Genomic DNA, 72089 nt, shown 5'->3' with positions numbered 1-72089 from the left:
AGTTAGCAAACACTGTTATTTATGTCAAAAGGTTGACTAAATTGTTGGAAAAGTTATTTTGGAACTTGGATCTCATTCGTGCAAAAATTTTGATGCACTATGATCACTTTTATTTTAGTTTTTTATAAAGGAAAAAAGTAATGCTTTTAAAACAAGACCACTCATGAAACTCATGAAACTGGTTAAATCACAAATTCAAAATTTAATGATTCAACTGAAGTTGCACTAAAGTCCAACCTTAGTTAATAGTCAAGAACATAGATATTTTTTCAAAATAAATGGTACTGTCTGTTGTCACCTCGGTCCCATTAGCCAGAAATTTCGGTTCAGTGTACTTTTCTTCTCAAATACCAGCATTCAATTCGCAAAATAACTTCTCTTTTGGTGCTTCTAAGCAAATAATTGAATCACTTTTATGTATACTTCTAACATATAGCCTTCATTCACCATCTATAGTATAATATTCAATCAATAACATATTTTGTTACCTTCATTCAACCAAGAGCTATAACACATGTTTCAAAGGCTGTGCTTCTAACCTACAACTGCAGAAAGTACATATAACGGTTCTATCCTAGAACTAAAGATAAACAGCAACACAGAACTAAGAACACTGAACTGCACAATATGCCCTTCACAAGTCTCACCGGTTATACATGTATGTGCACAAGATGTTACTTGTGATGAACAAATCATTTACTGCTACAGCTGTTGTGAGCTACTTCTGCTGATTGAAATCCATGAAGTTAGGGTGGTTCTGTCCAGAGGGAGGAGGAGGCATGCCAACCTGTGCCTGGTGTTGTGGTTGCTGTGGTGCAGAATTACTCAACTGTTGCATCGCTAACTGGGAAGCCAACTGGTTGAATATCCCACCAAAAGAAGGGTTACCTGCAATAGCACCCAGACGAGTACTCTGCGCCCTAAGGCGCTGCAGTTCTTCCTTCAATGCGTCATTCAGATCTGCAATTACACAGTGTAGCCATGTTGGTATTCATTTCTTAAATTTGAAAAAAACAAATATAAAATCTACAACTTGACATATTTCAAGGAATTTTGTTCCTGTACTTGAACAAAGGGTGTGAAATAAACCCATAAAAATTCATGAGACAATGTTAATACAACAATGTAGTCATGTATATTTATCCAATTTGGTATGAAATAACTGATGAACAGGGACAGCACATGTCCATTTTTGACGGCATGATAAACATAAGTGATGCATACCTTCTCTAAGCTGTGCTTCTTGCTCTAAAGCCTCTAGACGCAGTTTGAGTTCCTTATTCTCTGCAGTTAAATCTGTGGTGTCTCTCTGCATCATATGAGAAATTGATAAGTTTTCTGCTTGTTTCTACTTTCCCTTGTGTACGAAATAGAATTTAACTGAAATACTAAGAGAGTAATGGTATGTAGTAAAAAATAGTTTGATTGAATTCAGACAAACTTTGCTAAGCTTCAAAGGGGGTGTCAGATTCGTTCAAGTGGAGGGGACCATTCATCACCCAAAAGTCAAATGCAAAGGCACCAATTTAAGTTTTGAGACAAAAGAAAACAGGGAAACCTAGCGGTGTCAGATAACTGGAGAATTACCTATTTACCATATCTATAATCTAGAATAAGTAGCTTGGAAACATCTAAACCACCATTCCAACAAATACAACAATTAAGCCTTATCCAACTGACTCCTGAGGTAGGCTAAATGGATCAACTGATGCCTTGGGGCAGTATCAAATACCAATTTTTCATAACAACCTAGCACAATAGAAAACTTGAACCAAAGAGAAGGATGTTAACTAGGTTATGCTTATCCTGGTTAATGTTTGGTGAAGGAAGACTGCAATTGGCAGAGCTCATGAATTTAAGGTCACCCTAGCAGATTATTACACAGCTGTTAACTGGAAAAAAAATGTCCCCTCTTCTACAATCATAATCTGCTATAAGCCTAAAAAAGCTACAGCAACTTTAAGTAAATATATTCTTCAATATTTTGATGCTCGATATGTTCTCTATTTGATTCAAAACACTTGATTGATCTGCATGCCCTGTTATTCTATTATATTATGAGCATCCATTCTACCACAGATACATCTTCGCGAATAACATATATGCATCAAGATATATCAGATTTTAAACATTGTTGCGTGCATGCAAATTGCATAGCATTTCCACAGTAGCTGTGAGGATAACTCTACAACAAAAATTTCCCACAACTCTTTCAAAAAAATACCAGAACATCATAATCATCAGCCTTGCAGTTCTAATTTTATTTTTTACCCAAATTCTTTACCTAAATGAGATACAAAAGTTTTCATCACAATTCTTTATTCTTTTTCTAACAGCTATGCATATGTTTCATTACCAAATTCTTCTTTACTTTCAACTTACTTTGTTTATCACGGAATAATTTAAACAAGTATAGCCCCAGTATTGAATAATCAGTTATGACTTTCCATATGATTGGAACGTGTGCACCAAGAATCATTTCATGCTTATGTTATTGTAATCAAAATAAACCCTATATTTTGGTTGCCATATAAGCCGCAGCCACAGTTTAATGATTTACTAGTCCCTCTGATAAAACACTAATTTTTTGATGAAATATAAGATAAAAATGCAAATGATTTCAAAAGACATTTGAAGACCAACAAGCAATATATCCACTGAGGTCTGCTCTCTGGTAATTTGGTCCTTCTAATTTAAGATATTTATGTATTAGGAGCAAAGTGCAACGGTAAATTTCCACAAACTGCCACAGTCATCCCTTGAAGTAGAAAGTAAATGAAAATTGAAGCGTGCATTGTCTTTGATTTCTTTCCATATGACAAAAAAAGTATAAAATCTAGATGAGCATGGTATAATTGTCAAAAGGGATTTTACTGTGTCACACGTAAATTATAAAATCTATGAGGGATGTTCTGTAATAAGAACAACATGAAAGGGATGACATATATAGTAATTTTATCCAAACCAAGGAAAACTTTGAAGATATAACAGAAAAGTTTAGTAATAACTTTGCATTTAAAAAAAGGGCCCTTGATTATGTGTGGGATCCATAAACTGTTGAGTTTGTGACCACACAACTCAAGATCAGCATAAAGTAAACCTACATCGATGCTAGTGTGTTGGGGGGCTCCATCAAACACTGACAAGAACAAGTTACCAAATTCATGCTTATTCATCAACACGAAAAAAGAAAGGACATACCTGAAGCATGGTAAGCTGTGCAGATAGGTTGGTTGCTTCAGTCTGAAGTGTCTGCACCTTCCTCTCCAATTCACTGGTGTAACGAATCTTCCTCTCCTTTGATCTAGCAGCAGATTGCCTGTTAGCAAGAATCCTGCAAACAGAACAACATTCCAAATCCATACCATCAGTGCATCAAACTAATCATTTTCTCTCAGTTTTCCACAATCCATACACCCCTTAACACAACTTTTCTTACTGTAGTAAGAAAAAAAGAAGATAAAGAATGCTGTAATTCCTATTTCCTAACAACCTAATTATCCAGCAGAAAATTGTGCATTACAAAATAAAAGGCAGGCATAACAACTTAATAAAAAATATGACAACACCAGTGCATCATCAATCAGATAGCGTGTTAATAAAAATTCTGCAAACACATAAAACATCCCAAAACCATAATCAGTTCATCTAACCAAGATTTCTTAATCAGTTTCCTCACAATCCAAAACACCCCTTTATGATAATAATAACATGGTTTTCACAACCACCATAAGCCTCTGACTCTTTAGTAGGACCTCATATGTCCACAAGTTTCAATCCTTTAAATAAGACGAATCATCAGTGCAGGATATTGGTGACACTTCTTGCAACACCCCAAATATAATAAAACATCACATAATTTGGAACCATATTATTTTCAGCAAAAAACAACTTATGTGAAACTATCAAATAAAAGAAATACATAACATATAAATGAAATTGCGCTTAAATTTATTACCATAAAAACACCAAGAACACAAAAAAGAAAAAGAAAACGAACCTCTTAGCTCTTTTGGGATCAATAAGAGCGAGTTCAGCTAGTTTATCAGGAGCCATAGCTTTCTTCACGCCATCTATCATCATCGCCGAGTCCGCCTCAAACGACGTCGTCGAGGACCCGTCCATGGAGTTGCTGTGCCGGTGGTGCCCCACCCTCCGCTCGCCGCCGCCCCTCCCTCCGCCGCCCCTCTCCTCGCCGCCGCCGAATCCGATCCCGTCAAAGAAATCGGAGCCCACCGACAGACTCCTCAAGTGCCCGCCGGCGGGTGCCCCTGAAGGCCTCGGCCTTCCGCCGGACTCGTCGGAATCTACCGCTATCGGCACCGCGCCGGAGGCCCCCGGTGAAGGCAGAGGGAGCGGCGAGGGGAGCGTGGAGATGTCGAGGTCGGAGGCGTCGAAGAGGAGCAGGTCATCGAAGTTCGCGGCGAAGCGGAAGGACGTGTCGGAGTGGGAGCGGCGGTGGTGGGACCCACGCTCCGGCATGCGTTCAAGGTCCACCGTCAGCGGCGGCTTTCCGGTGAACTTCGGGTCCATCGAAGTAAGAATAAAAATCCAATCTTTCTTTCTCGTCTTCCTTTTCTTTCTTGGATTGTTATTTGTTTTTGTTCTTGTTGGTGTTGGTGATGGTGAAGAGAGAGAAAGAAGAAGAGGGTTGTTCAGGTGGTTGTTGGGTTGTGGTTGTGTGTGAATTTGCTGAGGAACAAGTGGAAGCAGACAAGAAATTGACTTTAGTGAGCAAAAGTTGAGGAAGTTGTGTGAAGGCAGTGGTCTCAAAGAGCATCATTAGTGTTGGGATTAGAGATATCTGACGGCAATGTTCATTGGTGGCGTAACTAGAGTTGACACCATTTTCAATTTGGAGTTTAATGGAAACAACAATTTAGTAGTGGAATATATTCATTAAATAGCCTTATTAATTATTATTTAATTATTAATTATTAGTGTTTAGTGTTCAATCAATTATTATTAAATTAATGATAAAAAAATTATTACTGCTTTATTTTCAATCAATCATATTAGTGTTTGGTATTCAAAGTTTTGATAATAAAATTAAGAAACACTATAATGAATTTGTGGAAATTAGCTTGCTAAAAGAGTTAAGAGGAAGAATTCCTTGTCTTTTCTGAACTAACTAATCAAGAGTGACCCTTTATATAATTTTGATATTAAATGTAAAAATTAGAAATAAAAATAAAATTTTATTTTAAAAAAAAAACATATTTTTTAAAGTAAACAAGCTTTAACAGAGACTTTTCCTTTTAATATACTTTTTTTTTAGCTATTTAAGTAATATCTTCTATTTTTACTTACTTAAGATAGAAATTATTTATTTACAATATGATTTCTTATCTTTGCCTTATCAAATTTTCAAAACTTTCCAAAATTACATATAATCTTCAATTGATTTTTTTTTCTTGAAATGATTTCAAAATCACACAGATTTATATCATTACATTTATCGATATAAAAATTATGCAAAATAGTTATACTCTGAAAATTACAAAAGAAAATTTCATACGCAGAAATCCAGATTATTCTGAGAAAAGATTAGTAAAATGATAATTAATGAACAAATTTATTCTAGTAAAATTTTAAACAAATTGATACACTTCTGAAATCGGTGTTGTACATAACCAATTTTTCACCTCTAAATAACACATGGTATATTTATTAAATAAATAAAAATTAAGAATAAATTATTTAGGTTTTGTTCTTTTGGGTGTATTTGGGGGAGATGATTTGAATGAATTTGAGTGAATTTTTTAGTTGTTTTTTTGAGTGGATTTATGGGTAATTGAGAGTGGATTTGGAACTAAAGTTTGTGAGAATTAATGTAAGATTTGATTGATGTGATAGATTTTAAAAATTTGTTTAATTGATAAAAATTAAAGATTATCAAAATGTCCCTAATTATTAAAGTAATATAAAATATTATTTATTAATGTTATATTTAATTGTAAAAAATTTTATAAAAAAAAAATAAAAATTAATTTTTAAAATATAAAAAAATGATAATTTAGTAAATTGAAATAATAATAATAATAATAACTATTATTATTAATAACATTATTATTTTTATTATTATTAATATTAATATTATTATTATTATCATCATCATCGTTATTATTATTATTATTATAAAGTGAGAGAAAAAATCATTATGAATATTATTATTAATATTATTAATTACTATCATTATTATTAATTATTATCATTACTATTATTAATTATTATTATTAATTATTATTATTATTAGTTATTATTATTATTATTAGTTATTATTTTTGTTTCTTGGTTGAAGATGTAATACATTTACAGAGTGGTAATAAAATACATTCACATGATGGTAAGTGTAAGGGACTAAAAAGATATTTGATTATAAATCATCTTAAATTTTTGCATAGCACCGATAATTGGAAAAATAGCTGATCCCATAAATTTTTTCTTTCAGTCGCTCGCAATTCTTTTAAAGCAAACATAAAATATTTTCTAAATCCGCGCTTTCCTTTACTCGTGATAGTGAATTCATCTCAAGCCAACATAGCGTTAACGAATAGAAATAGCCTAATAATGGTATACAATTTTGTTCTTTTAAAAAAAAATTCCTTAATTGTTCACTTTTTTTATTCGTTGTCTAAACATCTTGTCATGGCTTCACAATCAGGGAGAAATAATATAACATTCCAATTGATCGATTGTAAAAAAGGTAGAAAGATAAAGAAAAGAAGTAATACAAAAGTTAATAGGAACAATTATTTTGAGCCATATAAATTTGGTTTTTCTGGATTAAACGGATTGAATTCATGTAGAGTTGGACCTCTAAATCACTGGTGTTCCTACCACACGGGTTTACCATTCAACTAAAACATATCAACATTACTAAGAAAAATATATATTTTTATATTGTTTAAGAAAAAATAAATATTTTAAGAGACATGCAGCAGAAAGTTGGTATATACTTAAACAATTTTCTTTTCCTTAACTATATAAAAAAATATAATTTTCAACTATAAAGAATATTTTTTATGATTTTGGAGACTGTTGGTGAAACAAGTCCATTAAACTTTATCAACAAACTTCAAGGTGCCAATGGTGGATGAGGAAATCTACCATCAGCACTGCCAGTGAACCAAGTCTGATAAGAAAAAGTCTCATGAACTTTGGTGACTAAAAACAGAAAATTTTTCTTTGTTTTTTATCATCTATGATAGTTGGTGTTGAACGAAGGGATAGAAGAAATCTTATTCCTATGAAACGTTGATTGAAATGAATGTTTGAACGCTACAAAAATACATGAAATTATCGATGAAATTTCACTGACGAAATTATTTTCGTCGATAAATGATGTATTATCGACGGATTTTATCGACATATGTAAAAATATAATTATCGACGGATATTTGTTCTTCAGTAATTATCGATGGACAAAATATGTTGATAATACATATTTTAGTTATCGACGGTCAAAATTCGTCAGTAAATCTGTCGGTAAAAAGAGCAGCAAAATTTCCGCCCATTTTTTCTCTCTCTGCGCGAAGAAGATTATATTTTTCTATCTTACAAAACACTTTCGTCATTTTTTCTTTCCTCTCATCTCAAGACCATTTCTCACCTTCTCTGCAACAATTTTTCTCTCTAGTGCAACCATCTTCCCACACTACCACCGCTGTCGTTGGAGAGTGCCACCACTACCGTTGGAGAGCGCCACTGCTGCCGTTGGAGAGCGCCACCGCTGTCGTGGGAGAACGCCACCACTGTCGTGGGAGAACCACGCGGAGCGCCACCGCTGTCGTTGAAGACCGTCACCGCTGTCGTTGGAGAGCAACACCGCTGCCATTGGAGAGCGTCACTACTGTTGTTGGGGAGCGCCACCGTTGCCATGGGAGAACGCCACCATTGCCTTCGGAGAACCATGCGGAGTAATGCTGCCGCCGGGATGCTAAAAAACTAATTGGGGATTTTTCCCAATTTTAGGGTTTCTAAAACAATTGGAGAACCTAACTAGGGCCTTTGCTTTTGGTTTTGGAATGAATTGGATTGTTATTTTGATTTAGGAATGAAGAAAGTTTGATAAAAAAAATTAAAATCTGAGAAAACCGAAGAAGGGGAAAGAGGAAGAAGATGAACCAGATCGAGATATTTACCGACGGACTTACCGATGACTTTTTCCTTTCATAATTACCAACGAATTTTTGTGATAATTACTGACGAATTTGACCTTCGATAATTACCAACGGCCATAATAATCCATCGATAAATATTACCGACACGTTATTATCGACGGACCAAACTCCGTCCGTAAGCCGTCGAAAAAATGACATTACCGACATATTTTGGTTGTCGGTAATAATTGTTATTTTGTAGTGGAAGGGACAAATCTCATGATAGAAAATATGAAGATGTACAAAGAAAACATGGGAAAAAGAAGGTTAAAAATGCATAGTTCGTGAATTCAATGATGGCGGGTCTTGCAAAAAGGTGGAGGTGATATCTATTATAAACTTTGTTGTCTCAATATCCGTAAGGAATGGAGGGTAATGGATCTATATATTGGTCTTTGTCATAATAACAACATTATAAATTTTATTCAAACTAAATAGCAAGTTTTTCTCTAATTATACTAGTCATGTTTATTGTTACATAAAAATTTGTTAAAAATTTGTCGAGAATAATAGGAACAGAAATGATGAATGGTTATGAGAAGCATATGAATTTAAATTAAAAAAGTACATAGTAAAATGGTATAAACAGTATTATAAATTAAATATTCTATAAGGTATATTAATTACGTTCATTAATTATCATGTTTATTATCTTAACATTTTCAAAACTAGAGGAGCAACTAATGCCTTCTTCACAGCAGGAGGAGCTCGTCAAGGCACCCCTTCATTGACAACATTATAGATACTTCACTCTCTAAACACTGGAAGGTCATCACCCTAGATCGGGGTTGACGACAACATTGACCCTAATAAGAATATTGTCATATATATATTACTCAAGTCAGTTTCTACTCAATTGATGATGTTGTCATATGCAAGACCTTTCCTATGACCTTGAAAGGATCTGCTCTGGAGTGGTTCACCGATTTACCCTGTACTCTATCAACTACTTTGATACATTGATATCATATTTCAAGACACAATTTGCCACTAGCCTGTAGGTATTAGCGAGTCGCGCAGCAGAGTAAAAAGCGATTTAAAGAGCGGAAAGTGTGTAGCGGTCAATAAACAAGATATAATGGTCTATTTTAAAATTTTTATTTTCTTAGAGAACTTTTATCAAACGGATGGTGTGCTAAAAGTTTAAAGAGTGTAGGGAGGAGAAAATCAACATAGAATTTTTATCCTGGTTCGAATCAAAAGATTCTATGTCCAGTCGTTAATCACTATAAATAGTGATTAACTTTTTCACTAAAATATTGTTTCATAGATTACAATAATATAGAATAAAGAGTAAGAACAGAAAACACTTTCCTTCGACAAACGAATGGAAGAACCTTCCTTCGAAAAACTAACCAGAAGAAAACTACTCAGCTAACTTGAAGATAACCTCTCCGACCTTAAACACACTAAGTGCGAGCTTCTCCTATTCACAAGACTTGACAACAGCACACTATCACTTCAGAACTTCCTCAAAAAATCTCTGTATTCTCAAATGGCATAGATTCCTTTTCACTCTTAGAGAACTTCCCTTAGGCACCCAACTCTAATACTCTATGTTGATAGGGGGAGCATAGTGTTAGCTAAACTCAATCCCTGTGATGGTGGTTTTTGATGATGACAACACATTGTTAATAAAAACACACATGTGTGAGTACTGTGTGATATATATGTTGAATGTGTACATGCTTATTGTGTAATATGCACGTATTGTGTTTGTCACATTTATTGAACATATTCTATTAATTGATGCATACTATTGTGTTTATGAAGGGATTATATTTGTGTATGCATAATACATGTTTTGGTGATACGAAAACCACAAGCACAAAAACATATATGCATGACTAAATCAACTACAGTGGAATGATAATCAATTAAAGTCATCAGAAAGCTTGAGTTTTAAATTATGGTAAAACAACTAGTTTTGAATCAATTACATTAGTTGGTAAATCGATTAAAACTCGTGTGTTTGCATATATCTTTTGCAAAATGTGCTGTGATGTGTTTTGGAAAGAAAAGTTTTCAAAAATCTTCTAAGTGTTAAAGCTTAATCGATTATGTGAATTGTGTATTCAATTAAGTCTGTTAAGATTTGAAAACTGATTTCATATGGTCATAATTGTTATAATGGTCGTATTTTTAAATATGTTTGACCAACATTTAATGGAAATCGATTGTATTAATTGCGTATTCAATTAAGGAGCCAAATTGATTGTAATTCTATTATACCTATTTAATGTAATCGATTACGTAAGTTGACTAATCGATTTCATAGCGTCAGGATTGACAAAAACTATATATTGACGCATTGATTGATTTTCTGTAAGATAATTGAGAATTACACTTTCATATCTGATTGATATTTGTTTGAGAAGTTTTATAGAGTGATTAAAAAGCTCCAAGAATCAAGAAAGAAATTGGTTTACAAATCTTGAAGAATTCTTGAATAGCAAACTTAACTGGATTGAAGAGACTGATCATTCTGCACAACTGAGGTGCTTTCTGTGTGATCAGGAGAAGAAGATTCACAATCTTTGATTTGCGGTTCCCTGTGCGTGTGGCCAGGAAGAAAGAGCGGGAAGTTCTTTGTACTTTGAGAGGTGTCTCAAAGGGGTGACTACAGGAGAAGATTGTTCTTGCTGCATGGTCTTGTTATTGGCTATATTAGATTAGTGAGTTAGAGAGGTGGTTTAGATTTTGACAAATTGGTCGTTGTAAAGCCTTGTTGTAAAAACTCATATCTTTATAATGCAATTGGCTTTCAATCTCAGGTTGATTGAAAGGACACTGGATGTAGGCATTAAGGCCGAACCAGTATAAAAAATTGAGTTTGATTTTCTTCTCCCTATCTCTTTACATAATCGATTACATACTGTTATTAATGGCTTACGCATATTGTTACATTGCATGCACATTGCTTAAAATACAAGAAAGTTTTCAAGAACAATATCATTTACAAAAAAAAATTTCAAAAGTGCACATTTTTATAAAACACCAATTCAACCCCCCCCCCCCCTCCTCTTGGTGTTGAGAAACAAAGCTCATCAATTCTAACAATTGGCACCAGAGCTGGTTTTCAAAAATTATTTGAAAAAAAAATCGATTAACCTTTTTGTATAATCGATTTAAGATCCTGAAATGGCGTTTGTTTCTTCCACATAGAGGAAAAGTGAATCTGAACATGATCTTGTGCATGTTACTTGCAATGAAAAATATATGTCTGTTACTAATGGATTTCATGAGTCTTTCAAAATAGGATTATTTCAGAAGTATGCAGAGGAAAGAAAAATCGGTATAAACGTCCTGAAGACTAAAGAAAAGGAAGTTGATCTGATGACAGAAAAGTTCACCAGGTTCTTGAACACAAAGAAGACAAATACAAACTACAAAAGTAATCAAAAGATCAGTAAGGATCAAAGCCTGCAAGAAAATGATCTCAGCATGATGACAAAGTCAAATGGTACCAGAACAAGTTTAGAGCATGAAGAGAAATAGGTCATGTGGTATTTGGCCAGTGGATGCTCGAGGCACATGACAGGCTATCCGAACAAGTTTAAAAGCCTCTCGCACAAGACAAGTGGTCATGTCACGTATGGTGACAACAATAAGGGTAAAATCATTGGAGTTGGTAAAATTCAAACACCCTCTTCATACATTATTGAAAATGTAATGCTTGTTGAAGGGCTAAATCATAATCTTCTTAACATAAGTCAATTATGTGATAAAGGCTTAAAAATAACTTTTGAACTAAATCATTGTCTTATTAGTAATGGCACCACAGATGAACTTTTCTTAATAGGGAAGATGTACAATAACATTTATATGATTGATTTTAAGAAAACCTCTTTTAAATTTGTTGTCTGTTTGTTATCTAAAGAAGATGATGTTTGGCTTTGGCACAAAATACTTGCTCACATACACATGGCACAACTGAATAAACTTGTCTCAAATGATCTTGTTATTGGTCTTCCAAACATACGATATACTTTTGATAGACTTTGTGACGCTTGTCAGAAAGGCAAACAAATAAGAACGTCCTTTAAAAACAAAAGAAGGATGTCTACTACTAGACCTCTTGAACTATTGCATATGGATTTGTTTGACCCTTCAAGAGTCAAAAGTCTAGGAGGTAATCTGTATGGTCTGGTAATTGTGGATGACTATTCTCGTTTTACTTGGACTTTTTTCATTGCTACTAAAAATGAGACTTTCAGGGTTTTTAAGAAATTTGCAACCATAATACAGAATGAGAAGGAGCTAAAGATCAAGTCCATTCGAAGTGATCATGGCAGAGAATTTCAAAATGAGTTGTTTGATAACTATTGTGTAGAGATCGGAATTTCACACAATTTTTCTGCACCTAGAACGTCGTAGCAGAATGGTGTTGTTGAAAGAAAGAACAGGGCTCTAGAAGAACTTGCCAGGACTATGCTTAATGAAAGAGACCTGCTGTTAACACTTCGGCAAGTGTACCGAATTGTATCAAGTAATAATATATGGTAAGACCAAGTATCGTTTCCCAAGAGATGCAAGGCCTAAACAGTTATGTGATTTCTTGATTAAATAAGACTTGTAAACGAAATTGTTGTGTTTATATTACGGAAAAGTAAACATGAATGCAAGTGTTGATCAATTGGATTGAAAGATGCAAAAGTGATTGATGTAAAATATGGAATGATTATGTTGTTGAGGTTTCTGACTTATCCTATCCACTCTCATGTATTTATGAATTCATCTTTATTCATTAATGTTAATGCCACTTTCTAATTTACCTTAAACCCAATGTCTCGGTGAAGAAAGCATAATCCTAATTACTAGTTCACAATGTCTTGTCTTCCTAGCAATTAATCATGCATTACATTCGCACAGAAGCTTCAAGGCAATTGATCCTCCTATTCCTATGTCTAGGTAATATTGCTTCCGGGAGAATTTCCCTAGTTCTAGATTTTCTCATATGTGTCCATAGTGACAAAATCAATAATCATGCAATTGAATGAGTTAAACAAAGCATGCATAGGGTATAGAGGAAAACCTTAACAATTAATGAAGTAAAGCATATATAATCAAGAATCAATTCAATACATGAGAGTTTCAAAGGATTACATTGTTTCCCCAACAACAATGGAGGTTTAGTTCACCATAGACATGGTGAAACTAGATGAAAATAATGAAAAGAATGAAAGATAGAACCCTAAAAGTTGAAGATCGGAGCTTTCGCATCCAAAATCCGCCTCCAAAGGGTGAAAGGAGTGTAATTTCGTCTCTTTCTGTCCAAAGATATCAACCCTAGTCGACTAAACCCTTATATAGTTCATTAAAAATACAGAAAATTGGCCCAAGCCCAAGTTAACAGCGCTCAGCGTTGGAATTGCGCTCAGTGGTAGGTGCGGCACACAGAATGACGCTCAGCGACGACGCCCTGGTGTGAAACAGTGCACTTAACAGCAGGCTCTGGCGCTCAACAATAGAAATGCCGCTCAGTGGTGACTGTGATACTTGGATTAGCCCTCAGCGATGGCGCTTAAGCGTCAGACAGAGAACTTCAACAGCAAGCGTGGCCCTCAGCGGTGAAATGGCGCTGAGTAGTGGCTTCGATTCTTCTTTTGTACAATTTTCCTTCCTTTACTGAGTACAACTTCTTACTCCTTCAACTTCTTCATCCAATTCATCTTAATTCCTGTTAAAACAAGGAAAAACAAGCATAAAACCCATCCAACTCTCTTATTTCCACAACTTAAGCAAAAAAATGATTTCAAGATAGTTTCTAAGTCATAAAGGGTGTTTTTGATGTGAAAATTAAGTATAAAAATAATGGTTTTTCAACCGTTATCACAACCCCAAACTTAGAACTTTGTTTGTCCTCAAGCAAACAAGATGTAACTCAGTCTTCCACCAATCAATACAATGGTTACAGACATTCAAAAACTATTTCTTTTAAGACAAGTAATTACTCAAATCAGCTCATCAAATAGAATTAAGTCAAGATGCACACATGTCTTGATTCAAAACAACTCATTATAGTGTTCACATACTCACATAATATCCAACAGAGGTTATTCTCATGAATGACCAATTAACTAAGCATAGATGTAATCATGTGCTCATGGAATCATTCCTCACCAAACAAAGTGTTTCACTCAATCACACAAGTGTATATAGAGGTCACTTATTCACTCTACTATCACAATGTCACATGAACCATTTTTGGCTTTCATTTAACCACAATCAAACACACTCACAAGCAAGCATCATCACAAGGACTTTTCTATGGCTTATAATGTGGCTGGGCTAAGAAGAAAAATTGGTTTTTTTGGATCACAAAATCCTTGAGTTAAGAGATTCATTCACAACCATTCTTACTTCTTCCCAACTTTCCCTTGCATTGAGCTTTTCTTTTTCTTTGTTTTCTTTACTTTTTCTTTTGCTTTTCATTTGCTCAACACTTAGCTCAATGCTTATTTATTTTCCCTTTTCAAATGTCCCAACAACCCCAAACTTGAAGCTTTATCAATACACAAATATTCTCAACTTAACTTAAGGTAATGGTTTTCCAAAAAGGGTTTTCACATCCTGTTTAAAGCTAAAGGGTCAAAGGATAGAACACATTGTGCTATCTTTTATTGGGCTAAAATCATGCATTTGGCTAAAAAGGGATAACAACAAATGGCCTTGATCATATGACACATGTAAGAAATTGATTCAATCACAGAAACCTGGGCAAAGTCATTCATCTTTCAAAGTAATAGCCATCATTCACAAAAACTCTGGAGTTCAAAACCTCACTTATAGACTCATTTAACATTCCATATATTCTAGATACACATCCTATTTAACATCATAATCACAATCACAACATCATGCATATGTTCACATAGCTTGTGAACAACCACCTGTATATCAGCATATAGTGCACAATCTCAACATTAATCAATATCCAAGCATTAGCGAGCAATCCTCATCATGCGTAAGTTAATATCAAACCATCACATCAAATAAAGTTTCAAACTGAGTACATCCCAACCTATTCTAAAAACAGAAGCAGATAAGTTCAATAATACAAAGCAAAAGATAAGAAAAGTCCTGCTCTAGTGCTGATAGCATTCATCAACCCATGCTATCATCAGAATCTTCCTCCTCTCCTTCTTCAGCATCTTCAAAATCATCATCATCTTCCTCCATAGTTGGAGCTTCAGCTGCTCCAGCTCCACTGGCCTGTGCCTGCTCCTTTGGCCATGCCACCACAGTGTTGAATTCATCCATAGTCCACCATCGTCTAGGGGGTGTATCATACATCCCTATGATCATCTCTATAGTAGCCACTTGCCCTCTGTGAATAGACTGCAACCTATCCTCCATCAGAGACATATACATGTCCCTCATCTGAAAAGGCTCTGCATCATAAGGCGGTGCATGTGCTTGTGGTGGTCCTCACCTTCTAGAAGGACGTCGTGGTGGTACTGGCTAAGCTACCTCATCTCCCCACAATACTTTCTATAGTAGGCCTCATCAATTGCCTTCCTAGGCCGCTCCAACGGCGGTGTAGCAGTGTTAACCCCAGCTAACTCACAGAGGTGTGTGATCAGAGATGGATGTCCCAAGGGTGCCTTGTTTTTCATAGTACTGGCACAAGTCTGAATCTCATTTGCTATGACCTGTCCAATGTTAATGTTCATCCCTCTAAGCACGCAATACAAAAAAAGGGCCTTGTTGACAGTAATATCAGAGACATGAGAACAAGGATGGATATTGGCTTGAGAAAACGCCATCCAATATTTTGCCATGACAGTCATATCAGCTCTCCTAATATGTGCGGCTGCACCATTCCTATTCCTCTGAAAATGCCCTTCAGGCACACACAACACACTCTCCATATCATCAATCTCTCCTCCCTCTTCCATGTTCAGAGCAAACTGACACTATACACTAGTCCATTCAGTATGATGAAACCTGTTAATAGAGTTAGGATCATACCGAATGATTTTTCCTCTGACATAGCTCATGTAGACCTCTATGTAAGAGTCACTAAATGGTCTTGCATTGGATTAGAATTCCTTGACCACTGCTATGTTGGCTGGTGCAGGGTAAGTGGCTATTCTCTCCCAAATTCTGCTCTCCAATTCCTCTCCAAATTATGGAGCCAAGTCTGGTATCCAACCCGCCTTCCGCTCCATCAAGAGCCTTCTATCTTGGATAGTGAGGAAGTGTTGCTCATGTCTACGGGAAAGAAACTTGTTGGAATAGGGGCGCTCTGGTTCCTTCCTCTTATTTCCCACAGTCTTGATTCTTTTGCCCGTTGAGGAGGTCATCCCTACATCAAACATAATTCACAAAACCACAAGAATTATTGTTAAGCATTAGTAAACCACAAGCAACTTCCTAACACTCTTCCTATCATCGTTGAGGGCAAAACAGTACCCCTCAGCATCACCTGTGCAAGGAAACAACAAGCAAGCACAAAAATCAAAATTCTGCAGAAATCGCGCTTAGCGGTAAATGGCGCTGAGCGACAATCAAAATTTTTCTGCATAATGGCCCTACCTAGCCTCTAATCTCCACCCACATGCATTATTCCTAGTTCCAGAGCAAACAATTTAATCGGTCCAATTTCAATCAATCATGCAAAAACATCAAAATCCCTCAAGAATCATGCTTAGACAACCATATTCATTCAAAATCATGCTTTCAAAACCCTTGAATGTAAAATGCATGTACTTACTTGGGTGGAGATGTTTCATGAGTGAAAAATGCTCTATGAATGTGAGGAAATCAACCCCTAACAGCAATGCTCTCACAAAACCCCAAACTTGGATGGAAGCTTGAGTAAAAATGAGTGGAGAAAGGGTTTTTGTGAAGACGGATGAAGGGAAAAGTGGAGAGAATCCTTTGGAGAGTGCTTGGGAAGAATGGAGGCTGAAAGTGGCGACCTAGACGCGTCCTAGGGTTAGAAAAATACCTAATGGGCCAAACTCCACTGAGCCCAACATTTTTAAAAACCCAAACAGAAAATCTGCAGTGTTTGCGCTCAGCGGTAGCTGGCGCTGAGCGGCAGGCGCGATACCCAATCTCCTTCTTCCTAGCTTGCCCTAAGCGTCCATCACCAATGCCTCTCAACTTCAACTCTTAATTTTTTCAAATCTCATATATTTTCCACTCACTCCATACACTCTCACTTAATCAATACACTTAGTCTCTCACACCACTCAAACATTCAACAATCAATCCCTATAATGCAACTAGAACAAAACCAAAACAAACACACAAAGATTAATTCAATCAAGTGGGTTGCCTCCTAGGTAGCGCTTGTTTAACGTCACGAGCCTGACCCAAAATCTTCCAACACCCATCAGTAAGTGTCACTCTACCTAACATCCATCAATAGATGTAAATCCTTTTCATCAACACCCATCAGTAAGTGTCTGATAGCATAGTATCCTTCAGTAGATACTCAATCACCTAGCATCCATCAGTAGATGCTATACCATGAAGTCTCATGACAAAATAAATCAATGTTCCAAAGTTTTTAAATTACATCACCACAATAACAGAATTAAAGAAATTAATGTTCTCAAATCACTGGGTGCCTCCCAGTAAGCGCTCTTTTAACATCATTAGCTTGACCCAATAAAGCTCAAGTTCCATCTTTAATGTTGGTGTTCTTCTTGCTTTCATCACACCAACTCATCAATTGCTTCCGGTCCACCTTCTTCACTCTTCTTGAATATGAAGCTTCAATTTCTATCAATCCATTCTCTTTGAAATCTTTCACAACCCACAACTTGTTCTTGAATCTCACCGGTGTGCCAAGTTTGAATTGTGCATCCATCAAGTCATCATGAACCATCCTTCCTTTGTCATCTTTTTATTCTTCCCTAACCCGTGACAAGAAACAATTCTTACCTTTGATGACCGACTTTGCAGCTTTATGGATAGTCTCCTTCTCTTGAATCTGCTGCTCAGCTTTGAAGACATTAAAGATCACCTTTTCCTCTCGGTCTTGAAGCACTATCATCCCATCATCCACATTTATGATTACTTTTGCCGTTTTCATAAACGGCCTTCCAAGAATAATTGGGATCTTCTCATCTTCCTCCATCTCCATCACCACAAAGTCCACCAGGAATTTAAGTTTGTCTATACAAACCACAACATCTTCCGCTACACCATAGGGTTTCTTTGAAGACCCATTCGCCATAAGCAAAGTCACCTTTGTTGGCTTGACTTCAAGATCACCAATCCTTTTGAGCATAGATAAGGGCATCAAATTAATGCTTGACCCTAAATCAATTAAGGCCTTCCTTATATTCTCCTTCCCAATAACGCAAGGAATAGTAAAACTTTCTGGATCTTTTACTTTTGAAGGAAGTGGTTTCTTCACAATAACACTGCAACCTCCCTTTTCATCCATAGTCTCCTCATCTAAATATCTCTGTTTTGTGAGGAATTGCTTCATGTGCTTTGCATAAGCAAGAAAGTACTGTAGTGCTTCGGTCAAAGGTATAGTAATCTCCAATTTCTTGAAGATATCTTTAAAACGCTCATATTATCTCTCTTTCTCTATTTTATTACTCTCCTTCGGATAAGGAAGAACTTTTTCATTTTTCTCCAAATTTTTCTCTCCCTTCTTCTTTTCTTTCTTTTTTCTCTCAATCTCACCTTTTCTCTCTTCTTTTTCTTCTCTCTTATCTAACTCAACTCTCTCTTTTTTTTCGTCCACCCTTTCAATGTATACTCACAATAGCTTTACACTCTTCCTTTGGGTTAACCTCAGTATTAGCCCAAAAACTCCTGTTAGGCATATCCTCCAACTTCTTAGTCAATTGGCCAACCTGTATCTCCAAATTTCTAATTGCAGCTTTAGTGCTTTTGTGGTTGGAGATAGTCACCTGTATAAATTGTTGAAGAGTGTCTTCTAGCTTTGTTGATCTCTCATTTAATGCAGATACTTGTTGCCATAGTGATGGTTGATTTTGTGGTCTATTAATTTGTCCTGCTTGTCCATTTTGACCTTGACCCATGCTTGGGTGAGGTTTCCACCCTTGGTTGAAGTTCCCTTGGCGATATTGGAATTGATTTTGAAATTGATTGCCCATAAAATTGACGTCTTCTAGGGCTTCTACTGGAAAAGCACATTGACCATTGATATGGTCACCACCACACAATTCACAGACTTGTTGTTGAACCTTTGAAACGTTCTTCAGCTCCTTTGGCAATTGAGCAAGTGTCTTTGTCAAATTCTCCAACTGTTGAGTTATGATTTTATTTTGTGCAAGCAAGGCATCTTGAGATTGCAATTGTAGGACTCTCTTCTGTTGAGGTGGAACTCCTCTTTCATTATGCATCTCGTTGTCATTAGTAGCCATGTTGTCTATCAATTCAAAAGCTTCCTCTAGAGTCTTGCATTTGATATTACCTCCAGCTGAGGCATCTAGCATCAATTTGGTTTGTGAACCAAGACCTCCAAGGAAAAGAATGACTATTGTTGCTTCATCAAAGCCATGAGTGGGCGGCTTTCTCAACAAGCTCTTGTATCTATCTCATGCTTGACCTAGCGTTTCCTCCATACCTTGCCTAAAAGAAGAAATTTCTTGCTTCCCTTTGTTGATTTTAGACTGTGGAAAGTACTTGTTTAGAAACTTTGAAACCATGGCTTCCCATTCAATAAAGCTATCCTTCGGGAAACAATTCAACCATAGCTTAGCATTGCCTCCCAATGAGAAAGGAAACAAACTAAGCTCTATAGCGTCGTCCGGCACACCATTGATCTTCACTGTGTTGCAAATCTCGTTGAATGTGGTTAGATGCTCATATGGACTTTCATGTGACAGTCCATTAAATTGGTTGCTCTTCACCAATTGTATCAACGCCGGTTTCACTTCCATGTTTGCAGCATTGACCCTCGGCCTAGCAATTCTGTTAAAGTGATGAGAGCCAACAATAGTGGTGTAATCCGCCACAGTACGTATACCATTATTTTCTCCAACCATCTCTTCAGTACTCTGATCAGATCTTTGTGGTGAGGGTTGTAAAAGTGTCTTCGGAGAAGGAAATAATTCTCTAGATGTTCGAATTCTCCTCCTCCTTCTACTCTCGTCCAATCCTTCAAGAAGAGGTTCCGAAATTTTCTTGCTCCTAGTACGAATTGTATCCTGCATACAAAAGAAAACAAAACCCTAGAAACAATTGTTAGCACAAAAAGATAAAAAAAGAAGATAAAAAGATAAAATACAAAGATAAAAAGATAAAAATCAAGTCAAAGCTAATCAAGAATCACACAAATAGAATAGTTAAACCACGAGTCCTCGACAACGGCGCCAAAAACTTGTTAACACTTCGGCAAGTGAACCGAATCGTATCAAGTAATAATAAATGGTAAGACGAAGTATCGTTTCCCAAGAGACTCAAGGCCTAAACAATTATGTGATTTCTTGATTAAATAAGACTTGTAAACAAAATCATTGTGTTTATATTACAGAAAAGTAAACATGAATGCAAGTGTTGATCAATTGGATTGAAAGATGCAAAAGGGATTGATGTAAAATATGGAATGATTATGTTCTTGGGGTTTCCAACTTATCCTATCCACTCTCATGGATTTATGAATTCATCTTTCTTCATTAATGTTAATGTCACTTTCTAATTTACCTTAAACCCGATGTCTCGGTGAAGAAAGCCTAATCCTAATTACTAGTTCACAATGTCTTGTCTCCCTAGCAATTAATCATGCATTACATTCGCACAAAAGCTTAAAGGCAATATGATGGAAGACCATCTAAGACACATATTGGACCTCTTACTAGAGCCATGGCAAAGAGGATTCAAGAGGAAGAAGGATCACCTACCGTTTTGCTTCTATGGAAGGTAATTTACATTAATCCTTCTTCCCATAATTAAAAGCACATTGTCTTTGCTTTGTAGGATTAATAAAATTGGAGGGAGAAGCTTGCTGCCAAAGCTATCAAAAAAAGCCCATAACCTAGCTAGCCCAGCTTTCACGTGTGCTGCTGAGTTGGAATAATAATTCAGAATTTGTGTTGTTTCACGTGTGCTGTTGAGTTGGAATGAGGCATGTTTGAAGCTGAAGCAAATTGGCGCCTTTTTCATTTGCTTTTGGATTGAATTTCATTTCAGATTTGAGGCTCTTATCTTCCTATAAATAGGAGACCTCTTCCTTTTGTAGACACTTTTGAGCTTAGTCTAATTGTTGCAGAAATGAAATTCCAGCTTACCTTTGCTCTTGAGTCAACCCAATTCTTCACTTTCTTTCTCCTTACCTCTAGCTTCCTTTCAAAGTAGAAGGCCCTCTGAGCTGAGAGGTTCTAACCCACTCCATTCTTCACCGAAACCATACCATTCTCTGCATCCATTTCAGAATTCCGCTGCCTTCATTCTGCTCACTGGAACGTTTGTTGTTTGGCTTCATGGTTCAATGATTTTCACCCATAACAAGCTTCCATCAAGTGGTATCAGAGCTCTGGTTGTCCACGCAAACCATAGCTAAGTGCCTTTCTATTCTGTTTAATTCCAGTCCACTTTGTGCTATTTCTATTTCTGTTTTCAGTTCAGTTTGTTTCTGTTTCTGTTTCTGTTTTGCTGCTGTTTTTAATTCTGTATTGCTTTTCCAGTCATTCAATTTTAGTTTCCTTTGTGTGCTTATATTGTCCTTTCATTTTAATCGGTGAAACCTTCTTGTTTGGGTCATTTCCAGCTTTAATTTTCAATTCCAGTGTTGTCTTGGTCATGTGCAAGTGAATATTGCAGTTTTAATTTCTGTCACTGCTTTGGTATTCTTTTCTGCTGGTTTAATTCGTTTTGCTTGAGTTCAAGTGCTAGATAAGCCATATATCAACCAATAATGGCAATGAGAATTTGTTCTAGCCTTGGTGATACAAGCTAAAGCACTAGAAATCCATTTTGATTTCAAATCTGTGTTGAACTCTGCTGCAAAATTTCAATTCTGTTTTTAAATCATGAATCTGTTTTCCAGTTGATTTCTTTTGATTCTAGTGCTTTATACAAATTTGGTTGATGATATTGAATGATGCTAAAAGTGTAGCAAACCATTACAAGCAATGAAATGCAATTTGCATAGCTTGGTTGCTCACAATTAATAGCATTCCACTGTTTCAGCTTTTAATCCAAGCTTTTCACCGTGCTAAGTTTATTTGAATTGTCCAATCTGAGTTTGGTCATGCTAAGCATCTCAATTCTAGCTTAGTTCAGTGTAATAACATTCTCTGGAGTCATTGTGTGTGCTGTCCAGCCTTATTTCCACAAGTTTCTTAAATCTGGTGCAGTTTTGGTGGGAATTTGCTGCATAAATAGGCTATGGCAAGGGTGAATTGTTGAATCTTGCTATTTCTGTGCATTTACAACATTTGAGCAAGTTTAAATTGTCATTCCAAAGTTGTTTGCACTGTTCATTTGGTCATTTTCTAGCCTATATGCAGATTTGCCTTTTTAAACCTTAAAATTGCCTTTAAAATGGAAGTGCACCAGTGAATTCACATTGCAATCTGTTTTCCAGCTGTTTCAATGTTTAAACATCTTTAAAATGATGATACAAAGTTGTTTGATGCATCAATTGAACTACTGAATCACTTCCAATCAATTTTGGGTTTAAAACCCCCATTTCAGTCCACTTTTTCTGATACAGAAATTATTTTCCAGCAACTGTTTTGGTCATTCTTGTTCAAATTCATTTCTGGATTGTAGTAAGAGCTAGTTCAATGTTTAAAAATGAAAATATATGATCAAAAGAAGAAGTATCAAGTGTTAAAAAGCTGTTAGAACCAACCAATCCAGATTACAGGCCCTGAAAAATCAAAAACACAAAATCTGAAATTCATTGGGGCATTTTATCAAACACTTCTGAAAATTATCAAACAGTTTGCATTTGGAATAATTTCTAAATTGTGGTTGTGTTTTTCTTGCTTTCTTCATCCATTCTAGTGCCTTTGATAAGTTCCTCTTATGTACCTACTTTCATTTGTATACTGTTCCAATTGTTTGTGTCTATTTTATGGCATCTAAAGTGTTCAATACAGCAACCTATACTGGTGCAGTGTGCAGAATTTTGGTGCAGATTTTTAATCTGTTTGGTGTGATTTCTAATGAGTTTTGGAGTGTGTGTGCAAGTTGTTTGGGGCATCCAGCACCAGAGACCTACTCCTACTTTGGTAGTCTTCTAGGAAGTGGTTTGAGAATTGAAAGTGGAGCAAGGAGGAAGACTCAACAGCAGCCCAAACACTACTGTCCAGCAGCTGAAAAACTCTGTCACAGCAACATTTCAAACCTGGAAAAAGAGCAACTCACACCTTCATTTTGAGTAGCTTTCTGCAGCAGCAAGAAGACAAAGCTCACATTACTTCTAGGCCTTATTTCAAGTTTATTTACACCAAATATCACGGAATTTGCTGTTTGAAATTGTATTTTATTGTTTTCTTTGTTGTTTTTGAGCCAAGTGATTTGGAAAAATGCTCTTGAAGCAATTCCAAGTTCACAATTGAACATTGTAATAGTCCAATTTCGTTTTCTTAGTGTGGAAGTGTGTCAAGGGGCTCCAAGTGTTACTTGCACTTTCACTTAGGGTCGTCTAGCATTTACATTCTTGCATCTTTATTTCTTTCTTTAATTTCTTGCTTAATCTTTTTGTTTTTGTTTTTTTTAAGTCTCCATGCTATATAGGATTGCATAGCATTTAGTCAACCTTTCTTTGGTTTTAGGTTCATTTCATAACATTTGAAAAGAATTTGAAGAATTTCTACTTAGAAACTAAGGTAAAAGATAACTCTAAGGAAACTCTGGCTAAGGAAGAACTTGGTTTCTAAGCTTGTCCATTTGTGACTCACCTCTTCTTCCTGGGAGCTACTTAGAAACATCTTTTGTCTCTAGAATCTCTTTAGAAATTTTTCACCAAAAAAAAAAACAAAAGAAAGCCTGTGAAAATCTTTTCACTCATTACTTGTCAAATATTTTGAAAACTTTGTGAAAACCTTTTCCTTTGACCAGAATGAGTCAATCAAGTGTGCAAGGAAGTTTGAAACCCCATAGTGAGAGTTCTTTAAGGGAGGAATTTGAGCAAAAATTTGAACAAAGGGATAGAGAGATTAGTGAGCTCAAAGACATGATTAGTCAACTTTTGATTAATCAAGACAAAAAGAAAGAAAGATCTTCCCATAGGAGAAGAGAAGAATCATTATCTTCTCATAGTGAGCTTGAGCAATATAGTAGTCATCACAATGATGACCACTACCAAATGCCTCCTAGAAGACATCATAGAGTTAGAGAGCACCATCCAAGAGAGCCCAAAATTGATCTTCCTTCCTTTCATGGAAAGGATGATGTGGAAGAATACTTAGAATGGGAAATGAAAGTTGAGCAATTGTTTGAGTACCACCAAATAGATGATGAAAAGAGAGTCACCATGGCTTCTCTAAGTTTTCAAGGCTATGCATTAATTTGGTGGACAGCCTTGGTCAAGGATCATAGGCTAAGACACTTACCTCCCATCAGGTATTGGAATGAGTTGAGAACTACCTTGAGAAGAAGACATGTACCAGCCTACTATGATAGGGAGTTAATGGATAAACTCCACAAACTCCAACAAAGGAACATGAGTGTTGAAGAGTATAGGCAAAAAATGGAGTTGCTCATGTTGAGAGCTGGGATAAGAGAGGAACCAAGGATAACAATTGCTAGGTTCCAAAGTGGACTCAACTATGACATAAGAGATAGGGTTGAACTTATACCCTACAATGATCTCAATGAGTTAGTCCAACTTTGTGTGAGGGTAGAGCAACAACTCAAGAGGAAAAGCTCCACTAAGAAAGATTACCCTCATAGTTCAAACCATAAGAAAGATTACCCTCATAGTTCAAACCATAAGAAAGAGTACAAGAGGGAGGGTAGTCTAACCAAGCCAAGGTATGAAGAATTTAGAGAGAGAGAGAGAGAAAGAGGGAAAGAAAAAGTCAAAGAACCTTCAAGAGATCATAAAAGTAAGGAGACTAAGTGCTTTAGATGTGGGGAAAAAGGGCACTATGCATCTGAGTGTCGCAATAGAAGGTCAACTTACATTCTTGAGCATGAGAGTGAAAGTGAGGGTTCTTCATATAGTGAGTCTGAAACATCCACTTTTGAAGAAGAAGAAACTTTACCTTGTGATGGTGACTTACTTATGGTGAGGAGACTCCTGGAAAGCAAACATGTAGAATTAGAACAGTCACAAAGAGAGAACCTATTCCACACAAGATGCAAAGTTTTGGAAAAGACATGTTCAATGATTGTGGATAGTGGCTCTTGTTGCAACTCTTGTAGTTCTAGAATGGTAGAGAAGCTTGGCTTAACCACTATTCCTCATCATAAACCTTACAAACTTCAATGGATTAAAGAGGATGATGGAATAGTAGTTAAAGAACAAGTAAGAGTACCCATTTCCATTGGCAAATATGAAGATCAAATTGTTTGTGATATAGTACCAATGGAAGCTGGGCACATATTACTTGGAAGACCTTGGCAATATGATAAGCAAGCTCTACATGATGGAGTCACCAACAAAATCATCATTCAACACAAGGGAAAGAAAATTATTTTGTGTCCTCTTACACCTTCACAAGTAAGAGAGGACCAAATAATTCTTAAAAAGAAGTTGGATGGAGAAAAGAAAAGTAGGAAAGAAAGAAAGGAGAAGACCATGAATTTGGTAACCCATGCCTCAAATAAAGAAGTTGTCCAACCTCAAACTTTGAACATTTCTAAACATCTTTTTCTTGGACAACCTCATTTTCTTCTCTATTGCAAAGAGGCATTTGTTTCAATCACTCATGAATTTGGTTCTCTACCAAAGGGGTTGCAAAAACTTTTAAAGGAATTTGATGATGTATTTCCTAAAGAGGTACCAAGTGGATTACCACCTTTGAGGGGAATAGAACATCAAATAGATTTGGTGCCTGGGGCAAGCCTACCCAATAGGCCAACATATAGAACCAACCCCATGGAAACAAAAGAAATAGAGAAACAAGTTAATGAATTATTGAACAAAGGATGGATCCAAAAAAGTCTAAGTCCTTGTGTTGTGCCTGTGTTGTTGGTCCCTAAAAAGGATGGAACTTGGAGAATGTGTACAGATTGTAGGGCCATCAACAACATAACTGTCAAGTATAGGCACCCCATTCCTAGGCTAGATGATATGCTGGATGAATTACATGGAGCAAATCTTTTCACCAAAATTGATCTCTAAAGCGGATACCATCAAATAAGAATTCATGAAGGAGATGAATGGAAAACTGCTTTTAAGACCAAGTTTGGTTTGTATGAATGGTTAGTCATGCCCTTTGGCTTGACCAATGCTCCAAGTACATTCATGAGATTAATGAATCATGTCCTTAGGGAATGCATAGGAAGATTTGTAGTGGTCTATTTTGATGACATCTTAATTTATAGTCAAAGTCTTCAAGAGCACCTTAACCATGTCAAAGAAGTCTTGCTTCTTCTTAGAGAACATAATCTCTTTGCCAACTTTGACAAATGTACTTTTTGTCAAGAAAGTGTGATTTTCCTTGGTTTCAAAGTTGGAAAAGAAGGTGTACATGTTGATCCAGAGAAGATCAAGGCTATACAAGAATGGCCAACCCCTAAAAATGTAGGAGAGGTGAGAAGATTTCACGGGTTAGCAAGTTTTTATAGAAGATTTGTGAAAGACTTCTCCACCATAGCTGCTCCTTTAAATGAACTAGTCAAGAAAGATATGCCTTTTCTTTGGGGTGATAAGCAAGAGTTGTCTTTTGAGACTTTGAAACACAAGTTAACTCATGCACCTATTCTAGTTTTGCCTGATTTTTCCAAAGCCTTTGAACTAGAATGTGATGCATCTGGGGTAGGTATAGGAGCTGTTTTAATACAAGGAGTACATCCCTACTTTAGTGAAAAACTTAGGGGGCCTACCTTGAACTATCCTACCTATGACAAAGAGTTGTATGCCCTCATTAGAGCTTTAAAAACTTGGGAGCATTACTTGGTAACTAGAGAATTCATCATACACACTGACCATGAATCTCTCAAGTACATTAAAGGGCAAGCAAAGCTAAACAAAAGACATGCAAAGTAGGTGGAATACCTTGATCAATTTCCCTATGTCATCAAACACAAAATGGGGAGTACTAATCTTGTTGCGGATGCTTTATCTAGAAGACATGCATTATTAGTAACCCTAGGATCCCAAATATTAGGATTTGATGACATAAAAGAGTTATATGAAAATGATGAAACATTTGCATCCACTTATTCATCATGTCTTAAGAAGCCTTTTGATGGATTCTATCTTTCTGAGGGGTATCTTTTTAATAAAGGAAAACTTTGTATACCCCAAGGATCCATTAGAAAACTTCTTATCAAAGAGAGTCATGGAGGAGGACTCATGGGCCATCATGGAGTTGATAAAACTCTAAACATTTTGAAAAGTAAATTTTATTGGCCACACATGAGAATAGATGTTCAAAGGCATTGTTCTAAATGTATAGCTTGTTTACAAGCTAAGTCCAAAATTATGCCTCATGGACTCTATACACCTCTTCCTATAGCTAATACCCCTTGGGAGGACATAAGCATGGACTTTGTCTTAGGATTGCCAAGAACTCAAAAGGGGTATGATTCTATATTTGTGGTAGTAGATCATTTTAGTAAAATGGCTCATTTTATACCCTGCCACAAAGTAGATGATGCTAGCTATATCTCTAGACTCTTCTTTAAAGAAATAGTGAGATTGCATGGCTTACCCAAAACTATAGTGTCTGATAGAGATGTGAAGTTTCTAAGCCATTTTTGGAAAACTTTATGGGAAAAGCTTGGAACTAAACTTCTATTTTCTACTACATGTCACCCACAAACTGATGGGCAAACTGAAGTAGTAAATAGATCTTTATCTACATTATTAAGGGTAATATTAAGAGGAAATAACAAATCTTGGGATGAACATCTACCTCATATTGAATTTGCTTATAATAGAGTAGTCCACAAGACTACTAATCTTTCTCCTGTTAAGGTTGTTTATGGTTTTAATCCTATCACACCTCTTGATTTACTACCTCTTCCAGAATCATCTTCTTTTCTTCATAAAGAAGGTGTTTCTAAAGCGGAGTTTATCAAGAAGTTACATGAGAAAGTCAAAATCCAAATTGAAAAACAAACTCAAAAATATGCAGAATACAACAACAAAGGGAGAAAGAAAATAGTTTTTGAAAAAGGAGACCTAGTTTGGCTTCATTTGAGAAAGGAAAGATTTCCCTCTCAAAGGAAATCCAAACTTAGTCCAAGAGGAGATGGTCCATTCAAGGTGGTCAAAAGGATAAATGATAATGCATACATCTTAGATCTCCCTGAAAATTATGGTGTCAGTCATACTTTTAACATCTGCGACTTAATTCCTTTCACAGGGAATGATCAACAAGTTAAATCAGATCTAAGGACAGATCCTTTTCAAGAGGGAGGGTCTGATGGAAGACCATCTAAGACACATATTGGACCTCTTACTAGAGCCATGGCAAAGAGGATTCAAGAGGAAGAAGGATCACCTACCATTTTGCTTCTATGGAAGGTAATTTACATTAATCCTTCTTCCCATAATTAAAAGCACATTTTCTTTGCTTTGTAGGATTAATAAAATTGGAGGGAGAAGCTTGCTGCCAAAGCTATTAAAAAAAGCCCATAACCTAGCTAGCCCAGCTTTCACGTGTGCTGCTGAGTTGGAATGAGGCATGTTTGAAGCTGAAGCAAATTGGCGCCTTTTTCATTTGCTTTTAGATTGAATTTCATTTCATATTTGAGGCTCTTATCTTCCTATAAATAGGAGACCTCTTCCTTTTGTAGACACTTTTGAGCTTAGTCTAATTGCTGCAGAAATGAAATTCCAGCTTACCTTTGCTCTTGAGTCAACCCAATTCTTCACTTTCTTTCTCCTTACCTCTAGCTTCCTTCCAAAGTAGAAGGCCCTCTGAGCTGAGAGGTTCTAACCCACTCCATTCTTCACCGAAACCATACCATTCTCTGCATCCATTTTAGAATTCCGCTGCCTTCATTCTACTCACTGGAACGTTTGTTGTTTGGCTTCATGGTTCAATGATTTTCACCCATAACAAGCTTCCATCACAATCGATCCTTCTATTCCTATGTCTAGGTAATTGTGCTTCCGGGAGAATTTCCCCAGTTCTATATTTTCTCATATGTGTCCATAGTGACAAAATCAATAATCATGCAATTGAATGAGTTAAACAAAGCATGCATAGAGTATAGAGGAAAAAGCCTAACAATTAATGAAGTAAAGCATATATAATCAAGAATCAATTCAATACATGAGAGTTTCAAAGGATTTCATCGTTTTCCCAACAAAAATGGAGGTTTAGTTCACCATAGACATGGTGAAACTAGATGAAAATAATGAAAAGAATGAAAGATAGAACCCTAAAAGTTGAAGATCGGAGCTTCCGCATCCAAAATTCGCCTCCAAGGGGTGAAAGGAGTGTCATTTCTCCTCTTTTTGTCCAAAGATATCAACCCTAGGTTGTCTAAACCCTTATATAGTTTATTCAAAATATAGAAAATTGGCCCAAGCTCAAGTTAACAGCGCTCAGCGCTGGAATTGCGCTCAACGGTAGGTGCGACACTCAGAATGACGCTGAACGACGGCGCCCAGGCGTGAAACAGTGCACTTAACAGCAGGTTCTGACACTTAGCGGTAGAAATGCCGCTCAGCGGTGACTGCGATACTTGGATTAGTCCTCTACGATGGCGCTTAAGCGTCAGATAGAGAACTTCAACAGCAAGTGTGGCCCTCAACGGTGAAATGGCGCTGAGCGGTGCCTACGATTCTTCTTTTTTGCAATTTTGCTTCCTTTCCTGAGTCCAACTCCTTACTCCATCAACTTCTTCATCCAATTCATCTGAATTCCTGTCAAAACAAGGAAAACGAAGCATAAAACTCATCCAACTCTCTTATTTCCACAACTTAAGCAAAAACATGATTTCAAGCTATTTTCTAAGTTATAAAGGGTGTTTTTTATGCCAAAATTAAGTATAAAAATAACGGTTTTTCAACCATTATCACCTACCAAAGTATTTTTGGGCAAATATTGTCAGCACAGCTTGCTATGTACTTAACATAACTGTTGTCAGATCAATGCTCAAGCTCGCACCCTACGAGTTATTTAAGGGAAGGAAGCCAAACATCTCACACCTAAGGATATTTCATATTAAGTGCTTCGTTCTTAACAACGGTAAAGAAAATTATCAAGCAATAACATGCAACACTTCCCCAAAACAGTCAATGTTCTAATCAGTTTTACAGACTTATAATTATCAAGCAAGGTCACACATGTGCAATAATAAAAAGTAATGTTTCCTTAAATTTGGACAACATATAATAACGAGTATATACCCTGTACTCCTATCGCCTACAGCTTCACCCCAAGTATCTTCACTAGCTAATATGCAACCCATAACAAAAAGATAAACTACATCATTATCACAGGAACAAAATTTAATCACAGTTACATAATTTAACATTATTATCATCAACCCTTGATCAACACAACCTTTTCTTCTTATCACTATCAACTAGAATAGATAACACAATCTATACAATTTTGTCGGGTCTAACAAAAGGAAAAACAGAGATTCAAATGTTCAAAGCAAAATCAGAACCAAAGAACTAAAATAATCAGCGGCCCACAACATGCATAATACTCACAATCAAACAATTAACTAACCTGGTACTTTAGACAGAAGAATAGGGCAAAAGAAGAGGACTTAATGTTCGAAGGCCAGCAACGCACCAACCCTACATCGCGCTTAACTCACCAATAATTCACGAACCACGAACCCTCCCCGAACCCACGAACCCTCAACGACCCACGAAACTATCCTCTTGAAGGAACCCTGACACTAATGATGGAGACCCTCTACGTTTGCAAATTGGGGAACCCTAAATTGAAGAAGGAGATTGTTCAAACCCAGAAGAAGCGCAACCGATGGAAGTTCTGCGAATGGTTGGACGAATGACTGAGAGGGTGTCTGTGACTAAAAGACGAGCCTAGAACGCCAATCACCTCAAGCTACTATTCTCTGGTTCGAAGCACCGAAATAGGGTTTTCTATTTCGAAGAATGAAAGTTGTGGGAGGGAAACTCAAGTTTTGGGGATTAAATATCGAGCAACTTATAGACGGTCACGTATCCGCCGGTAAGTAAATTTGTCATGGCATTACCGAGGGCCAACGTGTCGTCGATAATATTCCGCCAAAAATTTTCATCTTTTCATGTAGTGTGAGTGATGATGTCGCTACTTGAGAGCTAACTCAAGATAAGAATAAAAAAGTTTCACTCCTAAGGAGAGCTCCTCACACTCAAATGATTCAACCCATTTATAAGTCAAGTAAAACCCCTTAAATAAGTGAGCATGAAGGGTATCTAAGCAAGAAAAATATGATCTAAGGATGTCACTACAAATAACAAAAGCTAACTTCTAGAAACTAGATTAACATTAGGTTAAAAAAAGATATTGTATGGAAAATGATGGACTCCTCATGGTGGTCATCGAAGCCTTCATGATGTGCGACTAATAACGGTTGATTTCACCGTTATCTATGATGCAATTTTGATAGTAAATTAACCCTTTTTGGACTTTGAAGCTTGCTTAAACTCTTGTTTTTAGTTAAATTGTGTGAATAAGAGAATTGGGGTTATACTTAATGATTGTTATCACTAATCCCCTTTATTTTGTAGGATATTAGTATGTTTGGAAGAAGAGCAAAAGTATCAAGGAAGTGAAAATCAAGAGGGACAACAAAAGCACCAGAGAAGAAGGCTGAAGAAGGCGCAGGGCGCCTGGTTGCCCTTTTTTTGGGCCCTCAGCACAGGTAGGCTCACATGGACGCCTGGGCGCCCTCTTAAGGGGCGCTGAGGGCCAAGGATCTCGCAAGCACGCTTGGGCGCCCTTCCAGGGGCGTTGAGCGCTAGTCAGTTACACCGTATCACGCTTGCTTACCCCCATTTGGGTGTTGAGCGTCACTCTTCTCGCAAGGTCGCCTGCTTTCGCCTATCCAGGGCGTTGAGCGCCAGCTACATGTCTTGCAACTTTCCTGGTTGCCCCACTTAGGGCGCTAAGCGCTGGCGACGTTGGCCCATGATCCATGTTTTATCTATTTAAAGGCTTTTTCACATTAGGGTTGATATCTTTGGCGGCTGAAGCATAGAGACACAATTTTCGACCCTTTAGAGGCATTGGGATGCGGCGAGAGCTTTCCTTTTCACTTTCTAGGGTTTCCATTCATTCATTGTTCCATTGTACACGAAGGTTCTTCATGACAATGGAGAACTAAACTCATTTGTTGTTGGGGATGATGTAACCTCTAAACTTTCATGTATTTGAATTTATGCTTCTTTCATTGAATGTTAGTGATTTTCTTCTATTCATGACTTGATTGCAAATGGTTAAACAAAATATAAGTTACTCCTCAGAGGCCATGAAAAATTAATATAAGATTTCTTGAAAGCCTCAACTACTAACATAAATCAGTCTCTAATATTTAAGTAGAAGAACACCTTTCACTCTCTCTAATATTTTTTGAAAGTTTCATATTCACATCCTCGTTTTTTATTTATATATTAGTTATTGTTGAGAAAGAAAAAAACACGACTCTCAATTATTTCTTGCATAGTACTTCCTAACTCAATTTTCAGCTATGTATAAAATTGTGGGCACATTCTTTTGGCCGAGTGTTTGGTAGATACTATTTATCTACATCAACTAGATCCCTATTTTAATTACTGCAATACTTGACCTAGTTTTTGTAATGTGACCATTTGTGGTTTTTTTCACTTTATATTTTTTGAAATTTTTAATTTGTTAAGAAAACCGCCCTGTTGATAGAAACACGTAGATCCATACAAGAAACAAAGGTATATAATAACCGAAATAATGCTATATGCTTCAAAATAGTGCAATTTGCTTTTGATGATGTTCATAAATCGCGCTATCCTACGAGGTTGACTAATATAGAAATTCAAGTACACGGAGTAATGTGAACAGAAACTTTTTCTCATCTTTTAACACACTTTTATTATTAGTAATTCAAATTTATTATATTCTACAAATTATAAATAAGACAATCAATTAATAAAGTGAGACCCATATTATTTTTTAAAATTTCAATAAATTCAATATGGAATATATCAAGTGTTGGGTCTAACAAGGAGGGATTCACTGAGGAGTCACAAACACCAATGAGATTGAAGCTCAACTATATAAGAGATTGACATCAGAGTGTTACTCCCTCCACCACCACACATTGTTTCCTACACCTCCTCATTCCTCTTTTGCCCGTGTAAAATATTTAATTTGTTGTGGTTAAAACGTATTTACCTTCACCAGCATCCACTCACTCTATCAATGCACCCCCATATTGAAGCACTCCCATGGAAATCAAATTTCTCTTGCTTCTTCCCCCCTCTAACTGTGAATACAGAGTTCAGTAACCTTAAACAAATATTGGGTATCCGTAGAACACTTAAACGGATCTCGGAATCCGTCAACGGATATCGACATTCGTTGAAGGATAAACGGATGTCAATATCCGTGGACGAATTTTGATATCCGTTTAAGTGTTTTATGGATACCCCATATCCGTTTCCACTTTTCGCATTTCTCTTCTTCTTCATTTAACACAGAACAGAGGCACATAGCAAGACCTAACAACGCACAACACCCAGCGCACACACAACACATGTTCATACAGAACCTTGAAAAAAATGGGAAATTGGGGAGAGGAAGAGGAGAATAAGAGAGGAAGAGAGAAAGTAAGAGTGTGGAGGTGGGGGTGTGGTGTGCATCTGAGTGAATAAGAGAGTAAAAAATTAGGGTTTTAAGAAAAAGTTAAAAATGGTAAAGGGTGTGAGGGTGGGGTGTGGTGTGTGACTGAGTGAATATGAGAGTAAAAAATTAGAATTTTAAGAAAAAGTTAAAAAGGTAAAGGGTATGGGGGTGAGGGTGTGGTGTGCGGCTGAGTGAATAAGAGAGTAAAAATTATGGTTTTAAGAAAAAAGTTAAAAAAGGTAAAGGGTGTGAGGGTGTGGGTGTGGTGTGTGGCTGAGTGAATAAGAGAGTAAAAAATTAAAAAAGGTAAAGGGTGTGAGGGTGTGTGGCTGAGTGAATAAGAGAGTAAAAAATTAAAGTTTTAAGAAAAAATTAAAAAAGGTAAAAGGTGTGGGGGTGTGGGTGTGGCTGAGTGAATAAGAGAGTAAAATATTTGGGTTTTAAGAAAAAAAGTTAAAAAAGGTAAAAGGTAAAAGTAAAAATGGTAAAAGTAAATCACAGTAAATTTCAGTAAACCTCAAACTGATATTTCTCAACGCATATGTAAAATATATATTAATATGAACAAGATCATAGTTGAAAATATATTCTTCCGATGCATCAAATAATGCCACGCAACTTAAGAATCGTGACAAAAAAAATTTAAATATATTTTTCTTAAGATATTTTTTAAAATAAAACTGGGATGAAAATTCAAATTCCAAACCAAATAATACCATACATGACTTTAATGATATTATTTTAATAAATCTAAAATAAATAAAAAAACATTAACACTATTCATGAAAATAAAAACAAAATTCTAAACACAAATTTTTCTTCTCCTTAACCCTCTACTAGGGCTTTCTAAACACGTATCTTACATCAAAACACAAAATATGAAGAAACAATAAGTTATGAAAAGTGTTTCTGAAAAAATGTAGTGCAATGTACCATGACTATTGATAACAAAGACTTAAATCATTTTATATATTTCTGGAGCGTGTTTGACTGAATTCATCGATTAATTAATAGTACATTTAACCTCTTGCTTAAAAGTTGATTAAGTTGGCCTAGTTGCCATTATAATAGTGTTCAAAACCTTAAACTTCGAATTAAGGCATATTTTACACGCATGTTGCATGTATATATATGTACAAGTTAAAAATATATATATTTAAGAGACTAAAACAGTGTTTCGCTAAGGTCAATTAATGCAAAATACTCATTTCTCACGAGTGAATTGGCGATAACAAAATGTTTCCACTGCACTTGCTTTGATGTTTCCTGCAGCTTATATAATGAGGATGAAACTGGAAATGAGAAAGCAAGGGGTAGCATGGCTAGGGTTCATAGTCTAAAGTATTCTCTATCTTTTACATTTTCTGTTTCACTTAATATTTTGTTAGTTGGCATGTACATGTGCAACAGATGGAAGCAAAATTGGACGCTAGAAGCTATGGCAGAAGCTGAAGCTGTGTCATCTATCTCATGTTCTGGCCATGGAAAGGCTTTTTTGGATGGTTTAGTTCTTCATGGCAAGCCAGTTTGTGAATGCAACATGTGTTATGGAGGAAGTGACTGCTCAAAACTTCTACCTGATTGCATGGTTGATGCAGATAGGTATTAATCTTTGTTCTTACTATCTTCTTGTGGTTTTCACACACTCAGATGGCTCAGGCAATATTTGATTTGAAAGGGAACCAACATAAATTGCCTCATGCTTTCTATATATATAGAGAGAGAGGAATAACGGTCTCAATCTTTAAAAAAACATCCAAAATACAACCTTCTTAAACAGATAATATAGTAAAGTTAAATATATATTTTTTTCTCTAAATTATTTTTAAAAATTGTATTTTGTCTTAAATTAAATTATATATTTATTTTTACATTTCATGAAAATTGTGTAAAACATCGTCTTCAATAATGAAATTAAGTTTATTATATGAAAAACACTCGAAATTATTTTATAAGTAAAAAATTATATATTAAATATATGAGATGTTCAAATCCCTAATAAATAAGAAGTATAAGAAGTAAAACATATTCAATATAAACATCACTTTATGTGTAGTTTGTTGGAAAAAATATTTTATATAAATTTCATAAATCAAATATATAAATATATAGTTTAGTTTAAGAAAAAAAATCATATTTTTCAAAATTAATTTAAAGACGAAAAATAAAAGATCATACTTAGAGTGCTCCACACACACTTGTGCTTTGTAGTACTAGCTTTTTCATTACCTTAACATTTGGCTTGTTTGGATAAATTTTCAAATAACATTAGTTATAATTTTTCTATGTATAAATTAATTTATAAAATTTCTCTCTTACTAACTTTTTTAAAATCTTTCTTTTATCAAAGGCATAAGTTAATTTTAGATTTTAGAAAGAATATTTTAATTTATCTATTATTTTATAAGCATTTGTGAAATAGTATTTATCCAAAAATAGATATTATAACTAGATTGAGGATACAAACTTTCTTTAAAATCATGGTATATAGTGCGTAGGTTTGAATGCATTTGTCTAGTACGTGAAGATGTGTAGTTGCACTAGTACAGAACACGGAAATGGCACCGGTTAATTTCGTTTATAGGCACCGGTTTTGTAACCGAGGCATATAAAGACGAGGTAAAAAGGATAAGTTTAATAACTCGGTTACGAACCGGGTCAAAAAGAGATCGATTTTTGCCTCGGTCCTTCTTTGAACCGAGACCGTATCTTAGAAAATTCAGTAAAAAAAAATTCAAAATACTGCTGAACCTGCTGGGATTCATTACAGAGCACCAAAGTTCATTACAGAGATCAATTCAGATACATTACATATAACAAAGTTCATTACAGAGATCTTGTTCATTACAGAGCATATATCAAATGGAAACAAAATCAGAAAATATAATCCCAAAATCATTACAAAGCATGAAAGTTCAGATACATCAGAAAATCAGAAAATAATAGTTCAAATATATTACAGAGCATATAACAAATGAAAAGAAAAATCAAAGAAACCAAGGATTCATACTTTTGAAACCCAGCCTCAAACCCCCAGTTTCTGAAAATCGTCAATGGCAGGCGGCTCCCGACGACAAGCGGGAAGTGGGAAGCGACACCCGACGGCAAGCGGCGAGCACGAAGCGGCGAGCGTGAAGCGGCGAGCGCGAAGCGGCAAGCGTGAAGCGGCGAGCGCGAAGCGGCGACCAACGGCAAGCGGCGAGCGCGAAGCGGCACCTGACGGCAAGCGGCAAGCGACTCCACCACTGGCACGGGATCTGGATCTGGATCTGGCCACCGCTTGCTCTTCACTCGAGAGGCGATGCAGTAGCAGGCGAGGTGGAACGGCGGTGCTTGCAGGTTTGTGCGTGGTGGCCGGCGATGCTTGCGGCGCTGATGATGGGTTTGGTGGAGAGGAGAAATGAGAGGGAGGGAGGCAAAGATGAGAACGAGAGCGAGAGCGCGAGATATGAGAGCAGAGTCTGAGAGGTTTTGCGTTTTGCGGGAAGAAGAATACTGAAAGTGAATAATAAAGTTTCGAACTTTAACCCTAATCGAGGCAAATATAGGCCTCGGTTATTTCCAACCCGGTGCAGTAAACTATTTTCAAAAGCGGGTTTAAAAAGAACCGGTGCAGTATACTTTTTTAAAAGCGGGTTTAAAAAGAACCGGTGCAGTATATTCTTTTCAAAAGCGGGTTTAAAAGAACCGAGGCATATAGTGTCTCTAAAATTACATTTTTGCCACCGCGTTTTTATATGTCTCGGGTTTTAAAAAACCGAGGCATAATACGCGATTTAAAAACCCTATTTTTTACTAGTGTTGTAATATTTAATAGGTTTAATTGTGTTGCATATTTTAATTACAATTGGAGCAACTTTACTTATTAAAATACCTTATGTTAAAATATCAATTAGGTATACCCAATTTTATGCTTCGAATTATTGAAACTAATGTTTCCTTATATATAGACCTTAGAATTCAAACCTTAATTAATATCCAGTAAAATTTTAAACATTTGTGTTTTATACTTTAATTAACAATTTAGTACCAGTAAAATAATATTTTCAAGTATTTTTTTAAAATTTTTTAATTTAATTTATAAGCAGTGGTTGGTGTGATATATAACATACTTATTAGTCCATATTTAATTTACCATAAATAATAGAAGCGCGAGTGATTTTGTTTTTATATTTATATCTATTCCATATGTAATTTTTTAAAAGACTCAATGTAACTCTATTTATTAAATTGGCTTAACGCCGTATCGTTTGGAAGGTCGGAAGAGAATGAAAGAGCATAATAGATGGTGGTGGGAGATGGAAGTTTAGGAAGGTCGTTAGGTGAAGGAAAAAGAAAACAAAAATAAATCTATAAGGATTATAAAGTAAAAGAAAGATGTTAACACTACACATTAATTTTAAATGGAGTTAAGGCAATGAAAGAAGCCAATTGAATATTTTTAAGAAAAATATGAACTCAGTTAAAATATATATATATATATATATATATATATATATATATATATATATATATATAGGAATTAAAATGAAGATAGAGATGAAATTACCAATGAAAACCACACATACTCCTCGATAGCTTCACACACTTAATTTTATGTAATATAAATTATTTTACACGATTAATTAATTAAAAATTGATAAATATGATTAGACAGTTCTTATTTTAGGAAAGTTAATTAATAAACACTTCATTCATGGTAAATTAATAGGACATACTATGTATCTAATTTTTGTATAATACAAGCTGAATTAACTTATAATAATTATTATTTTGTGTATTTTCTGCAGTGGAGATCCCACTTTTTTGGAACCCTTTTGGATGAAAAATGCAGCTAGCAGTGCAGTGGTGGTTGCAGGATGGCATCGTATGAGCTATGAATACAGTGATGGCTCTCTCATCTCAGAAGAGTTGAAGGCACACATTCAAAAGGTCCATGCAAGTGTTGGAAATGCCGTAACAGATGGAAAATACATAATATTTGGAGCAGGTGCCACCCATCTTCTTAATGCTGCAGTGCATGCACTTTCTTCAAATAATGCTTCATCTTCACCTACAAAAGTGGTAGCTTCAATCCCATATTACCCAGTAAAGTTCTGATCCAAAGACCTAATTTTTTTTATTATTATTATTACTATAAGGCACTTTTTAACTCATTATTACTTGCTAGGTTTATAAAGAGCAAACTGAATTTTTCAATTCTGAAGATTATAAATTCAATGAAGAGGCATCTATGTGGAAGAATGATAGTTCAAATTCAACCTTCATTGAGTTGGTGACTTCCCCAAACAATCCAGATGGGGATATGAAGAAAGCTGTTCTTCAAGGTCAATTTGTGAAGAGAATTCATGACCTTGCCTACTACTGGCCTCACTTCACACCTATCACAGCACCTGCAGATGAAGATTTGATGATATTTACACTTTCTAAGCTAACTGGTCATGCTGGAAGCCGATTTGGGTTAGTCATATACATAAAACTGAGTCCAATTATTTCACTTTTATATACATTATATCATAAATAGTATCATATAGTTTGAAATTTTCATTTATAAATAAAATTTTCTCAATAGAATATGTGTGTATTGATTTGTGTTAGGTGGGCAATAATAAAGGATGAAGCTGTTTACAAGCGAATGTTAACATACATGGACTTGAGTACCTATGGTGTTTCTAGAGAGACTCAACTAAGAGTGTTGAAGCTTTTGAAGGTAGCCCTATCTGGAAATGGAAGGGCAATGTATGAATTCGGATACAGCACAATGAAAAACAGATGGACTAAGTTGAGCAAAGTCTTGTCTCAATCAAAAAGATTTTCTACTCAAAATTTAAAGCCTCAATATTGTTCATTTTCCCAGCAATTCAGAACACCTTCTCCAGGTATATATATATATGTAGTTTCTTGTTTAGATATCGCCACTCGGGAACATCCATACAACAAAACAAGGAAATTCCATTCCATCTAAATTAATAATTATATAAGATTTAATTAAGTATGAAGTCCCTCTTAAATTTTACTATTTTTAATGAGTCCCTTCTAATCATTTTGTTGTCAATTGGGTACTCAAAATTTTATATTTTCAATTAAATATCTGTTTAATTTTTTTACATTAATTATCTTATTTTATTATCTTCTTTATATGCGTTATGAAATGTGAGGTTATACAGTTAATATAAAAATAATACTATGATTAATATAAAATAATGAATGACTTTTATTATTCTCACTAAAAATGTGTTGAATAACAAATTTTGTTATTCTGTCATGTTCTTCCATAGCTTTCATATCATCACATATAATGATTAAGAGAGTATCTTCGCCACCACTATTAATGGAATTGTTTGTTATTAACATGTTTTCAATAAAAACAATAAAAATCACATGTCTTTTGTTAAGATATGCCAAATATTCTATTAAAGGATATTAGGATCCTTAAATGTATATATATGTTACTCTACTCTTTGAAATAATACATCAGAATTATTCTTTAATTATTTTAATATGGTATCAGAGCCAGGTTAGAGCCTATCCTAGCGAGTTCTAAGTGGGCATTCTATTCTTCTATTCCACCCGCTATCGGGCCGTTATCGGACCACCCAATTTCTACTATCACGCACGAGATGTCTATACCTCGGCGTGAATGGGGTGTGTTGGAAGTCCCACATCGACTAGAGATAAGGCCAAATTATAATATATAAGTGAGGTGCAAACCTCACCTTACAAGCCGGTTTTGTGAGGATGAGTTAGGCCTAAAGTCCACTTCTAATATGGTATCAGAGCCAGGTTAGAGCCTATCCTAGCGAGTTCTAAGTGGGCATTCTATTCTTCTATTCCACCCGCTATCGAGCCGTTATCGGACCACCCAATTTCTACTATCACGCACGAGATGTCTATACCTCGGCGTGAATGGGGTGTGTTGGAAGTCCCACATCGACTAGAGATAAGGCCAAATTATAATATATAAGTGAGGTGCAAACCTCACCTTACAAGCCGGTTTTGTGGGGATGAGTTAGGCATAAACTCACTTTCTAATATGAATCAGTGTTTTTTTTACTCAAATATTTCTGATGGCTTCTTCCGATGACAATCAATCGGAGAAACATGATTCTGGAACTTCCGATGCTTCCAAGAGTTATATTTCTACGGCTGCCGGATTTGTGACCAAGTCAGGTATATCTAACTCTGCCCTTAATCTTTCTGTTGTTAGTAAGGATAGGGATTGGATAATTGATTCGGGTGCTACTGATCATATGACTTGTGATCCTCATATATTTACTAATTTTTCCTCTAATTGTTCTAAAACTGTTATTATTAATGCCAATGGGGTCTCATCTCCTATTGAAGGTATAGGTACTATATCTCTCTCACCCTCCTTATCGATTCCTGATGTTTTATTTGTTCCTACATTAAACTGTAATCTTATCTCCGTCAGCAAGTTAACCAAATCACATTCTTGTGTTGCCTTATTTTACCCAACCCATTGTCTTTTTCAGAACATCCATTCCAAGGAGAAGATTGTTAGTGGTAAAGAGAGTGAAGGACTGTATTATCTTGAAAATGTCTCACAATCAAACCATAAAAAAGGATTGACTTGTCTTGTGAACGATCACATACAAGATAAAAACAAAAAAGAAATTTGGTTGTGGCATAGACGGTTGGGACATCCCTCTTTTGGTTATTTAAAAAAATTATTTCCATCACTATTTCATAAATGCAATATTTCTGATTTTTTTTGTGAAACTTGTGTTTTGGCAAAAAATCATCGTGTTGTGTTTCCTTTAAGCAATAACAAAGCTAATTTTCCTTTTTCATTAATTCACACAGATGTTTGGGGCCCTGCCCCGCAATCTACACATAATGGGAAAAAATGGTTTATGAGTTTTGTTGATGATTGTACTCGGGTAACCTGGGTATATTTGCTTAAATATAAAAGTGATGTGTGTGATGTGATTCGTTCCTTCTATCATTTTATTGTTACACAATTTAACACATCTATTAAGGTCATTCGATCAGACAATGGAGGAGAATATTTTAAGACTGAATTAATAGAGTTCATGAACTCTAAAGGCATCTTGCATCAAACTACATGTCCTTATTCACCACAACAAAATGGAGTGGCTGAAAGGAAAAATAGACATATATTAGGGGTGACAAGATCACTTTTGATAGATGGTAATGTCCCATCTCATTTATGGGGTGAGGCTGTGAGCTCTGCCGTTTATTTAATTAATCGAACTCCTTCTAGTGTGCTTAACTTTCGAAGGCCTTTTGATGTGTTGTCTGATCATTGTATCCTTCCTCCCATAGTTTATTTACCACCTCATATTTTTGGATGTGTTATATATGTTCACTTACACCCACATCAACGTACAAAGCTTGAAGAACGAGCGATTAAATGTGTTTTTGTTGGGTATGGATCAACTCAAAAAGGTTATCGTGCTTACCATCCACCATCAAGGAAATTTTATATTTCTATGGATGTGACATTTAATGAGCATGAATTTTTTTATGTTGATTCTCCACTTCAGGGAGGCAATGAAAGTGAAGTGCATAATCATGATGTTGGTATGTTTGATTGTGAAGATAAATTATTGTGTGAGGATCATTCTGCAGGAAGTGAGCCAATCCTAAATATGGACCCTTCTTTTCTGGATAATACAGTGTCTTCTGATCATAACCAATTGGCTCAATCTTCTCCACAGGTTCAACTTGACTCTTCAGAGGTACCTTCTGATCCTATCTCTCATAATACTAATTTAGATGAAATTGATCATGGAATTGATTCTTGTCTGCGTGAGACCACCAGCACACCAAACACTGAGTCTACTACTGTTCAATATATTCTTCCACCTCGTTCTAACCGTGGTCAACCTCCAGTTAAATATGAACCAGACCTCCAAGCCAAAGTTAAATATCCCATTAGTAAATATGTGTCATCTCACAGGTTATCACAGTCATATGCATCATTTGTATCTCAATTATCTTCAATTTCTATTCCTAGTAATGTACAGGAAGCTTTGGCAGATCCTAGATGGGCCGAAGCAATGGTTGAGGAGATGACAGCTTTAGAAAAAAATAACACTTGGGATCTTGTGTCCTTACCAAAAGGGAAGAAAACTGTGGGCTGTAAATGGGTCTTTACAATTAAACATAAAGCTGATGGAACTATTGAGAGGTATAAAGCACGACTTGTGGCTAAAGGTTACACTCAATCTTATGGTGTAGATTACCAAGAGACGTTCGCACCAGTAGCCAAACTCAATACTGTGAGAATACTTTTGTCGCTAGCTGCAAACCAAGATTGGCCTCTTCTACAATTTGATGTGAAAAATGCTTTCCTACACGGAGAAATTTCAGAAGAAATTTATATGGATTCTCCACCAGGCATGACTGATTCAATTGGAATGAAGGTTTGCAAATTAAAGAAGGCTCTATATGGATTAAAACAATCCCCAAGAGCATGGTTTGGAAGGTTTACCAAGTCTATGAAGGCTTTTGGCTATAGAGCAAGTAACTCTGATCACACCTTATTTTTTAAGAGAGGAAAAGGAAAAATTACAGCTTTGATTATATATGTAGATGACATGATTGTTACAGGAAATGACCAAGATGAGATTTCTAGTTTACAACAATACCTTGCATCTGAATTTGAGATGAAACAGCTTGGAAACCTCAAATATTTTTTGGGTATTGAAGTAGCTAGATCAAAACATGGTCTTTTTCTATGCCAAAGAAAATATACTATTGATTTATTATCGGAAACTGGGCTGCTTGGGAGTAAACCAGCTGATACACCAATTGAACAAAATCATAAACTCTTTCAATGCTCAGATTCAGCAAGCATAGACAGAGGAAGATACCAAAGGCTGGTAGGAAAATTAATTTATTTGTGCCATACACGTCCAGATATCACCTATGCAGTGAATGTTGTTAGTCAATTTATGCATGACCCAAGGAAGCTTCATATGGATGCTGTTGAAAGGATTTTGAGATATTTGAAGTCCGCTCCTGGAAAAGGAATTTTGTTCTCAAATCATGAAAACTTAAAGGTAGAAGGGTACACTGATGCAGATTGGGCAGGTTCAAAAGATGATAGAAGATCTACCTCTGGATACTTTACTTTTGTAGGAGGGAATCTTGTAACTTGGAGGAGTAAAAAACAACCTGTAGTAGCAAGATCTAGTGCTGAAGCAGAATTCAGAGGCATGGCACTAGGTGTATGTGAACTTTTGTGGATTAAAAATGTGCTATTAGATTTGGGCTTTATACAAAATGAAGCTATGAGTTTGTACTGTGACAATACTTCGGCTATAGCAATTGCTCACAATCCTGTGCAACATGCTAGAACAAAGCATGTGGAGATTGATAGACATTTCATCAAAGAGAAGCTTGAAGCTGGAATAATTTCATTTCCTTTTGTAAGATCAGAATTGCAGTTGGCTGATGTTCTCACCAAAGGAGTATCAAGAAGATTGTTTAATGAGTCTCTATTCAAGTTGGGAATGTGTGATATCCATGCACCAACTTGAGTGGGATGTTAAGATATGCCAAATATTCTATTAAAGGATATTAGGCAATCAAATATTGTGTTAGTTATAATTTAGATATTATTATAATTTGTGCAGATTTGTGCACTTGTCATTCCTTTAATAGATGAAGGATTATAGGATCCTTAAATGTATATATATGTTACTCTACTCTTTGAAATAATACATCAGAATTATTCTTTAATTATTTTATTATCTTTTTATTATAATCGCAACATCATTTTATATTAATACTGAGACAAGTACGTAAGATGATTGACAACATAATAGTCATGTTACACACTTATTAAATAGCAGATATAAAAATTTTGTGTACTCAGTAATAAAAAAAAATTAATAAAGACATAATTAAAAATATTCAAATTTATAAGGGATTTAAAATTTAATTAAACCTTCTTTTAATCATTTTATTGAAATATACTATCTATCAATTTTAATTTTGATTAATTTCTGCACATACCTAACTAACTATCATAAAAATAGCTATAATTTTTAAGATAAACCTACAATCTAACGAATGCATCTCGTTTTTGTATTACAAAAAGAACATTTTTCTTGCCATTATATAAACCAGCTACTAACAAACTTTTACATAAAGGATATACGATTTAAAAGTTAATGGGGGGCATCAGTGAAGTTTAAAAGTTTGCTGACAATTTTGATATTTATTGCAGCTTTTGCATGGTTGAAGTGTGAAACATCAGTTTTACAAGATCGTTCTTGTTATGAAATTTTGAAAGAAGTAAACATTACTGGGAGAGAAGGTAGTTTATTTGGTGCTGATAAGCACTATGTGCGTCTTAGCTTGGTTAGGAGCGAAGATGACTTCGATTTATTGCTAAGGCAAATCAAAAAGCTAGTTTCTGTGGAAAGTAATGATAAAGGTGTGGCCAAAGTTTCAACTGGTTTAGGGCAAAACAACGAGTCTACACTGATGTTGCATGCTGACTGTTGTGGGAACAGATCATTCGATTTCAGAATGGAAATAGAGGCTTTGAACTATAATGGATTGTACACTATTATTGATCCTTTTTCTTATCAATAAATTAAGGTTTAAATATTCTTATCATTGGATTAAGTTTTTTTATTGTCCAGATTTTAATTAGATTTTTGGCCTGATTTTTTTATTTTGGAAAAATTGCTTTGTTTTAAATACAATTAAAGATTAATGCTACGTGTGTAACAAATTATAATTGATTTCCGTAATAATTTTTTATTTATTTTACAGTGATATATTGGTAACTTTGTTTCATTTAAGAATTATTTACTCATATTATTATATTGTTATAATATGATTGTTAAGTGGCTGTATTAATGGTTAAAGCATCATTTTTGTGTGCATTTAATCAACCATCCTATCATATATATATATTTCCTCTCAAAATGATATTTATGCACAAAAATTTTAAATAGAAGAATAATATTACAGCAAACTACCCTTATGTTGAGTAGAAAAAATATTTTAAAATTTAAAGGTCCGAAAACAAACTTATTTAAATTTGAGAAACTAAAAGATATTTAAATCAAAAATTAATTTGTGGAGTTGTCTAATATGCACATCACCATAATGTCGGTTAAAGAATACTTGTTATTTGTATGTGTTTTAGGAAAAATTAAATGTAATTATAAGTGTTAAAGATAGAGCTTGTTATGGAAAGATTGATGACTCTACTGTATTACTTATTATGGGATCATTATATACTTTTTTTTTCCTCTATCGATTGTTTGACTTGTTTTATATGAAAATCTTCAATTAGATCTTTAACAAGTTTTCCTCTATCAAAATCTTAATCATAAAGGATATTAGTGTTTTGGTTCTTGATATCATATTAAAATGTTTAAAGAAAAATTTTGATGTATTATTTCAAAGAGTAAAATATTATATATATATATATATATATATATATATATATATATATATATATATATATATATATATATATATATATATATATATATATATATAATTTTATAATTCTTCATCTGTTAAAGGACATGTGTACAAAATCTGTACAAATTATAATAATATCAAAATTATAACTAACATTATATTTGATCGTCTAATATCCGTTAATAGAATATTTGACATATCTTAACCGTTATGTTCAAGTTAGTGTTATCAAATTTAATCAAATAATTTATGGGTCACACATTTGATTATATATGTTATTTTTTAATATTTTTATTTATTGCTTATATTTGCTAGATGAAAAATTTTAAGTGTTCAATTATATAAACTTACTTGAATAAGTAACATAAAAACTAATCATCAACTCTATTTCTTTGATACTTTTTTTGTTATTTGAAGAACTTTTGTTTTGGTTAAACAATTTTCATTATTTTTGGACGGTTCGATATATTATAAGGTTTTTTACACTAGTACAAAAATATCGTATAATGTTGATATTTTTTGGCCTTAACGTCGAACTCGAGACCAACGTCACATCGAAAGAGGTTTAATTAATGTCGTATTTAAAAAAATCCAATGTTAATTGATGTTAATTGACATTGGACACAGAGCAATTTGACGTCCCCAATAGAGCAAATTGACGTTGGATATTACTTTATGTTTGATGTCAATTAACATTGAATTTTGTCATTGTTTGACTATAAGCAATTTTTTTGTTTTTTTTAATTAATTGTGATATATTTTTATATCTCTACGATACCTGAAAAGTAGAAAAACAACAAATGTAATCCAGTTTTTTGTATTTTATATAACATAAACTATGGACTATAAACAAAAGCACAAAACACAAAAGCTATGACAATAGTAGTATTAACTTGTGATTTTTGGTTTTGATAGCTATGGTTATTGATTTTGGTTGAATATATTTATACCACTCCATTAGAACCCCTAGTTCAGAAAAAAAAAAAACAACAGTAGCTCTTACTTTGGGTCTGTGTGAAGTATAAAAATTATTTGAAGAGTGAACAATAATAAATCTTTAAACGATCATAACATTTGCTCCAGTTGTCTGATTTGCTTTTATTATATATGGATTTGGGGTAGAAAAAAATTATGATACCGTGGTGGCTCACGTAGCCACCTAATCCTTCTAGATTCTGTACAAAATGTTGTTTTTTATTTTTCGGAAATTTATTTTGTTTTTTTTAACTTTACAAAAATATTTAAAATATTTAGACTTTGAATTTTGATCTAAACTTTTTTGTGGGGGCTTCTCATGATATTTTGGTGGTTTGATCAAATTTCCAGGTCATTTGGAGTTGTTTTCAATATACTCTTAGTTCTACCTAAAGCTTAGATGTAGTTCTTGAAAATGAAAACTATCCTTCAAAAAGGTGGGTTCGTCGGAATAAAGTGTTGCAACCAATGAGAGAGGAAGCAACATGCGCCAATGGAGGAGAAGGAGAAGAACAAGAAAACAATCGGTCAAAACAAACGAAAATCATACCTAAAATAGTTAATCAACATGCATTTGTATCAAATAAAAGATAGATTCATGTATTGGTCGCCAAACTTCGTTCGAGAAAAGTTTGAGCAGAGAAGAGAGTCCCACGCTAAGATAAAGTGAATGAATTTTCAACCTCCTGCCCAAATTTTTATTGAATTCACTAACATATAACATTTGATTCTAGGGCATTTGATGTCTTATAACCTTTTGACGTCTAATTCAAGGACATTCGACGTCATACGTAAGTATATTTTCACCTTCGCACTAACAATTTTTGCCAAATTTACCCAATAGGACATCAAACTTCTCAAGATCCAATGTCTCATAACCAAATGATGTCGAACAAGAATAGATCCGACATTTAAATTGAACTTTTATTTGCAAAAATGTCATCGATCATTTTTAACGTTCGCTATTTAGTAGTTGGACGTTGAATGCGTAACATTAAACAATATTTTTGTACTAGTGTTAAATCTTTAAGGTATTTTTCCTCTTATCATAATTATGCATTTATTTATTGTACGATTTTGTTCAAAGATGTATCTAATTGTTTCGAGGACACTCATTTGAATATTCCCCAAAAATATGGAGAATTTCTTACTTTTTCGTGGAGGATTAGATCCAATAACTAGAGGTCTATTGATGACCGATATTATACACCATCATTTATCTATTGCAATTCTTTTCTTGATTGCACATCACATATCCAGGACCAACTCGAGTATTCCTTTGAAAATAATGCTTGAATTATTATATATATCATGACCGATATAGAAATTGATCGGGTAATTTTTTTTTATACAAAAAAGAACATTTCAAGTTTGTATGGTCTAATTGTTGATCCCAAAATTTCTACAATAGGTTACTCACATAATTTGGATGAAAAGACCTAATGAAATAAACATATATATGTGAAAATTCGAATATCATAATTTAATTGGTATTTGGAAAAAAAAGAAAATGGGTATCAATGTAAATATGTAATAATATACCATTACCCAATTCAAATGAGACAAAAATTTATACCATTTATCCTTTAGTTTCGAAGATGAAGAAGGAATGAACTTTTATTGAAAGATGGGATGAAACAATGAAACTTGTGCCTACACTTCTTCGTTGCCATTCATTAACAAAACACACACACACACAAACACACACAGACACACACAGAGACACACACACACACAGACACACACAAACACACAGACACACACAAACACACACATACACACACAGACACAGACACAGACACACACACACACACACCCACACACATCCACACACACCCACACACACCCACACACCCACACACACAGACACACACACCCACACACCCACACACACAGACACACACACCCACACACACCCCTACACACACAGACACACACACACACACACACACACACATATATATATATATATATATATATATATATATACATATATTTATTTCGGTATAATGTGTTCAGTTTTATTTGTGATAAAAAATAAAATAAAATAATAATTATAAAAATAAATATAAATAGTTATTATAATAAAAAGTAATTTTTATTTATTTTATAGGTTTTTTTTATAAATAATCATTTTAATTTTAAAAAATGGTTAAGTTAAAAAAATCATATAAGAGAAACGATTAAATTTTAAAATATATGAGAAAATTAGAAATATAATTATTTTAATTTAAAGAAATTACTTATTAAAGATAAAATTGAAAACTAAACATGTAAGCTGTCAGAACAATTAAATTCAGCTTGTAATGGAAGCTAGGTGTAGGTATAAGGGTTTAGAAAATTCAGAAAGTGGAAGACAAGTGTGTGCAACTAGTTGATCGATTAGTTTTTGACGGTAGTATATAAGTAAAATTTTCAAATGTTGAGCCACCTTTGCATGCACCTCTTCTCTCCAAACTTCTGAGTTTCTCCTCCCTCTCTCTACAATTCTCCTCATTCTCTCTAAAAATCCTCACTTTCTTCTTCTTCTGATCATCATCTAGGCCATGTTTGAATTCTTCTTTGGTGACAAGAAGTTCTTTTTCATCAATCTAGGTTCTGTGTGAAGTGGGTAAGTAAAATCATTCTTCCTTTTTAAGTTTCGGTATTTTCTAGAACATGCAAGCACTGTTCCGCTTGCATGTGTTCTTCATCTCTCTCTCTCTCTCTGAACCTGTTTCTGTTTTTGATCCTCTGGTTGGTCCATTTTACCGATCAGAATTGTAGTAAGTTGCTTTAGAAGTGGTTGCTAGTTAGTCAAAGTGGTGGAAGTGCCTAGTTTATTCAAGGTAAGGGAAGCTAGTGATTTAATTATATTTTTTGTGTTTGAAGTTGATGTGTGAATGCTTGCATGTATGGATGATGGTATGTTTGATTGAATTGTATTCAAATTTTGTGGTTGGCCGAGACATGTGAACTGGATTGGAGTTTCCTATTGTAGAACGTTCGGTCAGTTCTAGTTTGGAGAAGAGGGTGTGTGAAAATGGGAATGGTGAGTAGTGTGTAATAGGTTCAATGGAATAAGTTTAAAATAACTTAGAAATCACGTTTGGAAGTTTCAAAATTAAGAAAAATATCTTGTTTTGGTTTAAGAAGGGTTATTGTGAGATTTGTTTTGTTGACCGTTCGGCTATGTTATGTACCCAGTCATTAACTGGATTCGGTTTATTAGAGGTATTATCTATTTATGACTGTTCAGTCTAATCGCAGTGTTCTAATATTAAAACGGTGTTCGATTTAGATAGAGTATCCAATAATCTCTAAGTACTTGGGCTAGTATAGTATTTTGTATAAGTTTTCTTTTTTTAAGAGTTTCAGTTTGAGTTATGAGTGTGTGGTTTAAACTCTTTCGGTTGGGCTAAGTTCCTAGTAGTTGGTTTCTATGGTGGTCGGCCTATAATAGCGTTCGGTTAGTTTCTTCTGTTTTGTCTCTTATGAACCGTTCGGTTCTCTCAGTTGAGTAGTGTGAAGGTGTTCGGTCTCCAACGTTCACATGTTTTCTCTTTATTTTGTGAAAATTTAATTGATGAATGATTGTGTATGTTAAGAATTGAAGATTTATATTTTAGTGGAAGAGAATTCCAAGGAGGAATGTCTCATGGATGGTTGTGGAATTGTAAAGTATGAATATGGATATGCTAAGTTGGCGTTCATCCTGATATTTTGTGAGTTACTCATTCTCAAGTAGAGAGGAGTAAATCATGGGTGAGAATGGTAAGAGGTCCTACCGCCTCAAGGTGCCAAGGTAGGTAATATGGGATTAACCTTGGGTAGTAGCTTGAATAGTGTCAACTGTTACACTACCATAAGTGCAAGGACGACTATAGCCTCATATTCATACAATCTGGATGGTCAAGTCATAGTGTTCGGTTTATATATATTTATATGAATGATGATGTTTTGGTTGTATGTGATGAATTGTATTCATTGTTGTATGATGTACCGTTCGACTTCATATAGATTGAACTTGCATGAAATGCATATATGTGTTTATAATTAAATTACAATAGCTTACCATATTTTCTTGTTCTGTCTTGTCTTGTCCGTTCGGTTTTCTTTTCCCTTGCGATGATCATCCTGTGGAAGGCGAAGATCCTGTCGCTTAAGTTATCACTACAAGAAAAACGCGTTTTTTCGGCGGCTTTTTACCCACGGCCTAGGAGCCCTCGATAATGTAGTGGTGAATTCAATTACGGACGGCTTAAAGGCCTTCGGTAATATCTTCGAAGAATTTTAAGTTGTTCCCTCTCTGCAATTCATTTTTCCACCAGCCCTAGTCTTCGTCGCCCAAAACCCTTCCCTCCAACCCTTCCCCTTTGCTCCTCCAACGATACCAAAGCCCTAACCTTCCTCTCCTCTGCCCAAATTTCAGAAATTCTCCCTCTCCTCTGCCAAATTTCAAAAATTCCTCCAACGATATCAAAGCCCTAGTCAGTTTTTTTTCACCCTAAGGCATTCTCCCGCGGAACTGTGGTCATTGGTGGCGTGGTGTTTCCGGCAAGGTGGTGGGTCGTGCTAGTCGGCGTTTTGCGGTAGTGGTGGTGGGTCATCGAGGTTGGCTTGACGGCGACGAGGTGATGTGGGCTTGTTAAGTTCGTGGTCATGGTCTACAGAGGCTGGCATCTTCGTCCATTTTGCTTTCGAGGTAAGTTTTTTTTTTCAAAATTGAGTTTTTGTCGAGAAGAAATTGTACTTGAATGATGCTTGCTTTCTTTCTTTTTTTCGTTTTCATGTTGTTTTGTCTTTGTCATTGTGGTGTGGTAGAAATTGTGTTCTTTTTGTGTGGCCTTAGAGTTTCTGAAGGTGCCAACATTCTTTGGATATTGGTCGTTGAGGATATTTGAATGAATAGATTCTTGGATGCTTAACTGGAAACTACGATTAAATTCAACTGCTTCCTTCTTTAGGCATCACTAGTGTGAGTAACTAACTAGTGAAATGCTTAAAACTCTGTATGCTGCAGATTGAAGGTGAGGTTCTCTTGCATTGAGCATGAATTGACTAATGAGACTAACTGAATATGTTATATGCCTTGGCCATGTTTAAACAAGATCAGTCTTCTAGCCATCTTTGGTTCATTCTTTTGTCTACTGCAGGTTTTACTTTAGCTTCCTATAGCTTATGCTTGAGATCAATGGAGTAGGGGCTTGCTTGAATCCAATTGATCTTGTCCATCCATAAATCTGTTTCATTTTGTAAAAATACGAAGATCTCTTTGCTGGAGTGTGCCGCTTCAAATTTCTCAATTCTTTCATCTAGAAATCCTGCATCAGTCTCTACATCAAATCTTCTTTTTCTTTTCATCATTCCCAGCTATTGTGATGTCATCATTATATCCCTCTCTTTTCCATTCAATCTGACCTCAAAAAACAAAAGTACTTCTGTCAATCATCTCTTATCAAATCTACTTCTCCACGATTATGTGATATCAAATATAATGAGTATCTTTTCTGTTTTGTATTTGCTTCTGGATACATCCGACATTCTGCTTTTTATTTCCTTCTCAAACTACCAAATTACTTATTTCCATCATTGCAAAAAATCATATCCAATTATCCCATTTTGCAATGCTTTTTCTCTTTTTCGACTCCTCTACGTTCTAAGCAACCCCTTCCTTTCGCACTATACTACTCACATGCTTCATAATTATGTTTTATATTTTAATAAAGTAATACAATTTAGATTGCTAGGATTCAATCCATCATAAGATTAAATTGATAATAATTATGAAAGCTAATTAAGTGTGTTGTGGGATGAGGATGAAAAAATATATATTTTATCTTACTTTTTCTCTGATAAACTCTCCTTGTAGATAAAATTTGAATTGTTGATGAGGATAGGACATAACAGGGTAATAAAATGAACTCCTATTTTAACCCAGTGTTTGAGAGTGAAGACAACTTCTTTTATTGGAATAACTAAGATCAACTTTTGTCAATTATCTCACTTTCTACATTACATATTACATATTGTACTTAACTTTTTTAGTTTATGTATATACCTTACATATAACCGGCAGCCTCATGACTTTTGGATAACTATTTGTGACAATGTGGACAAATAATTTTGTCACGAGTTGTGCGTTTTCTTAATTGAGAAGGCATTGAGTAAGCTTCCAACTGGGAAAGAAAAACTACTTGGAATAGTTGATCTCAGAGGCTTCAGAATAGAAAATGCCGATCTTAAATTCTTGACTTTCTTGGTAATAGTTTTTAATATCTGCCAAACATTATTAAGTTAAGAAGTCTGAATCATCATCACCCAATGTAGTTTGAACCGTTGTGCCTCACTAGAAAGAAATTATGCAAAGAGCAGCACAACAACTAATATATTTCTTTATTTTTGGCAGTTTGATGTATTTTATTATTACTATCTATTGGATCAAGTACTATTTGTGGATTCACCTTTTGTTTTTAAGCCAATTTGGTAGCTTGCCAAACCCTTGTTAAAATCATATGCTTCCCTGGTAAGTGATTCTTGTCTTAAATGCTTGTTTTTAATATGCAAAGAGTTGTTCTTCCCTTTATGTTTAAGGGTTGAGTGCTTGAGATGCCTTGAGTTTTCTGAAGGGTTACCCCGTAGTATAACCTGACCCTATGTGTTGAAACTCAAAATTTGAGGGGGAAAAAGGGAGTTATCTGGTGGAAACTATGGGCTTGGACCAATAGGGTTTGTGGTGGACCTTACTCATCCTTTTGAATTTCTTTGGAATGTGAATTGGATTACTAGGTCCTAAGATAAGATAAAAGTTAATGTTGTTCGTTGTAATTTGATCTAATATCACAAAAATAGGAGGCAATTGCCTGCTGAAGAGTAGCTATAGTGGTTGTAGCTGACCATGCATTTCACCTTCTCAATCTAAGGTTGAGGGCTCCCACTACAAGAAAAAAGTGTATTACATACAGCAAAAATCCGTATATAATACCGTCGTAGCTAAATTTATATACGGATAAATCCGTATATAACTTATATATGAAAATTATATACGGATATATCCGTATATACGTTATATACGGATAAATCCGTATATAACTTATATACGAAAATTATATACGGATATATCCGTATATAAGTTATATACGGAAATCCGTATATAACTTATATACGGATATATCCGTATATAATTTCCGTATATAACTTATATACGGATATATCCGTATATAATGTTTTACCATTATCTAAGCATCATTTTAGTAGCAAAATCAACTCCTTTATAACTTATAACTTGTTTAATCCTCTTCTTTTGTCTTGTTTTCTGAATAATTATGTTTTAGGTTACTTCGATGTACTTTCTTCGATAATCTCTTATTTTGTAGCTAATAATGAGCTTGGAAGAGTCTCCAACAATGTGTAGGGCCGAACCAAACACAAGGAACAAACACACATGCAGAAACGCTCGTTACCCAGCGAGCGGACGCTCGTTACCCAGCGAGCGGACGCTCGTCTCCCAGAGCACGAACGCTTGTCCAGCGTGGACGCCCGAGAACGCTCGCTCAGAGAGAATTGGACGCTCGTCTTGTGTGGACTCACGAGAGAACGCTCACCCAGCAAGAAGTGGACGCTCGTCAGCGAATACGCGAAGTGGACGCTCGTCCAGCGAGGACGCGCGTCTAGAGAAGACTCTCAGCGGACGCTCACCCAGGAGAAGAGGACGCTCGTCCAAGACGATTAGAGAAGACGCTCGCCCAGGAGAAGTTGACGCTCGTCCAGAGGCGCTCAGTGGACGCTCGGCAGCGAGAAGCGGACGCTCGTCCACTTTCATTGGGCGCGAACTTTTCCAGAGAGTTTCACGCCCGGGCGTGAGAAATGGGGCGCCCGGGCGTGACTTTTCCAGAGAGGTTCGCGCCCGGACGCGAGAAAGGGCGCCGGGCGCGATTTTTCCAGATAGGTTCGCGCCTGGGCGCGACTGAGAGGGTGCCGGGCGCGACTTTTGCTGATGTGTCAAAATGCCTATTTATTCATGGGGTCTGGAAGCATTTGGGGATCTTTGGCTGCCCAAACACGATTTCTCTCATTTGGAGCTCTTGGAGGCGAGCTAGGAGCTGTGGGAACAGTCCTTCTTCAACCTTGGGTCTTCTTCCTTCTTCCATTTCCACCATTGTTGTAAGCTTGAGCTCTCCATTCATGGAGAGTTAGTTTCATTATTGTTGGGGGATTGATGTAGCCACTGAACTCTTATGTAAACTACTATGTTTTGAATGAATTTATGCCTCTTTCATTTATTGTTAGTGTTTAATTCCTTTTCTTAATGCTTGTTGTGAAATTGCTACCCATTACATGATTTTAGGGTTTGCTTGATATTGGGAAATGTTGGGTAAATCTGGACTTGGATTAAACACCTAAAGGAAATAGTATCTAGGGATAGAACTAGGACCTTTGGTTGTCTTAGATCTCAATTCTTAATGCGGAAATAATTGTTAGGTCTTCCAAGGGATTGGAGCTTAATAAGAAAGTCTAGGCTCTCTCTACCAAGGGATTGGGTTTGAGTAATTTAGTAGATTGACATTGGCATATTAATGAAGAGGAAGTGATTTTCTATACATAAGAGTGAAGTAGGTGAAATCATACCCCCAACAATACCATTCCATATCATTTCTAATCTTTCCATTTCCAAGTGTTTGAGTATCTAAGATCACTTTTATCAATTATGTTTCATGTTTATTTTAATTGCACAAAAATACAAATTATGAAGCATTCTTTAGTCTAAGTTAGTTGGAAATTATACGATTGTTTGGTGACACGAGTCTCTTGGGAAACGATATCCGGTCTTACCGGTTTTATTACTTAGAACGATTTGGTACACTTGCCAGAAAGTCAACAAGCACCCTTCGTTCTGTTGACGATACCATTTGCAAATTCTAGTACTCTACCAAACGTTGGCTCCTCACGTCCACCACCCCCTTGTACGACGCCCACACCTTCTGTCGGGCCCACTCCTTCAATTGTAGGGCCCACACCTCCTACTATAGTGCCTACTCCTTTAGTTGTAGGGCCCACACCTCCTACTGTAGTGCCCACACCTTCAGTTGGACCCACTCCTTCAATTGTAGGGCCCACACCTCCTACTGTAGTGTCCACTCCTTCTGTTGTAGGGCCCACTCCTTCAATTGTAGGACCCACTCCTACTGTAGTGTCATCTTCTATATCATCTCCAGATGTACACCAGCCATCTGTTGATCCTGCTGATCCTATTGATTTGGGTGATCCTGCTCCTCATGATCGACCATTCATTGAGCCATGTGGAAAAGGGTAATACCATATCTTCTTCTTAGTCTTGTATTTTGCATTAAATTGTTGGTCCTGTTATGGTTGTAGATTCATAATTTCTTACATTCATATTTCAGGTTTCTTCCTTCTAGAGTTGCTTCACAGGCCATCACTAGGTCTATTAAGCAACAATTTCTTCAGCCCTGGGCATCATGGGGAGTAATCTCAAACGACGACAAAAAACTGTTTTGGGAGAGATTTAAGGTAAAACATCGTGTTACTTAATCATCTTGCATCACCATATTCAAATACGAATTTCATTTGCTTTATTTTAACATTATCTATTGTAACAGCAAAAGGTGCAGTGGGCAACTGAGCATGAAGCTCAAATTAAGAAAAACTTTAACATGAAAGCATCTCACCGATTGTCAGAAATGTTTAGAGATGCAAGGATCGCAGGACAACGCCCTTATTGGGTAGGGGAGCACATATGGAATTCATTGCTGGCATATTGGAATTCGCCAGTACCACATTAAATATGCTACCGCCCAGAAAAATAGGGCTTCAGAAAAAGGTGGTGTATTGCATACTAGAGGATCAATCACTACACATGAACATGCGATTCGTATGGTAAAAATCTGCATTCATTTCTTATCAATAACTCTATAACATCATGTACTTTGAAATTAATATATATGTCATTCGTATGTTTTATTTAAAATATTACAGGCAGCGGAGCTTGGACGGGCTGTTCATGTTGATGAGGTGTTTACACAGATTCATATTCACAAGGGGACTGGCGAATATGTTGATGAGAGGTCTCGCAAGACCATTGTAAGTAAACTTTTTAACAACATTCAATTTTGTACTATTTTATTTTTGTTTCACACTTTCAAATTCATGTTATTAACGTTTTCTATCTTATTTAACAGGAAGATTTTTCTGCGAGATTAACACAGGCGAGATCAGAGGGGGGGGATCTCCACCTGATGCTAACTCTAGAGTAGATGCTGACGATGAAATGATCAGGACCCAATGTTGGGTTGAGGTCGTCAGGGGGAAGAAGAAAGGACGACTGTATGGGATAGGACAACTTGCCTCCCATTACAGTGCTGGAAGAGGAGGCATATTCAAACATCAACCATCTACCTCTGGCACATTTGACCACAACAATGTCGTTAGTAAAAAGGCTTATGATTCACTTCTAGCCAGATTTGACCATCTTGAAAATATGGTCAGGACATTGATACCTCAGCAAAGAAAGTCCGCCCCATCATCATCCCAACAGCCATGCCCACCTTAGCAGCCTTCCCAGACCACACTTGTGCAAGAAGAAGATCATGATGATTCTGATGATTATGATGAATATTAGACATTTAGGAACTTTTCAAAACATTACAAGTTAGGTTTTTTATTTAAAAACTTTGTTTTGCCCTTAGAAACTTTTCAAACTTTGAAGTTATATTGAAGTTAGTTTTCTATTATCAAACTTTGTTTTGGATTTAGGAACTTTTGAAACTTAGAATGATTGAAGTATAAGATGAATATGAATGTTGAATGATTGCATTTGAATTGCCTGGATGAATTGGCTGGCTGAATTGATGTTTGTCGATTATTGATTGGTTATTTGCAGGTTTGGATATAATGCAGAAAGAAATTGCACTAAAAAAAAGTGCACGTTACCGACGGCCTACTGTCGTCGGTAAAACCTATCCAGTTTTGCCTCCAATTACTGACGACATCAAACCGTCGCTAAAAGTATCTATTTTCGCATTCAATTACCGAAGGCTGTAAAGTCGTCGGTAATGTTTCTGACACGCATATTACCGACGACTTTTTGTCGTTACCGAGGACTTATGGCCGTGGGTAAATTCCTTCTTTTTTGTAGTACCGCTCGGTCATCTATTGTGTATAATTTTGAATTGGACCGTTCGGTCAATAGATTTAGTATTCCTTTTGCAAACCGATCGGTTTATACAATGTGTTGTATCACCGTTCGATTTATTCCTATGTTTTGTATCAAAGATATTTTGTAAAGTTTTTAGTTTTATGGTTATTTTTGGATAACTATAATGGTTAAACACTTTACTAACTCTTAATGAACTTATCTATCATATTATTATATGTGATTAATCTATGATATAATATTATGCTATATTTTGAGGATGTTACATAAGCCAATCAAATTCCTTTTGTCTCCAATTAAAACTTGTCTCCAATTAAAACAGTCTATTTTGGTAAATAAATTTTTAAAGCAGACTAATTGAGTATTTTTATTTACTTTTGGTTTATTTCGGGAAAAAATCGTTTCCTAATAAATTTGCCAAATAGTGAAAAAAAAGAGAGTTAGTAATTGATATGTATTATTTTTCTTTGTTTTTTTAGCATATTATAAAGATTTCAGTTTTCAGTGAAAGAGGAAAAACATGTTTTATTAACCACGCGAACAGAATTCTAGCAAATCACCACAAACTCCTCTAGTCAACCACGAAGAGCCTCCGGCGACGCTGCGCGAACCACAAGATACTCCGATAACCCCGAGCGAGGTCACAACGAGCCAACCCCCTGTTCAGCGGGACCATACTGCAACTTCAGTTTCACTCGGCACTGGTGAGGCGGTAGAAGAGGAATGGGGATGAAGCAAATTTAAGGTACAAATTTCCCTTTTTGCTGTTTTCATGATTTGTTTTTTAATTTCTTGTTTGTACCTCTATTGTAGAATGACTGATTAGGGTTTCATTAGAGTTTGTTCCTACCTCTGCAAAATGCAAAGTCATATTTTCATGTATCCCATTTGATGTTTAATTTTGATTCATTTGTGTTATATGCTGTGGGCATCAAAATTGTCAGGGTAGAAGTGGAATCAGCTCTTGTTTCATCCCTAATGTGCAGATGTTTCTGTGGTTGGTCTGTATGTGAAAGCATGGAGTTAGTTTTTGTGTGTGAAAAAATTATGCGCAGTTTCTATGTAGCATAGTCAGGTGATTTATAAGGTTGAGACCCTCTGTCTCTCTCAATGTTACCTGTCTTGTTGGATACCATCCTGAACTTATGTGCAATTTGTTGTTTTCTAAATGGTTAGAATGTTGTTTAATATTTCAGTAGATACGCGTTGTCTGCATTTTTGATTTGATCATGTTGTTGTTTAAGAGGGTCACTTTTGTGACTTAATCATTGTGCACAGGCTTTGTATTGCATTGGCAAATGATCAAACGACTAGTGTATTTTTATCTCACTTTGGATCTTTGTTAGGTTGCTTTCTTACAGTGTCATCAATGTTGTGGGACGCTTGGCTTACCTTCTTAATTAGTTTTAATCTTTCTGTGTGTGGTGATATACTTATAAGTTTCCACCGAAAGCAAAAATGCTTGTTTCAATTGTCAAAGCTCTTGTTATTTATGTATTATTATTTTTGTGATAATGAAGGATCATTGATTCAACTATGTTTTGGATGTTGACGTTTCAGGGAAAGTTTGTTCCTTTTGTCAATTTTTTTCCTATACGCCACCGTGCTCTTCCAATCAACAGGAATATGGATGCACAAGCCAAGAAAAAGGCTTTGTTTCGTGCTAAATTGAATGCCCAGAAGAAGGAGAAGCGTATAGAATCTCCCCTTGTGAGGTTGGTACTTGGTGCTCATCATGTAATTTTTGCATTCCCATACATCAATTTACTTTGCCCTTCACAAATTTGCGTATGGATTTCTTAATTCGTTATGTGTTATATGTTATACTGCATCCGTTCACCCTTAATGGTTTTACTTTTTCTTCACACAAGAATGGCACATTATTAAATACCTTCTGCTTATAAATTAAGTTATGCCTTTTTATTTAATTGTTTAATTTTATGCTAATTAAGAGGCATCTATATCTGAATTTGTGGCGAAGTGTACAACATCCATATTTACTCCTATTATGGTTTGCATCCAATTTGTTAAGACATTATCAAGTTGATTTATTTAAATTATACCTGTTATTTTATTTTGATAGTTTCTGTGCATAATAAATACAGGTATAATGAATTTGATCAACCTGTTTGCCGGGTTTGTGATGTTGTTCTGAAGTCCGAGTCTTTATGGGATGCACACCAAGTTTCTCGTAAGCATCGTGAGGTGATGATATTTACAATCTCATTCTTGTTGTGTATTTGTGCATATTAGTCGATAGCACACTATAGTATAATCATTTTTTAGGATTCTTGTTAAGGTTTGTTTCCCTTTGTATTTCACCACCTCTCTTACCTCCACAATGAACTTACCTTAAAAGACTATGATTGTTTTGAGCAGGCAATAAGTAATCTGAAAGCTAATGCAGCTGGATTAACTCAACAAAACAATGCAAAGCCTGTTTCAGATGCCAACATTCCCAAGGCTAAACCAGAACATCCTTTGGGATCACAATCGAAACTTCCAGAAAGTTCACGAGAAGTGTCTAAACCTCAATCTTCGTCAGTGCTTCCACCAGGTTTTTTTGATGACAATGATTCGGGAAAGAAAAGTTCTGGTAAGAATTTGGTTTAGAAAATTAAGTGCGTATTTGTACTCTTGTATATTTTAATAAACAGAGTTTCAATTACATATCACAGGCAGTGATGGTAATATTTGTCTTTATATACATATTTTGTATGCCACTTAATTAATACAATGCCCAACTTCTCGATTTGATATTTGTACTGGTACAGTTCATAATTTTACGAGTAAAATAGGTTTTCATGAATTCCCACATCTAGTTTAATTTGAATGATAAAATTTTTTCTGAAGCAGCGTCTCATTTAGGGGTCCCATCTCATTCTCAATTTTCATTTGCTTATTTAGACTTAAGATTTTGGTCCCTTGACCCTTCTGGATGTTTTCACGAAAACTGTCTTCAGCATTTCAAGCTCCTTTTTTTATATAAAACTAGTTTCTATCTTGAAATTCTCTTTTGTATGCTCAAGCTCTCTCTAAAGTCTAAATTTTTATTCCGGGAGAGGTGCTTAATAGAACATATTACATGTTTGCAGCCTACAAGAGGCTGATGCTTGTTCAAAAGTGGTTCCTCATCCAGTTCTGCATTGTTTTTTGGTTACCTTTTGGAGTTCATTGGTTTATTTCGTTTTTTCTTTATGGAGCACCCTGTACCCTTTACTTTCTTTGTAATTTTCTTCTCTACATATTATTGAATTTTTTCCTTTATTAAATTAATAGTCAAGAGTAGGATATGAAATCCACGTGGTTATGATTGTAGATGCGTTACAAAAATGATTGTACTCTACAGTTGGCTGTCCCAGCTTGGAAATGGATTAAACAACTTTTGGTGCTTTTCTTCCAAAATATATATTGATAAATAGTTAAAACCATGGAATTTTCAGATTTGATTAATAGCAGTGACAAGGTCCTTTGGGTCTAAAAGTAGTAACATTATTGTAATCTTTCGTTATTTGTACTGGGTATATCCAGTTGGTGCTTTATCACACCTTGGGACTTCATGTTTGATAGTAACGTTGGTTCCTTGCAACTTGCAGCACTTAATATTGACTTACTTTTGCTTCATTGATATTTTTCCTTTCAGACCATTTAGCAGACTCTGATTTAGGTAGAAAACCTGCGGTTTCTGCTCAAAATCAGGCGTTAAACTTCAAGAAGGAGAAAGGTCATTTTCATGACAATAGTGCTGCAGAGTCAAATGTTAGCGAGGCCTCAACGGAGAGTAAGCAGACCTCAGTTAATAGTACTGATACAGAGATCAAGCAAGTAAAAGGGAGTCTGCCTGAAGGATTTTTTGACAATAAGGAAGCTGATTTGCGTGCCCGTGGCATAAAGCTTGTAAAGCCAGATGTCAAGTAGGTTCCTCCTTTATGTTGATGGTTACTGCTATATTTAGTTTTCATTGACTTTTTTATTTTATTTTTATGGGAAGTAAATTATTTTTTATTCTCGGGGCAGAAAAACATTGCCCATATTTAATAAAACAGAGAACAGTAAAATTTTCATTTGCTTTTATTCTTATTTTATCAACCAGAGTGAGTTTTGGGAAACTGTTGAAGATATTGAACAGGAAACAAGTCTAGTTCATAGTATCAGATGTTGGTATCAACGTTGTGTGATCCACATATAGTCATATATAACCACTATTCTTTGATGATTTTCCCTATTTCTTAGCAAAATGATCTTTTGACAACTTTTTGATAGTAAAATATTATCCTCAGATGAGTCACCAAAGATAGTGACGTAGTTAGGAATAAAATATTATTAGAAGACAATTGTATACTGAATGAATGAGATAGAAGGGGTGTCAAGGTATAGGATTCATTTTCTTATATGGCTTCGTTAAAGCGAGGATGCACTTTAGAGGCTACAGTGCAACCTCTGATTGAGGTGCAGAAAACTTCCCGCAGTGCATTTTATGGATGCACCCCTCACTCTAGAGGAGTCAGCCTAATGGGTGAAACCATTTTATTTCTTGGTGTTCATTAATGCGATACCATACCCTTTGTACATTGCTGGTTCTGTTCTGAGAACTTTTTTTCTTCTCTATTCTGTGGAATATGTATATCGTTAAATGGTTTGGAACTTAAAATGACATTGAATTCTTTAAAATCTTCTCTTAGAGACGAGTACAAGGAATTTGAGAAGTTGATTCAAGAAGATTTGCAGGAGGTTGACAACAGGTTGGAGGAAGAAGAGGTGATGATCATTATATCTTTATGCTATATAATTGAGCTTGTTGAGTTTCTAACCTTGATATGTATATGCACTATAAATTTGATATACGATGAAACATTTGTCGTTATGGGCAGATTGATGCAGCCGAAATGATAGAGGAAGCTGAATCTGTAGAGCAGAAGTATGTTTAGCTGTCTTAAATTACTTTTACCCCCTTTCATTTCTTCTCTACTTCCATCTGTTCTAAGAGACCCTTCCCCACCCCATCTATCTTTCATCCTTCTACAGGATCTTCAGGGAGAAAGTGGAAATGTTGAAGAAGAGGAGATTGGATCTAAAAGCTGCTAATGCTGCAAAGCGTAATAAATCATCTGAGGTTGTAGCCAAGGAATCTACACACGAAGAGTCATCCAGTGATGATGAAAGTGAAGAAAATTTTGCCGTGGATTGGAGAGCACAACACTTGTGATATGTGAATACTGTGCTAATTTTTTTCTTCTGTTTCTTGAATTCATGACTTTATATAATACCAAATATCAGATTTTGGACATAAAATGATAGAGAGTTTGGGCTGAGTTATGGTCAAATTTGGGCTGAGTTTAGGCTTTATGGTCAAATTTGAAAACTTTTCTACATTGATAGGACGTCCTTCCTAAAATAGGTGTTTTGAAAGTCATGGTTTTCTTCTGCTCTGTTTGGTACTGATGGATACGGATGAGCGAGTGGGAGGCTAAATTTAGTAGTTTGGTGAAGCTTATGATCAAGAGTTGAAGTTTGTTGTGCCCTTCACTGACGGTAGTTGTAACCTTTTATTTAAGAAATGATAATTTTCATAGTTTAAAAATAAATTTACTTTTATTTTTCGTGTATTTTTTCTTTATTAAACAATTAAATATTTAATGTTCAATTTTTTAACTTGTTTTTTCCTCAAAATCATCCGCTTTGGTAATTGGTGTCTTTAAACCAAAATGCATGAATATTTAATATTACTACTAGTTTTTGTAAAACACATGTAAATCACACCACCACACTAAAGAACACGAGAGAGACGATAAAAGAAGAAAACGGGTGAAGATGACTTGCAGGTGCATGTCTTCAGTAACCATAAAGAGCATTTTAGTAAACAATAATGACTGTTTATCTGATTTCTTTTTTATTTTATATATATTTATCTGAAGGTTATTTCTGTCATCAGAGTGAAACTTGGGGCTTTTCTTAGTAAACATTTCGTATTATGGGTCCGTAGGACAATAAATATGCAAGCTGATCCTCAATATAATATACTATACCTTTTGCTTCCTGCACCCACTATTACTAAATGCATCCTTATATTAACAAGAAAAAGAGTAAAATATTATTTCTCACTGTATTACACTGCCACTATCTCATATTGCTGTAATCATCAATGCTGTTGCAGAGTAAGAAGATAAAGAATGCTAGCAAAGAAAAACTTGTTTTGAAAAATTCTGTTTAAAACGTATTTTATGTATTGTGGAAAATTTGTTCTATAAGGTTCATTCTAGAAAATTCATTCTAGAAGGCTTTATATAAGTTCTGAAAAACTGGTTCCAGAAATCTTGTTTTGAAAAATTTGTTTCAAAATGCATTTCATGCTTTCTGAAAACCTCTCTTTTTCAGAAAATTTGTTTTATGAATCATATTATGGAAAATCTTAAAAGCTTGTTCTAGAAATTTTCCAAAACAAGTAATCTAGAAGTCACTTATAAATTAATCATTTTGAAAATTTTTGGAGTTACAGGAGAAAATCGTGGAAATGTGAAAAGAGAAACTTATGGTACTTGTAAAAGAAAACAAAACACGTCTTTGAGACACTTTCTTCTTAGGGCAATGTTCAAACTTCTACTAATAGTATGCTCGGAAAACTTTCTTTTCCATTTTTCAGCTGTTTTTAATTTAAAATAAAATATTTGGCACATCAGCTTATATTTACCGATTTTATTTTCGAAAATAAATTATATTCATGAATATAAAAATTGTAATTTAAGACTATTTTTAAATATATTTTTTTCTCTGAGTGTTTTTTTTTCATAAAAACAACTATTTAAATTCATTTTTCAAATCAAAACAATGATTCTAATTATAATTAATGAAAAGAGATAGATCGATTTTAAGAGTAACTCTAAAAGATTACTCTTCCATATAATTTATTTTCTTATAATAATAAGTTGCGTTTTAACCATTACACTACAACAAAATAAAAAATGATGAAAACTCTTAGAATTACTATTAGAATCAATCCATCTCTCTCCATTAATCACTGAAATAATATAATTTTCGCTGTTATCACAAACACATATTTCAATTTTTATAGACAAGTTTTATTGCCAAACTAATAAGATTTACATGAATTTTAACTAAATAAAGGTATTTATTTTTTGTCCTATCTGTTGTGTAGTTTTAAAGAGAGTGATTCCATATTTTTGGTGACCATACAACAATGGAGCTTTATTATTTCCTATTCATTTTCAAATAAAAATTTTATTTCTATTAATATATCCATATTTATTGAACATAAAATTTTTGTTTCATTCCTATTTCCATATGATAGTAGGAGCCACTCAAGAATTTAGAAGATTAAAAAAGAAAATTTAAGAATGAAGTTTGTTGTTTAAAACTTATTTTTTATGCAAAATTATTTAATAAATGTTCGTAATTAATTTCATTTAAATTTTACACATTTTTTCATTTAACTCTTGTTTGACTTATTTCATTAAAGATTTTATCTCTATTACATATGCATGAACATTGTTACTATGGAGTGATCCACAGAAATCTAAAATTTTCTAATATTCTTTTATATACAAAGTTCAATGTTATATACGAATTTATCCGTAAATAATTACATACAAATTTATCTGTAGTACATGCAAATTTATCTGGATGTAATTATCTAAAGATAAATCTATTTGTAATTATTTTCAAATTTTATTACAGCTTATTCGTAGATAATATTACCTACGATCATTTTATTTATGAATTTTTATCTGTAAGTAATTTATGATAATTCGTAGGTAACACTATCTTAATTATGTATTTTGATCTTTACTTACGAATTTTAGTGATAGATAATAACGTTTTTCTCGTCAAGCAAAATTTAAAAAATATATAGAGAAGCTCTCAAAACTCAAATAAGCACTGAAAAAACAAAATCAACGATCATTTTACTTATGAATTTTTATCTGTAAGTAATTTATGGTAATTCGTAGGTAACACTATCTTAATTATGTATTTTGATCTTTACTTACGAACTTTAGTAATAGATAATAACGTTTTTCTCGTCAAGCAAAATTTAAAAAATATATAAAGAAGCTCTCAAAACTCAAATAAGCACTGAAAAAAACAAAATCAACCAAAAAGGACACATTTATAATCCTAATACAAATTCAAAAAATAAAATAAAAATGCAACACAAATAAAACAAACATGCTAAGGAGGATAAAAATATTAGTACACAAAAAGAGTATGGGATTCAAGGAATACAATCTGCCAAAACTTTTAAGAGAAGAACTTTAAAATGAAAGAAAACAAGGAGAGGTGTATATATGAGAAGTCGCTAGATAAAAGAAGAAAATATAAATCAGAATTGATTAAAGTAAAATAAAGATAACTAATCATTATTTTTCTCCTAAACAAAATTATAACTTATTAATAACAGTTCAATTCAATTTTATTCTCCAACATAAAATTATAATTAATTTAATATAGGTAAATTGGTACTAAAAATCAATTTTTGAGTTTTTTTTTCTTCTTAAACATAATTTTATTGTTAATTTATTGGAGGAATATATTTTATAGGCTTAAAACGAGTGTTTTACCTGCTTCACCCTTGAGTTAGTTATATGGGTATACCATATTCGTCGTGCATATACTCGCTTTCTTACCGTTTTGATATTAATCACTTAATTATATTGAAAAATTAAAAAATCACAACAAAGAAAACATAATATTATCAATATTTAATATCAAAAAGACATATTATCATTTTTAGTACCAAATAAAATCTCAAGAAAACCAAAATATTTATTAATTTTGCAAACTTTAATGAAATTAAATTGATAAAATTAAGAAATATTTTTAAAAATTATAAAACAAATAAATATTTAAGTTTAAAAATATTTTAAATGTGTCTTCACTTCATTTCTAAATTGTAATAAAATATATTTTTTTATATACTTATAAAAATTATAATACACTACTTAAATCACACAAATATAAAAGATTAAGCTAATAATAGTTAAAATATATCTTACATTTTTGTGAACTTCTATTTATATTGAATGATAACAATAACATTAAATGATTATATTATAGTTAATGTAACGTTTTTATACAATTAAGTGGTTTATGATAATGAGTTAGAAAATAAAAATAATTATGTAAGAAATTATCAAAATAGTATTGTACATGATAAAAATCAACAAATAAAAATATTAAAAAGAAGTAAAATATCAAATATGTATTTTAGAAATAATTTGATAAAGTATTAAGTGAAATTTCACAAATAAAAACAAATATATAATTAAGAGTATATTAAGATAACATAAATATCTTGATGATTTAAGAAAACTCTTCATATATCAAACTATTAAGAAAATAATGAAAATTGTTCTAAAAAAATAAAAGTTAATGAAAGAAAGTAAATGAAAAGGGTAACCAAATTCAAACTAGGAGAGTTTTAGAACCGTGCAATGCTGAGCGCCTTCCAAGCTCCCTCTGAGTGCCCTCAGGCGCCTCATGAGCATCCTGTTCCAGGGGTCTTGCGTCCTAAGCGCCCTTTTTAGGGATTGAGCGCCCCTGAGTCATATTTTTGGGTTTTCATGTTTAGGCTGTTATGCGTTTTGGGATGTACTTTTTTGGTCTCTGTGATGCATGTGTAATAATTTAGCATAAGTTTATTGATGATGTATACAGTGTTAAATTTACTTGTTTACAGAATGTAAAAGGTATGAAAAAGAGTTCTAAAGTAAAACTTCTTGGCGTTAGTTAGGGAGTTTAGTTTTGGAGGTTGTCTTGATATTCTAATGATATTTCATTTTCAAGTAGAAAAGATTGACATATGTGGTGAGAGTAGTAGGAGGTCTTAGTCTAGATGCTTCTAGTATGGCCTAAGACGCGATACAGACTAACCTTGTGAGGGCGGTAGGGTGAAACCCATTTGGAAATTGCTTTACAAAGAAGTAGATGCCACCATAAGTACACAACTCGTCATAGATAAGCATTCATTCTACGTCCGGACAATACAGTCTAAGTCATTGTATTTTAAGATGTTTGGTCTTATTTATATTGCATTTGATTCATGTACAAATTGTTTTAAGTTTATGATTATTTGTTTTGTATCTAGCTTACCCTTTTATTTGTGAATGTGTTTGTATGTTTCTTTGTTGACTATGATCATCTAGTTGGTGTGAGTAGAGGGTGATAAGGTTGCTTTCGAGCAAACATTAGATGAAGGTATTGCGGATGTTTAGTACCTTTAGTTACTCATCATGTATATAGTTTATTTTAACCAGTTTGTATATAAAATTTCTTTATGGTTGTTTAGATGACTATAATAACTTTATCTTTTTTTGTCTTGTGAAAATATATTTTATTAAAACTGTGTGACAACTCTTTTATAATATTTGTACTATATTTTGGGATGTCACAATAACAACAATGATAATAATGTTTTAAAATTTTAAATTGATATTTTATTTTCATTTATTTTTTTTAAAAAATAATTATAATAATACTAAAAATAAAATTCTATAACTAAAATTAAAACTAAAGACCAAATTCCTAACATATTAATTGTTTTACAAAAGTAAGCAAAAATAAATTTCAGAATTAAATTAATAAAATTCTAACAATAATCACTAAATTTAAAATTTTAAATTGATATTTTATTTTCATTTATTTTAAAAAAAATTATAATAATACTAAAAATAAAATTCTATAACTAAAATTAAAACTAAAGACCAAATTTCTAACATATTAATTGTTTTACAAAAGTAAGAAAAAATAAATTTCAGAATTAAATTATCTGAAAATAAAATTCTAACAGTAATCACTAAATCGTGTTATTTAGATTAATATGTCTTTTTGATAAATATATTGAATAATATTTATCAGGATATATTTTTAATAATATTTTTTTATTAAAAAAATAGGTAACCGTTTCAATAATTTCTTTCTTTTATGAGTTTCTTTAATTAGATTTCCATTACTTTTTGTTCTGCAAAAAATTTACTTTGATTTATTACTTGTAACTATATGATCATACTTTGATTCCACATTTCAAGGCTAGTTTAATATTCATGTAGTTATTTTTGGAAAGTTTTATTATGGATTACACCCACCGATTCTGAAAGAAACCACAGAACCGAAACATAACCATGATTGATAATCAATTTGAAAATTAAACTCCTAGTTTTTCTGATTTATAATTAATAAAAAATTTAAGGTCCTAGTTTTTTTATTAAATAATTAAAAATTAAGCTCCTAGTTTTTCTGATTAATAATTAAGTATTTGCTTGGAAGCTAAAACAGAGCCCACTAGAACATGCTTCCTATTCTTCTGCATAACTCCATCATACAGTAAGAAAAAGAAGCTAAAACACCCATCAACAAAAAATTAGTCTCCCAAGCTAAAACTAATCACTAAATGATGAACATTTATATGTATCAACCATTCATGCATAAACATTACTTAATTATTATCCAAAAGATAAAACTGACTTGTGGAACTACTAACACAACTTTTGATTCTAGATTTTTTAAAACAAAATTAAAAGAAAAAAACTCTAGATTACAAAATTAGAATTCACACAAAATTTGGGAAAAAATATATTAGGGTAAAATGAAGAGATTTAAATATTTTAAAAGAAAAAAAATATAAGAGTATTTGTATTTTAGAATTGATATTTTAAAATGAAGAGATTTAAATATTTTAATAATAAAAATTTTAAATATAAATTGAATTCTTATAAACGAGTTTCATTGTTTTAAATCACACTATCTCTTTAGATATTTTCCTTTTTTAGTTCTCTTCTTTCTCTCTAAGACTTCTAATTGTTAGTTCATCTGAAGTGTTAAGACAAGATCGTCTAAGTAAACCTTATTTTGAAGTTTAACATAACGTCTAAAACAAAATAGTGCTTAATCATCTAGAACAAAAGCGCTAAACACTACTCTTTAAGTGCTTAAACGATACAAGAGTGTTTAATAACTAAGAACACGTATACTTGATAAGCGCTAAACGCTATAGAGCTCATAAAAAAATGTTTAATTGTGAAAGTGTCTAACAAAAGAGTTAGACCGTCTAGGATACATATAACCTTGCTAAATGCTATATATCCTAAACACTATTGATATTATGATGTTTGATTTGCTTAAATTTGGTTTGTGTTGGATGTTTGTATGCTGTTTTGCATTGATTGAATTGGTATTGAACTAAAGAACTTATGATTTAATCAAATAAGCTAGTTTTTATGTGCCCTGACATTAAATGTTGTTTTTAACCAAAGTACTAAGTAAGGAATACCAATTTGACCATTTGAATAGGTTCCTTTTTCCCCAAATCACAAATTTTAAATCTGCTCATATTTAATATAGTGTTAAGTAGTGGCAAGATGACGTTGAGCGTCATTTAACTGTGTAGGTTTTGTAGCATTTTAACTCCAGGTCATTGAGCGCCAATCTTGAATCGCTAAGCATGTGGAAATGTGAATGCTTTAGCGTTGAACGATAACAAGGCATTATTGAGCATCATGTTTCACTACGGGTATGAAGCCTTTTTGTTCTAGGACGCTGAGAGGTGGGAGGGTTTCACTGAGCAAGTCTTTTTGTAGGAAGAATGGCGAGCGTCAGGACTGCCGTTAAGAATAATCTTTTGCGGGAAGCCTAGTGTTAGACACCACTTTTGGACACCAATTGTTTGACTTTTTGTCATTCCATGATTGTTTGAAATGAATTTACAATGTCCAGATGTATCTCTAATTGTGTATGATGTTTATTCATGTATAAAATTGCGGTGATGATGAGTATGGTATATGTGTTAGCATAATTCTATGGATCTCACGGAAAGATTCTATGATGGCTTTTCATTAATATATGTATTGATATATGGATTTAGTAATTGGAATTATCTTGTCGCTTTAATAACCATTCAATATCAAGTAGAGAAGGGTGGAGTATGTGGTGAGAGATGCAAGATATCCAAGCCTAGGGCTTTACCTTGGCCAAAGAAGGTTGATGGACTAACTTTGTGTGTGCTAGCCTAGGTGGGTGAGTTGTTCCACCACCACAAGTACATAATTCACCAGAATCTGATATCAATACATGTATTTGGATGTTATATGTGCTCATATTGTTGATATAAATGATTTACATCTATTAACATCTCTATACTTGTTATATGATTATTCTTTTTGCACATTAGCTTACTCTTTCTTTCGTGTTTGTTTATATGCATATGTGTTCTTCTTTTTTAAAGGTATGAGTAAATAATAAGGTAGCAGTTGATCTAGTTCAAAAAGATGATAATGATTTAATATAGGTTTAGGATTACCTGACTATGTATATGTTTTCCTTTTTGAAAAAATTTATTAAGTTCTAGTCTTAATGTAATTTTATATATATAACCTTTGTATATGAATATTTTTTGTAACATAAATAATTGTAATAACTATAATAACATATTTTATATATATATATATATATATATTATTGAGTTACCTGTTCTTGCATGTTGGATGTTGCATG

The 72089-nt window shown here is 34.4% G+C and overlaps 3 protein-coding genes across 3 annotated transcripts; 2 read left to right on the top strand and 1 right to left on the bottom strand.

Annotated features, from left to right (window-relative positions):
* Window positions 1–463: 463 nt before the first annotated feature.
* LOC108319442 (transcription factor VIP1-like) lies at window positions 464–4858 on the bottom strand. Its single transcript, XM_017550578.2, has 4 exons — window positions 4001–4858; window positions 3202–3334; window positions 1225–1309; window positions 464–960 (listed from the first exon to the last, which is right to left on the bottom strand). Exons 1-4 carry the CDS (start codon window positions 4531–4533, stop codon window positions 719–721), a joined length of 993 nt encoding a protein of 330 aa, XP_017406067.1. The 5' UTR covers window positions 4534–4858; the 3' UTR covers window positions 464–718.
* Window positions 4859–35342: 30484 nt separating this feature from the next.
* LOC128193758 (tryptophan aminotransferase-related protein 4-like) lies at window positions 35343–57986 on the top strand. The gene is made up of 10 exons (XM_052867853.1): window positions 35343–35626; window positions 38815–39112; window positions 39195–39484; window positions 39623–39903; window positions 45246–45582; window positions 56339–56725; window positions 56821–56947; window positions 57037–57207; window positions 57413–57521; window positions 57616–57986. The coding sequence occupies exons 1-10, from the start codon at window positions 35343–35345 to the stop codon at window positions 57984–57986; spliced, it is 2655 nt and encodes an 884-aa protein (XP_052723813.1).
* Window positions 57987–59099: 1113 nt separating this feature from the next.
* LOC108319440 (protein ABA AND ROS SENSITIVE 1) lies at window positions 59100–63908 on the top strand. The gene is made up of 8 exons (XM_017550577.2): window positions 59100–59334; window positions 60150–60304; window positions 60695–60794; window positions 60969–61185; window positions 62233–62503; window positions 63272–63347; window positions 63461–63507; window positions 63615–63908. Exons 2-8 carry the CDS (start codon window positions 60216–60218, stop codon window positions 63793–63795), a joined length of 981 nt encoding a protein of 326 aa, XP_017406066.1. The 5' UTR covers window positions 59100–59334; window positions 60150–60215; the 3' UTR covers window positions 63796–63908.
* Window positions 63909–72089: the final 8181 nt, after the last annotated feature.

This window comes from Vigna angularis, chromosome 8, assembly GCF_016808095.1.
Source record: "Vigna angularis cultivar LongXiaoDou No.4 chromosome 8, ASM1680809v1, whole genome shotgun sequence".
NCBI classification, from domain to species: Eukaryota; Viridiplantae; Streptophyta; class Magnoliopsida; order Fabales; family Fabaceae; genus Vigna; species Vigna angularis.
The sequence above is the reverse complement of the archived record's forward strand: the minus strand, read 5'-3'. Positions and strand labels throughout refer to the sequence as shown.

What these genes read in the sequence shown, in the direction of transcription:
- LOC108319442 (XM_017550578.2), bottom strand. Translation starts at nt 4,533, where the DNA reads ATGGACCCGAAGTTCACCGGAAAGCCGCCGCTGACGGTGGACCTTGAA. An exon ending in GATCCCAAAAGAGCTAAGAG is followed by an intron (nt 3,335 to 4,000) that starts GTTCGTTTTCTT and finishes TTCTGTTTGCAG; the next exon opens with GATTCTTGCTAACAGGCAAT. An exon ending in AGAAGCACAGCTTAGAGAAG is followed by an intron (nt 961 to 1,224) that starts GTATGCATCACT and finishes GTGTAATTGCAG; the next exon opens with ATCTGAATGACGCATTGAAG.
- LOC128193758 (XM_052867853.1), top strand. Translation starts at nt 35,343, where the DNA reads ATGGCTAGGGTTCATAGTCTAAAGTATTCTCTATCTTTTACATTTTCT. An exon ending in TGCATGGTTGATGCAGATAG is followed by an intron (nt 35,627 to 38,814) that starts GTATTAATCTTT and finishes TATTTTCTGCAG; the next exon opens with TGGAGATCCCACTTTTTTGG. An exon ending in TGTTTTGGGAGAGATTTAAG is followed by an intron (nt 56,948 to 57,036) that starts GTAAAACATCGT and finishes CTATTGTAACAG; the next exon opens with CAAAAGGTGCAGTGGGCAAC.
- LOC108319440 (XM_017550577.2), top strand. Translation starts at nt 60,216, where the DNA reads ATGGATGCACAAGCCAAGAAAAAGGCTTTGTTTCGTGCTAAATTGAAT. An exon ending in TTTCTCGTAAGCATCGTGAG is followed by an intron (nt 60,795 to 60,968) that starts GTGATGATATTT and finishes TGTTTTGAGCAG; the next exon opens with GCAATAAGTAATCTGAAAGC. An exon ending in TTCGGGAAAGAAAAGTTCTG is followed by an intron (nt 61,186 to 62,232) that starts GTAAGAATTTGG and finishes TTTTCCTTTCAG; the next exon opens with ACCATTTAGCAGACTCTGAT.